Here is a 72,089-nt window from a genome sequence, read left to right on the forward strand (position 1 = left end):
GAATGAATTAGGAAATGAGATTTGGATTGATGAATGATGATGATGTTGAGATATGGCTTGAGAATGTTGAGATATGATCTTTGAATTATTCATTTGGCTTATGAATTTGAAATATCTGAGATACGAGGTTCCTTGGATTAAGTGCCGTGGCTTGCCACCACGTGTACCAGGTTGAAAACTCGATACTCTGTTGACCCTACGACGTAAGTGTGACCGGGCACTATATAAATTTTCGGGAATGTTACCCCCATTGAACAATATTGATTATTTGAGAAAAAGCTATGTATAGACTCTTGGGGATGCACGTCGGGGGACAGTCTAAGGACAATTCAAACTTGTCGGGTTGGCTGGATAACCGACAGATGAGCCTCATCAGCCATAGGACAGGCATGCATCATATGCATTTGTATGCTTTGCTTGGGTTTGAACTTGTTTTGGTTTGTCTAATTGCTAAATTGTCCTTAACTGCTACTTGAACTATTTGCTGTAACTGCTACCTACTTGTGTTTTCCTTGTCTGTCTTGCCTATGTTTGTCCTGGTGTACTACATTTGAGAATGAACTTTGATGCTGAATTAATGATGGTGTTGTTTGATTGCGTGGTTGGTTTCTGATTGAGATTTTTCTTATAAGAAAGGAAAGGTTTCATATTTCTAAAAGATTAAACATTGTTTCTTTGAAAAGGTTTTGAACAATTTCCTATTGGTTTTTAAAAGATTCACAAGGCATTGATAATCACTGAACTTGAAAACAGTTTTTTTATTGAATATCTTCTTATGACAACTTTGAAACTCCATGGTGAGACCGTGTGGTTAGGTTGTCACCCCCCTACAGCTTTACCTTTTCAGGAACCGGATGAAGAAGCATTTAAGAAGAATTATATTGCATTTGGTTTATATGTTGTTCTGTTAATTAGATTATTTTCTTCCCTCGTCTTTTTTTGTATTACAAGTTTGTAAGAGGGATAGGAATTGTATGTTTTATATGTATATTATATTATGAGTTATTATGTAAGGAGTCTTGTATATGAATCTATGCTTATTTGTATTTTTCTTAAGTTAAAGTGTTTATTTCCGGTTTTCAAAGAAATCAGCGATACAGTGTCGAGTCACAGGCTCCTATTTTAGTATTTAGTATGTAAAGTAGTCGTAATACTTCTTGCTATCAGAGTAGCGCAGCCGGAAGCGTGACTTCTGATAGTGAGGGTGTTACATCGAGCTCTATGATAAGCTAATTTCTTTAGCATTATTATCTTAACATAAATTTTATTTTAGAAAAATCAACAAATTATATATATATATATATATATATATATATATATATATATATATATATATATATATATATATATACATAATAATTAGGGTTAAGTATAATTTTAGTCTTTATGATTTAGACAAAAAATTTTATTTATCCTCAATTTTTTTAGCATTTGAATTCGTCTCTATAGTTCAATTTGATTTTAAAATCATCATTTTTACCTAAATATTAAAATTCTAGACCAAATTACTCCTATAAAAAAATATAATTTTTTAAAAAAAAAAAGAAAAAGAACATGAGCCAGCACATTCTGCAAAAAGAGAGAAGCACGGAGAAGAGGAAGGTGGCGACGACGCCGGCGAAGGAGATGTCGCGCGCCGTTGTCGCCGTTTCTGCTCTGCGCTAGCACGTCCATGAGCAGGCAATAAGTTGGAGACGGCGTCGACGCAAGCAGATTGGACGACAGAATCAGTGTTGTGTTGCCATTTCTGTTTTCCAGCGAGCTTTGCCGTGTTGCTCCTTGCTCGCTTGCCGCTGCTCCTCGTTGCTCGCCGCTGCTCGTTGTTATTCCACAGGGTTCCAATCCTTTTTTTAATTTGTTGATTCTTTGGTACTGATTTCTGCTTTCATTTCTTATTTATTAAATTGTTTTTCTTGCTGTCTTGTTATTGTGTCTTGTTGCTGATGTTGGTGTTTCTTGTTTATTTCTTCTGTTTCTGTTTTAAAACTTTCATTGCTGTTGTTGGCATTTCTTGTTGGATGAAGAAGAAAAAGAAAAACTAAGTATTTTTGGTGAAAAAGGTTGTTGGAGAAGAGTTGTTAGAGAATGGTATTTTGGTCCGGATAATAATCTTAAACCAAGTTGAACCTTAAGAACGAATTCGAATGTAAAAAAAGGTTGATGACAAAACTTTTAGCCTAAAATATACGGACCAAAATTATACTTAACTTTAATAATTATAAATAACTTTCTTTTCTAATTTCAAAAATCTTGTATTATTATGATTTCATAATAATATTTTTTATATTTTATTATAATGGTTCATATAAAATGCTTAATAACGATGAAACCTATAGATAAATTTATAAAGTTTAATTAATTAATAGAATAAACAAAACAATTAAGTACACTATATCTATATATATAAAATGCAACATCCTATCCTTCATAGCTTTACATTTAAGTTATAATTCAATGATAGTTTGTGATTACATTTAAGTTTATTCATATATATTTCTTTATAATTATCATACATGATTTTCAAATCAATGGCTAGGAAGTGTGCCCTTCACATTATCTTGGGGGAATCATTCGAAAAGATCTAAGTGTCTGGCTACATCTTGTAATAGAGGTCAACAAAGCATCTTAATCGCATATCATTTGATTTTTAATCACAATTCATCATAATCATCATCGTCCTCAATCATATTTTGACATCTCAAATATTCATAGACAATCATTCCATAACTCATATTCTCTTCAATCATATATACCATTCATATCATCCAAACATAAATACAATTTACAATTTACAACTAATTAATCACAACATCAACCATATTCATTTAATTCTATCATAGAAACAACCAGCCTAGGAGTTCATGTTATATCACATGGTATTTACTCAAAACTTAAACCCATACCTTAACCATGATGAATTCAAATCCCTTTAGATTCTTTCCTCCGTCCGAGTCGAAGCTTCATCCAACGTCAACAAACCTCAACAAATACTTCGCAACCAAACTAATTCAATCCAACAAGTCAAGCTAATTCATATAATCTAATCACAACAATTTGACTCAATAATCGTACTAAGATTTTACTTAAAATTAAGAATAATGAAGGGAGTTAAGCTTCCTTTGTACCACTCAATCTTGGGTCAAAACTTTTTTAGTACTCAAGGTTGAACCTCCCCTAAACATCAAAAGTTGAATTTTTTTCAACACCAAATCCAAAAACGTGAACATGAATGAAACTGAAAACTGGGCAAGGGTTTCAAGGTTTCTTATCACAATGCTTAGATAAAATTGAAGAGAAATTCGAGACGAACGCGTAGCAACAAACGGGTCATCAATCAGAATTTCGAATTGAAAGTGATGTGAATTTGAGTGATTGAGTGAATAGTGTTCTTAGTGCTCTCTTTTTTCTCTTAGGACAATGATAAATGTTTGAGTAAAGTATCGTTTTTATTTCTAACGTTTGGGGTAAGTTCTATTTATATCCCTAACGTTTAAATCGTCCTATTTGTATCCTTAACATTTATAAAAGTGATTCAATGTTATCCTACTATCAATTATACTAACAAATCAGATTATATTTTTCAATTATTCTCACTTGAATGTATTCATTCTCAATTAGGTCTCACTTGGATGTGTTCGATTTTAATATTATATCCACTATTTGTGTTTAGATTCAATTATGTCCCTAGAAAAGTGAATTATGTAAATGTTGTAGGAATTAGTTTCAACATTTGATGAGCTATTTTTCGGAGTAGATAATCGATTCTATCCCAAACATTTGTATTCTAACTTCAAGAAGAGATTTTTAAAACTCAAACTAAAGTGCTCATGATGTGTAATTGATGGCAGGATAACATTGAATCACTTTTACAAACGTTAGTGATACAAATAAGACGATTTAAACATTAGGGACACAAATAGAATTTACTCCAAACGTTGAGAACAAAAACGATACTTTACTCTAAATGTTTTAACGAAGATAGTGAGCGGGCCTTGGGCCCAAGTGTGATCCAAGTCTACTTTTGGTATGTTTGGTTTATCCATGGGCTAAAATTTTACAGATTTAAACTGTTAGTTAAAATACCAATACACATTTTTACACTTTTTCACAAGTAACAACATTTTTTTACTCAAAAAAAAATTTCAAATTCAAATTTTATTGTTAAATTTTTAAATTATAAATTCTAATAGTTTTTATATATCCCAAACATCTCAATTTCAATTAACACAAATTTAATTAATTTAATTTATTAGCTAGTTTTTTTCGGATTTTACATAAAATGCGTCATGTGAATCAAACTTAATTTTTTGCCAATGAAGTACGAACATTTTGCTGAGTTGCCGTATTCACGTGTTGGACACATTTTGGACATGACACTCACTGACAATTGTCCGATACCCGTATCTGTGATGTCCAACCGTATCTTAATAAAAAGTAAAAAATTCTTTTCTAAATACATTTGAACACACCTAGATACTAATCAGCGTGTTCAATCTTACTTTAATATATATTTTTAAAATAAATATAAATATAATATATATTATTATTTATTAAAATAAAAAATATTTTAAATACTTCATATAATTAAAATAAGAGACTAAAAATAATTAAAATGATATCTTATCTAAAATCCGTATAAGTGTTCGTAAATCATAACTTTTTGCAAGCCGCCGTCTCCTTTTCAAAGTTTCCCATTTGATTTGGTCTACAGTGACACATACATACACGCACATACGCATTTTTCATCAATTAATTAAATTAAACTAAATAATTAATTAAATAATACTAAATCGCTAATACAACTGAAAATCTAATCTTATATCTTATATAACAATATATAAGATAGCTCAAAGAATCGCGAAGATTTCGAAAGAGATAAAGATTCTCAACATAAATCTTCTATCTCGTTATATCGAAACCAAATTAGGAGAAACCATACGTAACATAAAATTAGGACTAAGCAGTTTTTCAGTTATTAAGCTCATAATTAAAGAATTGAAGCAAGCCAGTGAACTATTGAACAAGATTAATATTCTATTCAGCAAGAAGATGACAATGGTGGAAGAAGTGGTGGCTATAGAGGAGGAAATCAACGCGGTCGCGGCTCCTCCGCCCAACTTCTCGGTGGTCGAAGACGGCGTTTACCGCTCCAGCTTCCCTAAACCTTCTAATTTTGCTTTTCTTGAAACCCTAAATCTTGAATCCATCATGTAAGTTATTATTGTAACATTATACTTTATTACCAATAATTTCTGTAATTATGCATTCTTTTCTAACTCATTGCATTATTTTTTTTAATCTTTGTTTAAAATTCATGAAGATTACTACTATTAATAATTCAATTGGTGGATATTTTAATATGACTGCAGATGCTTATGCCCTGAACCCTATCCCGAGGAGAATCTTGAGTTTCTTCAATCACATAATATCCGTCTCTTTCATTTTGGTATTGAGGGCAAGACGGTAATTAACCTACCCTGCTTTCTCTTCTTCCATTGTATAATGCTTGCTAGCTGGCTCATAAATTGTTTTTAAATTAGTATATAGCGTTTCAACTTTGAACATCCAAAGTTGGAATATATCGGAAAATAGAAACATAAGAATTTGGATTATCATGTTTGACTATTCTATTTTTTTTCTTTACTATTCAAAAGATAGTATATTCAGTGACATATAAAAATTTAAAACTTTAAGGGGGCCGGCTTTAGGAATTGCATTAAACATGTGTATTTGTTTATTGCTAATAATAATTAGTCTTTTCTTGGGTGCTTATTTGCAGGATCTTTCTCAGTCTATTGTCAAAGATACAATCACAGAGGCTCTCAAAGTTTTAATTGGTACACAACTTTTTACATTATTTACATCATTATAATTTATTAGAAAAGCAAACTCAAATATTTTTCATATTTATCGGTGTTTATTTTGAAGAGTAATATTATTTATTTAAAATTTTTTATAAACTAAATTCAACCAAGTTATAAACAATAAAATTTGAAATAATGCTATTCATAACTAATTTTTATTAATGTTAAACTAACTTAATTAAATTTAGTTAATAAAAAAATTTAAATATGTAATATTATTCTTATTTTAAATGATAAATAAGTTGTTAACATTTTATTTTAAAGATAAAAAAAAATCTATCACCAAATTTAATTACAAATAAATTTTTAACTTTTGTAAATGGGAACATAAATTTTTTCATACTGAATTCAAATTATCGCTCGAGAAATTTATCTGTCTCTTATTTTTGAAGATCAAAGACTTATTTATATTTTAATTTGGAAAAAAAATTTATCTTTGTTGTGATAAAAAATTAAGAACTTATTTTTTTTCTTATAATTAACTCAATTATTTGTATTAATTTTCAGATGTGAAAAATCACCCAGTTTTGATCCATTGCAATAGTGGAAAGGTAAGCGTTGACTTGTCAAATTAATGTCTTAGTCATTGCATTTTTTTTACATGACTTACTTTAAAAAAAAGTATAACAAATTTACTTAACTAATATTGGTAAATTTTTTTAGGATTATAATTTAGAGTCTATATAATTAAAGATTTATAATTTAGAATTTAAATTTAAAATAAACAAAATAATTTCAAAAAAAAAAATTCACTGATGTTAGCTAAAAAAAATTAATTCTCTAACATTACTTAATCCTTAATTACATTCCTTATTATTCTATTATTAATATAATTTTGTCTTCTTTAATTTAATACAGCATAGGACTGGTTGCCTTGTTGGATGCATGAGGAAATTACAGAATTGGTGTTTGGATTCAGTGTTTGAAGAGTACAAAAAATTTGCCGGTGCCAAATCAAGAAATACGGATTTGGAATTCATTGAAAGCTTTGATATCTCAAACATGAGACAATGTCTTTACAGCATCATATACCAATACCAAGGATTTGCTTCAAACAAGCCTCGCTTGTTGTTTAGATCCGGTGACAACAATGTACAGAAGCCACAATTGACTAAAGTTTAATTAATTAGTTAGCAGCATCCACATCTTTGATTTGGTTCATTTTAACTTTTAATATAAACCAATTAAAGTTTATGTGGAGATAAGTTGGTGTTTCGTCATGAACAAAGAATTGAGATACAAGTCAAACCTTAACTTAGTGTGTCTACTCTCTAATTAGATGTTTGTTCTTTGCCTAATTGTATTAATATGCAAACATCTACTCCATTTAGTAAATTTTTGTGGAAAAAAATAACCTACACTTTATATTAGGTCTCCTGATTAATTTTCAGTGGAGCAGTGTAAACTTTTATCTCTCATTTTGAAATCATTTGTACAGCTTATAGTTTTTGTTAATATGAACTGTGTAATTACTATATTAACTATAGCTTTTATTGATATGACCTATGTAAAAGTAAAACTATAGTAACTCTCGCTATCTAGTTTAGGTTTTTGTGCAATGAACGGAAAATTTCTATTCATTGATATTTTTGTTGGAATTTCTAATATTTATTCTTTATTATTTAATTTAGGTTTAATTACTCTACTGATTCCTATAATTTCGCAAAATTTTCAATTAGATCCTTATATTTTTTTTTAATTGAGTTTTTGTACCAAAATTTTTTTTTAATTGGATCCCTACACTTTTTTTTTCTTTTATTTAGATCCATGTATCAATTTTTTTTTTTAGTTGGATCCCTATAAAATTAAGTCAATTACTACTAAGAGGGACTTAATTGAAAAAAAAAATTGATGCAGGGATCCAATTAAAAAAAAAAGGTATAGGGACCTAATTGAAAATTTCACGAAACTACAGGACCAACAGAGTAATTAAACCTTTAATATGTATATATTCTATTAGTCAATATATATTTGTATGATTATTTTTAAAGTAATTATTAAAAGGATATAAATTGATCTTATAATACATATAATTAACAAAAATTAACGTATTACAATACAATAGTATAAATAAAATAAATATCCATATTATTATTCTCTCAATGGATAAATAAGAGAAAGTGTGACTTAAATAAACTAAACAAAAAAATAATAATAAATAAAACAAAAGAACTGTTTAAATAGAGAGACAGTCTCATTTAAGACTACTCTTAAACTCTTTTTAAGGTGAAGGAAGCTCACATGAGAAAGTTGTAACTTTATCGCCATCTTTGCCATAGTGTCTACCACCGTATTTGCATCTCTCATAATCAAATGAAAGTCAACACGCCAATTCAAATGCATGATATCTCTTATTTTGAGCATCAATGAATCAATAAACCCAAAACCATTTTGGTGATTAGTAACAAAATTAAACGCTTCCACACAATCCGTCTCATAAATAACATCTCGTTGACCCACATTCCAGGCTAAGAAATATCCTCTCCAAATAGCAGACAATTCTCCTTGAAGAATACTATTACTCTCAATCATTCCCAAACACTCCCTTTGCCAACTCCCATTACAATCTCTAATAACACAAGTAAAACTAACACTATCACCCGAATCAGGATAACTAGCATCACAATTAATCTTGAAAATACTAATGGATGGGGATTCCAAAAATCATTTAGAGTAGAGGGAAGGGACATACGTTGTAATTCAAAAATATTCCTAAACTCCTTTTCTGAAGTTAATGCCAAACAAATCACTTTTTTCGGAGGCCAAGTTTTATGAGGATTAAATATGTCATTATTCCTTGCTCACCATATCCATCAAAGTCCCGAAAAGAACTTGAACGGATGCTCTCTGCTATGATACAAGAACCAATTCTTTAAATCCAAAGGATGACAAGAAATATCCAACCTATGCCATACAAGCTGAGCTTTTGGACAATCCCGAATACAATGTAAAACCAATTCCTGCCTAGAAAGATATCTTGGGCACCTATCCGATGACGATATCCCTCTTCTGAAGCGAAAACTTGCAGTAGGCCTTAAGACACAGCCAAGCCAAAAACTTGTGCTTTTCTGAAACAAGCTGGTGCCAAAGCCAAAACCAATTCTCCCGCTCCTCCCAACCAAACAGTTGCTTACACAACTACAAGTAACCATTGTGTGGGTCATAAACTTTGGCAGCAGACCCAAACCAATTACAACCCACTTCCAGACCTACTTGCACATCTGGATTGTAAGAGAGAATATTACCTTTTAGATTTTGAGATAAAGGAGAATAAAGAGTATCCAAATGCTACCTACCAATCGACCAAATATCCTGTATCCGGAGATTTGAATAAAAAATGTGAACATAATCCATCTCATTAGATAACCGTCCTTCTCTCCTCTAGCTAGAAAACAAGAAATTCTAGTTCAAATCCCCAATACCCCAAGCAAACCCATCCTTTAATACTTTCCAAGCCTTGCAAAGACTCCTCCAAATGGAGAGTCCTTGTTCATAAGACAACTAAAACAGTCAAATAGAAATAATCGATATTTGACATCCAACAATTGAACGCATAACTTGTTTGGCTGCTGGAAAAAAGTGCAAACTAGTTTCGTAAGAAGAGCAATATTCACACAATAAGGATCTCTAATTTCCAAACCTCCATATTTTTTTGGAGTAACCAGTACCTTCCAACTAACAAGATTCAATCCTCTTCCATCAATTTGTCCTTTCTAAAGAAAATTCTTCATCATAGACTCTAATTTACTAATGATTCCTTTGGGAAAAATAGAGACCTGCATCTGGTACGTGGGAATAGCGGCTGCAACAGAATTAACCAAATAGAATCTACCAACCCGATTGAGTAAAATCCCTTTCCAGATTGCTAGTCTACTCCGAATCTTATCCAGGACACCATTAAAAGTTGAACGGGTCACCCTAGAATGGCTAAGGATAACTCCAAGATACTTGCCCAAGTCTTGGACAAACCTGATAGAGGATACCCTAGTAAAAATCTCTTTCCTTGTTGCAGAGACATTCTTGGAGCAAAACGCTTTAGACTTCTCCACATTAATCTTAATCCCAGATGCTTTGCAAAAAGTCTCTAAAACCAACATCACATTTTGCACTTGTCTCTTTGTAGCTTTACAGAATAGAAGCAAGTCATTCGCAAACATTAAGTGGGATATTCTTGGTCCTTCTCTAGAAACAGCAACCGGCTCCCACAAGTTCAAATCAATCTGATGACTAATAAAACATGTCAATCTCTCCATACACAACACAAAAAGATAGAGTGACATAAGGTCTCTTTGTCTAATACCCCGGTTAGGAGTAAAGCCATTCAAACGATTCCCATTCTAAAGAATAGATAAGGAGGAAGCAGTGACACAATTCATAATCAAATTAATCACCGGTATCTATGAAAGATTTCAAGTTGATTAGTCTCTACAATATAGTTTACAAGATCATCACGAAGGTTTTTGTTAATAGGCTTCATCCTTATCTTGTGGAGATTGTTAGCCCGTTTCAAGGAGAATTTATTCCGGGACGAGAAACTCCTAACAACATCATTATTGCTCAAGAAGTCCTCCACTTTATGAAGAAGACTAAATAAAAAAAAGACACACTAGCCTTTAAGATTGATCTAGAGAAAACTTATGACAAAATTGACTGGAGGTTTTTAGTTCATACCATTAAGAACTTTGGTTTTCCCAGTCCAACTTCATGATTTCAATTCTCATTATATCTTGATTAAATCTCTAATTAATAAAATTTTTAATTAATTATATTTTTATTTTTCAATTATAGATTATAAATAATTTTTCTCTTAAATAGATGTAAATAATAATGAATCAATTCAAGTACTCATATTAAATCATTTTAAGTGAGTAAAGTATTATTTTGTTTCTAATATTTAAAATAAATCTTAAAATGGTACATAACATTTAAATCGTCCTATTTAATTCTAAACATTTCAAAATTGCATCATGTTTATCGTCAAATTCTATAAACAAATCACTAACAAAGTTACACACATGGACGTTAATTTCCTTACCCCAAACGTTAACATTGACACATTTGCCTCTTTGCACCTATTATTTTTTCATTATATGAAAGATACCATTAAGAAGAAAAAAAGAATGTAAGACTTGTTATCCCCAACTCTCTAAACCCTACTATTTTTCTCTTCTTTGAGATAGATCTTATGAAACATTGTAAATTGAAGGTAATTCGTGGATCAATTTCACTTGTAAAGGAGAAGATTGTTGCTTTTTAATTTTTACAGGTGTTGATTTTATGCAGAAGCAAAAGGTATGTACAACCTATTTTTCTTTTTTGTTTTCTAATCAATAATGCATGCAATGAAGGTGGCAACGTATAGGGTTGTTTGCATTGTAATGTTTGGGGGTAGTTGGGGTTCATAGAAAATATTCTTTGTGGTCCTGAATTAATTAGGGCTTTTGTACTTTCTTAATCGCTTACTGATGTTGGGGTTATGAAGTATTTTGGGTTAGTTTTCTTACTCTAAAGTGGTGGGTTTATTTTGGGTTAACCACCAAAAATGCATTCGAATTATTCAAAGACGGACAATAATGACCTCCACTTTTATTATCGACAAAAATAACCTTTAATAATTTAAAAACATGCACAAAATACCTATCTTTCAAAAGAAGCATATTCCATTAACGAAAATATCTGATGTGATAAACGGAGACTCTCTCTCTTACGTCACAGCTACTACACCACTCGACACCACTCCTTCAAATCTCTCAAGCCCACCACACCTGAACCATTACCTGGCCTGCATCCTCACCCTTGCCACCATCACATGGTCGCCATCTTCTCATACTTACCGTAACACCATGAATCTCACCCCAATCTGAAACTCAAACTACAACCTTCACCTATCTTGCCGCCACCATATCCCATCGTCATCCTTCTAAAAATTCATCCCACTCTCACAGTCCGTCACAATAACAACAACAACAACATCAACACCAATAATAACTCACTCTAATTTCAACAACAGATTTAAAATTGAAACAAAATCAGAAGCGAATAGTGAATAGTTAAGTCAATGACAGTGAACGAAATAATGGAGAAGGCAGAGGTTGTTGTTGCGACGAATGATGGAGGAAGGAGAATTCGGAGCCAACTCCCACCCGTGAAGCTCGCCTTCCAGACTCGGCGACGCTTGCCTTCCAGATCCGGCGGTGCTCACCTTTCAATTCTGGTTGTGGCGTTCGCCTTCCAGCTCCGACCGTCAAGCTTCTTCCATTCGGATCGTGCTCGCGTTGTAGTTCTGGGTGTAGTTTTTTATTGTTGTGCTGTAGTTTTTGGTGTTGCGAAGAGAAGTCGACAAAGCTAGAGCTGTGGCTATGGCATCGGGAGGAGAAGAGCTAGAGATTTGGGATTTTAGGGTTGGGGATGGGGGATGGAGATACACGGTGAGAAAGAAGAAGATTTTGGGGATGGGGGATGGGGATACACGGTGAGGAAGAAGAAGAGATAAGAGAGAGAGAGAGAGAGAGAGAGAGAGAGAGAGAGAGAGAGAGAGAGAGAGAGAGAGAGAGAGACTAAATTTGGGGTTTTAGGGTTATTCATTTTGGGGATGGGGGATGGAGATACTCAGTGAGGAAGAAGAAGAAATAAGAGAGAGAGAGAGCGCCACGTATGTTTTTCGTTAACGGAATATGCCTCTCTTGACGGATGGGTATTTTGTGCACGTTTTTAAATTATTAAAGGTTATTTTTGTCGATAATAAAAGTGAAGGTTATTATTGTCAGTGTTTGAATAATTTGGAGGCGTTTTTGGTGGTTAACCCGTTTATTTTTGTTTATTTTTCTAATGATGATTGATATATGTAACAGGGTTTGAAGGCATAACCTGAGTTATTTTAGTATGAAAGTTTAGCACCAGGATATGTTTAATTTGGACTTGAAGGAGGGTCTCTGCAATATTTGGGTGGGGAGCTTACTATCATAGACTATTGCAATGAAGATGAGTGGAGCTTGATTGAGACATACAATATAATTCGTAAACAAGGCTATTTGAAGAAAGACATAGCAGCCATATGGTATAAGTCAGTAAAAGATGGCATAGAGGAAGGCTTAAAGATGCTATAAAATGATAAAGATGTAATGAAGATGGCAAGTATTGGGGTGAAGGAGGATATGGTTGAGTTGTATGCTATTCACAAAACTAGTGATGTCCAAGAAGATGTAGAGGATGTCCAAGTGTGTGTCAATCCTACAACAACAACAATAGTGGATGAAGATGGGTCTAACCGAATTGTTTTATATAACCCCATGATACTGGACAAGGGCAGAGCAATGTTGGATCAATCCCAAAGGAAGAAGTTGGGTCTAAGAGTGAAGGATTGGATAAGGAAGAAAAAGGCAGTGAGGCATCTAAGAATGATGACTATGAACCCATGGATGATGAGTCAGGGAGTGAATATTCTTGGAGTGATGATTCAAGAAAGGGTTATGCATCAGACCATAGTACTACTGAAGTTGATTTGGTGATAGTAATGATGACAAGGAAGGGGTTGTTCGGATTAATTGATGTTCACATTAGCAAAGAGGATCAATTCAAGTCTGCTCCTACTTAGACCTAAATTCATATTGCAAACAAGTTAGAAAATACAAGGAAAAGGAGAAGATTGTTGGGGGATTTTGTAATGAGGATGAAGGGTATAATAGTGAAGATTTTCTAGATGTACCATTTAGTGATAATGAGGATGATCTTGTTGGGAAGAAGTATTGACTGCACAAAACATGAGTGAGTACATTGAAACTTTCTATGTGTCAAGAGAGGAGTTTAAGGATTATACAAGTGCCTTTCCGTGGGGCGAGGTAACTATCATACTTCAGGATGTGACATATCATCCTGGTTTGCGCACGGATGGTGATTTGATTGACGGTTGCACTAGAGATTTTCAGCAGATCCATGGACACCCTACATGGTAGTGGGTTGAAGACTTGTTCCGTAATAGGCATCTACCATAGCCAGAGGACAGAAAGCATGTTTTTGTGCTCAAGATGACAAGGCTCAGGAACAAGGTGGCCCACATTCCGCCGGGGCAGATATAGCTACTCTTCATTAGTATGCTAGGTGTTACTTATTTATATTGATTGGGGAATATTTGTTTACGAACAAATCGGCCAACCTTGTCCCTCTCAAATGGTTGCCGTCCTGAAGGACTTCAATGCTTGCATACGATTGTCTTGGAGCTCTGCATTATTGTTGCACACCTACCATTCATTGTGCAGCACTACCTGACATGATACGACGGACATTGCCGAGTACATACCATTAGTGATATCATAGATTTACCATAGGTCACTACCTGACGTGATACGACAGACATTGCCCAGTGCATACCGTTAGTGATATCGTAGATTTACCATAGGTTTCTGTCTTTCTATTCCGTTGATTATGATGTTGTTAAATTTTGTTTGTGTTGTATTTGTTACTATGTGCAATATTAAGAACCGAATATAATTCTTCAATTATTCGGTTGGTGGTACTTGGACAATAGATGAGAAAATACTATCATGACAAAGGTCTACGATTGTCGCACATGCTTGATACTCTCAGGTTTGACGAGATACCATATTTAGAATCTTTCTATGATATACATAAATTACTTTTTAATGCTAAACAGAGTATTGTGCGTGTTTCCATTTTCGGCGGACACTGTACGACGATCTTCAGCCACATTAGATGGCTCTTGACTGAATTGGGAGCGATAGAGCGATTCGTACTTGGAGAGTCATGGAGTCGTTAGTATGCTTTCACTTTATAGAATTCCATCATGTGGTTAGGGTCAAGAGATAGCTCGGTGGATAGCAGCATCAGCCAGATGTTCGGGCAATGTGGATGAGTTTTTTGTTCAGGACAACCTGTGGTGACGATGTGTGGTGGCCTGATCGACACCGTGATTGGTATGATATGTGGAGGAAGCATGGCCAGCAACATAGGATGCTCACCATTGAGGGTGTTATCCCAGATCCTCCACCCATACAGGACTACTTGATTTGGTGGCAGGGAGCATGTAATGTCCGTTTTCTCTCTGGGGATGATGTATCGGCTAATCTGAAGGTTGCGGCCCTAACTGCAAATATTTTTCGATGGTCCTAGGTCAGAGGGATGTGTTAGACCTTCCACAATATGCTCCAGATCGCAGGCAACGTGCACGAAGACATGTCATAGATGATATTCGAAGGCTAGTTCAGAAGGTTCGGGAGTGGGAAGTGAGGCATGCACCAACGGATGTTCATTTGTCAGATGAGGAGGTAGAGTATGCACGCTAGAAGGAGGTCTAGGAGGATGTCCATCACCCACTTTCTTTGTTGGGCATGAGGCGGATATTGCGAGGGACTTCATATCAGGTTCCTTCTTCAGGGCACAAACAGCATGATCCATCGTCTTCAGTAGCACAGTATGATCCACAAGCTGGAGTATTCGGCACATAGTCTCCAGAGGACTCACTTTCATTGGAAGATCCAGTTTCAGCAACATAATTCGAATCAGACTCACTCAACTCTACATCAATACTATCTCGAGGATCAGCAAAGTGAAGCGACCTCGCCGCTACTAAGACTACATGAGGTATTAAAGAAGACAACCCAAAACCACCACCTACGTCACGAGTATCAACATACCACTCCATAACATGTTGCGGCATTAGCCTAGCATGTATATCGAACATTATACTAATGTGCTTATCAACTTCAACCCAAAACGTCCTGTTAATAAAACCTCTACTAGGTAGCATGATAGGAATCTATATGCTACTATACCAACTTCTTTCGAACCAGTTGCCCTCATGTTGCCCAAGATGGCATTTTTAAGCGCTAGAGAATCAACACGGCAAGTGCACAACATCATAGGTGAATTACACTCAAATATTACTCCCTAGTCATCGTTTCTAATGATCCTATTGGGATAAACTACCACAAAAAAAAAAAAACTGATTATTAGTCATTTGTATGAGTAACAAGGAGAGGAGGAATAGATAGAATTGAGATGGATATAGTGTGATAAATAGTTGAGTCAAGAAGCTACTTATATAAGAGTTTTTTTTTTTTTTTAAGTACTTATCTAGGATGTAGAAATTCCTATATATTTATGCACGTATCCCGGATATAGTGCCTTAAAACTTTTTACGAGTATATTCCTAATACTATGCACCCGGTTTATGCCTAACTGCGCGTAGTTGTATCATATATCCCATGTACATCCAGTTTCTTTTTTTTTTTTTTTGTGTATTCTGCGTTTAGAATATCCAATTTGTAATATTATTGACTTTATTTCTCTGTACCCAAAATATGTAATGCGTGTGTAAATTTGTAATTTTTTCATCTATTACACATTTTCATAAATATTATATTTATTTAATTTAAAAAAGTATTAGTTCTGTCACTGATTGATGATTCGTGTCATTATCAAATTTATATTTGTATACAAGATTTAGAGAAAATTACTTCAAAAATCCATTAGAGAGATTTAACTACTAAAAATAATTTAGTACAAAAAATAATTAAGAAGAATTAATTTTTATAATATTTAAGAAAAAAAGATTAAATCTTTTTTATAAAAAAATAAATATATTCATAGGTTATTTTTTTATTTTTTATTTTAATTATCTATCATACTCATACTCTTATTAATGCACTTTTTATCTATAATATAAATTTATTGTTGCAAACCAACAATTTACTATTAATAAGTCATTTTTAACTTTTAATATAATTCTTTTATTATTATTGTGATAAAATATATGACCTCCAAATTTAAAATTTGTTTACTATTAAAATTTTTTCTTTTTTATTTCCTTTTTTTTTTCTTCTTCTAACATTGTTTTTTTTTTGGTGTCAAATTAATTTCTAAGTCTTACTTTGATTTTTATTTTAAATTTATATCTTAAATAACCTCATTATTTCATTTTTTTTGGTGACCTCACTGTTTCATTTAACACCCCATAACGGAGCACAATAACAAGGCTGCGTTTGTTTCTGAGAAGACGACAAAGACAAGAAACTGAGAACAAGACACAAAGGACAAGGACACAAAATTTTGTGTTATTGTATTCTTTTTGGTGATAAACTAGAACAAATTATGAAAATCTAATTTATTCTAATTTTTTCCATTTAAAAAATTTGAGAAAAAAATATAATAATAAAAAATATAATTATAAAAAATTAATAAGAATAATAAAAGAAAAAATAAAAAATAAATTGTATCATTTATTAGTGTCTATATGTCTTTTCTGTTAGGATGAACATAAAATATACTAATTCAGTATTTCTGGACACAATATCTCTGTCCACTCATCTGTCAAATACGATTGTCTCAGTGTCCTATCCTTGAAAACAAACCCAACCTAACAAAATAATAAGAATTAAAAGAGAACTAATATTAATTAAATATAAGAGAAAAAAATAACAACTCCGGTCGCTAATAGTTGCATGAAATACTAATATGTTTATCTCTTCTTTAAAAAAACTTTAGTCCTTCGTTTGAAATATTATATAAATTAATTTTTTAATAATTTTTTATACTAATTTTTTTTTAATAATTAAATTTTTTTAATAGTCTTTTAAAAAAAATTTTTAGGATTTAATTTTTTTTACTAAACTGCAGAAAAAAAAAACTAAAATTTAAAAAGATATATATCATTTAATTAATAATTTTTATATTGTCAAAAATGAGGATTATATTGAATAATTTTGAAAATATTTAAAATACAAATAAGACAGAAAATATTAGAAATTATTTTAATATTTATTCCAAATATTTAAAACATAAATAATACTTTATTCGTTTTTTATTAAGTATCAAAACAAAAATTGTTTAATATATATTCTCTCTCTCCCTCATATTTTTCCTTCTCATCCCCAGCATCAGCTAACACAGTCGTAGAATCCCAGAGCCGACCCACCCACTTATTCATTCGTTGGTTCGTTCATTCTTCATCGTCTTGGTTTATGAGGTAACCTACCAACCCCCTTATCCCTCAATACGTTGTCGTTTTTGTTCTCCTTCACCTCTTTTCCACTTTTCCAATTTCCCCCTTCTCCTCTCCGATTTCATTATTTATTTAATTTCGTTTAATTTTCCCCCTCTTCTTATTGCAGCTCCAAGGAGAAACCCACTCTCGGGTAAGTTATTTCTTTAATCCCTAATTTCACATTCTTCTATATATTTATCTATTTTTTATACATCTAGGTTTTAACTTAGAATTATATATTTTAGTAATAGTAATAGCTAGGTTTGTATTCAGCGGAACTGCAATTATTTATTTTTTATTATTCAAAAAAATTGCACTTGGCAGTGATGGAACTTATGTTCTATTGTATTGAAGGCTTCTTATTGGGTAGAGACTCATATTCAGTTGTCTTCATGTGAAGATGATAGTTGAGAACGGTTAGATGATACTCAATTATTATTCAATTATTAACTTTACATGAAGACAAAACAAACATGAATCAATTATTATTCAATTATTAACTTCACATCAAGACAACACAAACATGAAGATAATTGCTTGTGAATGTCTACCTTTTTATTGCTATGAATTGGTAATACTGAACATATCTTATGATTTCTGATTTTTATTGTGTATATACTGAGCAATATTTTTTGAGAGTTTTGCCAAAATGCCTATTGAATTTCTTCTTCTCTAACTTCAGTGGCACGCGGATTAAGACCCGCAAGCGGAATATTGCGGCGCCTTTGGACCCTGAAGCATTCTCGGATGCAGTGGTCCAGATTTATTTGGATAATGCTGGTGATCTGGTAATATAACATCCTACATTGTATTTTCAGTTCAATTATTGATATTTTAATGATACATACTGATTTAGGTAGTTTATGTGTATAGGAACTTGTTGCTAAGAGCATTGAGTCTTCAGAACTTGACTTCTCAAGATACGGTGACACCTTTTTCGAGGCAAGCTTTCTGAACCAGTCGAGATAATTTTATTTGTTTTTGTTAGTTAATTCATGTTATGCGGATTGATTGTGCATATTTCATGATATCATGACTTTTACATCTAAAACTGTTAGGATGTGCAGTAAACTTGGGTGGTGTCTGATTTATGCAGAGCATTCCTCTGTGTATCTTTAGATTGAATAAATAACATTTATTTTGTTTTAGTAATGGTTACGTCACCAGTTATTTTATCAGAGTTTTTAGAACTAGTGATAGCTGTAGATGCCAGATTCGATGGTCAAGATTTCCTTCTCCATGCACACCCACCCACCCACCCACCTACACCTCTATTAGTCTACCCTTCTTTTAGTCTGAGATGCAACTCCCCTTGACACTGACATCTCTATTTGTATTATGATGCTGTTCATGTAAGTAGTGCAAATAGAAGAGTATGCAAATTTGCATAACTGTCAAATAAACCACTAATTTATATGCGTCATTTGTATAGATTGAATTGATGTTGAGTAGCAATATATTTCAATTGTTTCTTCCATTTATTTGGGTCAATCAGGTCATTCAAGTTGACATTGTCTATCAGTCTTTTGCTATAGTTAGATATGTCAGGACTTGTCAATCAGTGGGAAGTCCTTGATTCTTCCATGTAGTTTATTCTTCTTTGAATGTTTATCTGATATATGCTTTTTACATTACTGTAGGTTGTTTTCATTGGTTGTCGTACACAACCTGGAACAACCAAGCCTGATGAAGGGGATCGCCATCCTTACTCTATAATAGAGTGTGAGCCAAAGCGTGAAGTCATTTTGCCATCGGTGATCTACACACAAAAGATTTTGCGAAGGAAGCCATTCCTCATAAAGAATCTTGAAAATGTCATGCGAAGATTCCTACAATCCTTGGAGTTTTTTGAAGAAAATGAAAGGAAAAAGTTGGCAATCTTCACGGCACTTGCATTCTCTCAGAAGCTATCCGGTCTTCCTCCAGAGACTGTCTTCCAACCACTTCTTAAAGATAATCTTGTGGGCAAAGGGCTAGTTCTGTCCTTCGTAACTGAGTTCTTTAAGGAGTATCTGGTTGACAACAGCCTTGATGATCTTATTTCAATTCTGAAACGGGGAAAAGTGGAGGATAATCTTTTGGACTTTTTCCCCCCTTCAAAAAGATCAAATGAGTCTTTTGCTGAGCATTTCAAGTAAGACTTAGTTGTTATAGTCACGTCCTTATATATGCAGTTCTAATTCCTTTGGTGACCTTATTCTGGAATGCTCTTGGTTTGTTATATGCTAAGGACCTGAGATTTATGATTGTGATATTTGGTAACATACTTAGAGTGCAAGATGACGTGGCACCTATCTTAACAAAGATAGTAGAATCTTGCCTAAGATGATTTGTTCATGTGTGAAGACTCCTGTATAAGCCCTGCTAGGAAGAGTAGATTTGATTAAGAGCAGTACAATAGGTAAAAGTAAGAGTCCAAGAAAAACTATTGTTCAAACCAGTAAAAAATATTTAAATTTCTACCTGTTGACTGTAGATATGGTTTGCAATAGGAGACTATGTTGTCAACTTATCTATATAGCTGACTCTGCCTAGTTTAATGAGGCTTAGTCATTATTGTTATATATATGACAGGTGTTCTGTACTTCTGTTTAGTATTGCGTTGCAGACTTCACTGACGAGAATTTGGTTTAGTTTGATCAATTTAAAATTTGGAATTTGGACTAAGGAATCTTGCCTTTATTTCCATAAATAATTGAATTTATTTATGTAGTTCACTGAGGTGGATCGTTTAGTAGACTGTATTTTTGTTGTTTTTATCATTCCTAATGTTTTGCTTGCTAAGTTGTAACTTAAAGATATTAATCATGATAACATTTTAGGAAGGAAGGACTGATAACCTTGGTGGAGTATAATGAGAAGAAAATATTTGAAGTTAAACTTAAGGAAATGAAGTCTACTTTGACGACACTGATAACGGAGGAAGCTGATATATCTGAAGTCATAGAAACAGTGAAGCTGCAAGTTAAAGATGCTAAATTGCCAGATATTGAGGTTGTGCGGGTGTTGTGGGATGTTTTAATGGACGCTGTTCAGTGGTCGGGAAAAAATCAGCAACAGAATTCAAATTCAGCCCTGCGCCAGGTACCTTTAAATTATTTTCCATCTATGGCTATTTCACTATTTGTATTTGATTGGAAACTTATCAGCTCTGTAGTCTTAAACTAGTGTTCTTGGGAATCGGAATAATTATTAATAATGTTGGCAGTATTTTTAAAATTTGTTATGCAATTTGAGTCTAGTTAGCCTGCCCATGGCTGGAAGTGGTCCAGTGGTTTTTGCATTTTGGAATGGCATTAGTGTTTTACTCTCTTTATCTACTCTGTATTTGAATGTTCAATTTCTATTGTTGAATCTGAGTCTATAAATAAGAAGTATTTAGTTTATGAATATTATGTATTCATAGGCTTGCTGAGTAGTGCATAACTTCTGAGAGCCTAATCATGGATTAGGTGTTCTTATATGGTGTTAAAACATGTTTGTGTTTGCTTGTTTTGATGGTTGCTTTTACATGCATATAGGGACACATAATTTCTCATAAAGAAAGTCATAATTTTCTATTTTTCTTATAATGCATGTTCTATATTGCAAGTATTGACGACATCACTCTGTTCTTGATAAAGGTAAAAACTTGGGCACCATTGTTGAATACGTTCTGCACCAGTGGGAAGCTTGAGCTTGAACTGATGTACAAAGTACAGATGCAATGCTACGAGGATGCGAAACTCATGAAGCTGTTCCCTGAGATTATAAGGTCCCTTTATGAGCAGGATGTGCTGGCTGAAGACACGATTCTTCACTGGTTCCGCAGAGGAACGAACACCAAGGGCAGGTATATAATAATTATGGGCATTCACCAACTCATAAAAGTGGTTTTTTAAGTTTCCCATTTTTCTTGTGCCATTTATTTCCTAAGGTTGTAGCTGTTACTTAAAGTTTATTATTTGGAAATACTTCAGGCAAAGCTTTGTGAAGGCACTTGAACCCTTCGTCAATTGGCTTGAGGAGGCGGAAGAGGAAGAATGAGAGTGGCAGAGGGTCAGGGCTGAGATATTGCATTCTCTCTTTAGCATGCCCCATCACCTATCTACTTTGTGAGATTGGCTCATAATTTCCTAAGTTATAATTACTTTTTGTCTTCTTTATTTGACTTTGCATATGACTCTCTTATCTGCATCATGTCCGTTTCCTGCATGCCAGCGCCAGTGATTATGTTGTATTATGCATTTCTGTGCTTTGAGATTTAACTTAAATAATCTATTTTCTTTTAACAAAAACCATTGTGCATTGAATTTATTGATTTCAACTGCTTTGCTAGGTTTATGGATTGGTTCTAGATTTTTGAACGGGTCAAAGTTTATAATATGTGGGTTCAAAAGATATTTTGAATATTTTAAAGTCTTCCATTTCTCCTTAACGAGGTTTCTGAAAGAAAAGAGAAAAAAAGTAAGAAATGTTAGAAACAACACTTTTTATCAATATTAGCCAATATTTTGGACTAACACTTTATTTTTATACTATTAGGATTTAGGATTTAGAGTTTAATATTTAGGGTTTAAAAGTTTAGGGTTTAGGGTTTAGCCAACACCTTATTCTTTGGATATTGCGTTTAAAAATACGTTTGTTGGCTAAGTATTGACCCAAAATGATAAATTTTGTTGGTCTCGTAACATTGCTAAAAGACAAATTATCCTATTTATTTTGACATGTGTAACTTATGAGGACCTTGTATTGTCCTTAAAATGATACTATACTTAGTCACGAAGCCTTCTATTTGGTTTTGAACAACTGACGAGAAATCTGCCAATTTTACATTGGCAGTAAATGTGTAATGGCTACACTATATAGTTTGCTTATTATACATAACCGAATAATAACAAATTAGTACTCGGACATAGTTGAGGTGGCCTATGATTTATATGGATTTCCCTTCCAACCATCTGCTGTAAAAATCCAGTGCCTCGCGTGGCTTGTATTCAGGGACTGTGTGTCCAGCTCCCTGTTCCATGTCAGTTAGGACCGATCCCAAATTAGTCACAATGATAACTATGGTGACTTGAAATACGAGTAAATGTCCTTTCTAGTTCTAGGCTATTTGTCCTAGGACAAATCGATCCTTTACAATTCGAAAATTCCTAATTGGTTTCCGACCATCCAAGTAATTGGTCTAAGCGGTCTTCGACATATCAATATGTCACTATTTACAAGGGTTGTTTAGACTAGGTATTTACATGGTCGGCGATCAATTTGAGATTTTCGAATTGCAGAGAGTTGCTTTGTCTTTGGACAAATGGTGAGGCGCCAAAAGAGCTTTTACTACTTAAGATATGATATTTAAGTTGAAAATTAATGTTAGTGTGGTGTATTTTATGAGGTACCTTGACAGTGAGGAAGATGAGGTGGTTATTGTATGCCTGCAAGTATCTGCAACAAATGAAGTGATCTTAATTGTATATTTGTGTAAATTTTGATATATAAGTTTGAGCGGGAACGTGATTAGAAAATTGATCAAGTAGCTAGCTATAAAGAAAGGTACCCAGCAACTTGGTCATTAGAGGTCCATGGTCTCCATTCATCTATGATCTTATATCCAAGAGATCGTGTCCATGCCTCAGTTCCAGTAAATGGCACACACATATCATGGTCACCACTGTCATCAATATCATCATTCAATAAGGGATACTAATTAAGAGATTCATATATTGGTTTAACAAAAATATTCGGGATACCTGAAAATTAGTGCTCGATAGCCCATGATGGTTAGTTTCTTGTGGTATGGAATCATGCTTCCAGCATCGTGATTGTAATATATCCTTCTAGTGCATAATTCCCACGGACCCGCAACACTTTTCTGTGATTAATTAATCAATTAAACAATTCATCATTGTTTTAACTTGTCAGTCAGTCTTAAACATAACAAGAATAAGAACAAATTTTATTCAAAGGTTTCCAAGAGTTTGGATAGATCAAAGAGAAGATATGTAAATGTTCAACATATTGTGTCTCCATTTTTGCAAACAACAAAATTTTGGTTCTTCACATCTTCCCAACGATAATGATTTGGATTTGATATTAATGTAATGTAAATGTAAAGATGTTTTATCTGAATATTCAACCCTGTATTTTTTTTTATACTATGTTTAAACTTGAATCGAAGACTTTTTTTAATTAGAGTGTAAGGTATTTGAACTATTTCTATTATTATTATTTAATAAATAAAAAGGTATCCTAAATTAATATTCATAAAAGTAATTACTTTTTATATTCACTGTTTGAATGGTGATCATAAAATAAATAAACTTGTTACTTACCGGTTTAGCATGGATGGCCTGTCTGACTTCTTGGTTATTCAGCCATGAAGTTGCTACCTCATCACTCTGCTCTTTGCCAAATCAAACATACGTGATCAAATGCTAATTATTACTTTCCAAGTTTGCTCATCATGCCATTACTATGTCATGCTCATGCATTCAAATAAGACCGACACAAATTATTAGGCACACCACGTAAATATAGGATTTTTTTTAAATAAATAAATAAAATTTATTATTCAGTGATATATATTTAAAATTATTTATATTTTTGTGTATCGTTATTTATCTGAAATACATGTTTAAATATAATTTTCTCATATATCTATTTTACAATATAAAAGAGATTATAGCATAATTTATATTTTTTTTTTACAATTTGGACTATATTGCTTTGATTTTTATTTTTTAATCTAATTCAATTTAACTCAAAAGATTACGAGATAAATGATTGTGATCCAATTTGATTCAATTTAACTCAATTTAACTAACAATCATTTAACTCAATTTAACTCAAAAGATTACTGAAAATGAGATAGGTAAATATTAAATAATAAATGTATTATCTCGTATATACTACTATTGTAAATAAAATATACGTATATCTATTGTATTTACAATGATAATGAGATAAGTAATAAAATTCAAAAATATAAATATTTTTAAAAAAAGTACATATATAAATAAATAATAAATTCTATTTATTCATTTATTAAAAAAATCTGTAAATATAAACATATGCAATGAACAGGATTGAATTGATTAATATTATTTTATTTTTCGGTGAACGAATTGATTAATATTATTATTGGAAGTGAGTACTTACGACACAAGGAATGTGGCCATCTTCAGCCAACTGGGGCCACAATGTAACTGGGCCTTCTTTGACTGTGCCTTTAAGGGGCCATGCCCTACCAAACATCCTCTTCCTCACAGGGTGTGGGTGTGGCTTCTCACTTTTCCCTAATTCCTTGAAACTTGTTGGCAAACTCACATTCCCTGTTGAACCTGTATTTGAGTTATGATAGCATGGCTCTAGTATGTTGTACACATTAAGATCTTCAATGGCCTGGGACATATATATTCATATTCATAGCACACAAATTAGTCATTCTCCAATGATTATTCCTAATTAATGATATATTAACACATGAATTTATTTTGAATAAATTCTTGTATATTAGAAATATTACTTGCATACAAAAAATCAGTTATTAAATTAGCTATCATATATTTGTATATAATACACGTATTGTCAATTTATTTTTAATATTGCGTGAGAATAGTCATTTAAGAGAATGATTGTGATTATAAGGGTATATTAGTCAATTACTTCTCGTTAGTAAATATCTCTATAAGTTTGTTTGTAACTAATAATTTAGTACTTTTCTTGGTTATCTTGGAGTGCTGTGCCTAGTATATGTACCTCTCCTTTCTTCTCTGTAATACATATTCCGAATATATAAAAGTTACTTTACTCTTTCTCTATTCTCACAATTACTCTTCTTCATAAACCGTATATGGTATCAAGAGCCATGTTTCTATGGTGGATGAAATTGTAGATGATTTCCCTTCTGAAAATTCAGCTTACCACCACCTCACCAACCAAACCATTTGTTGTTCCCTTTTCTAAAAAACTCTCCAAAGCTAATTTCTTCACATGGTGGCACTTAGCAACATTGACGATCTGTGGACAACAGTTTTAGGATCATTTGGAAAAAGAGAAGGTTCCTCCAAGATTTGCATCTTCAGCAGATGAAACAACAAACATAGAAATGAACACGTTTACGTAGGTAATGTTACAGGTATGGATATTAAACATATTGGGTATTCTAGTTTGAATCATATTCCTACTTATAAAAAATATAAACTCTATGACTTATTACATGTGCCTTCAATTGCTAACAACCTCATAAGTGTTTTTAGGTTTGCCAAAGATAATAATGTATATTTTTCTTTTTAGCTTGATTTTGTATTGGTTAAATCGCAGGTTACTAAGGAGGTTCTTCTTCGAAGGAGTGTTAAAAATGGCATATACTGCTTTGAAAAAGTTGACAATCCAAAACTCACTCCTTTTGTTCTTTCTGCTTCCGTTTTGCCATTAAAGAGTGTCTCTTTAGATGTGTACCATAAGCGATTTGGTCACCCTACTATGTCAATTGTACACAATATTGTAAGTAGATGTTCACTTCTTTGTGTCAATCTTATTGTATGGCAAAATCTCACAAATTACCATATGCTTCTCCACAAACTGTTTATAATGCACCTTTAGAATTGATTGTTTCTGATGTATGGGGACCAGCCCCAATTGTGTCCTCAAAAGGATTTTGATACTATGTGACTTTCATTGATATTTATTCTAGACATACTAGTTTATACTTGTTGCATAATAAATCTCAGGTGCTGTCAGTCTTTAAACAATATAAACTAAGCATGGAAAAATAATTAGGACATTCAATTAAAGCACTACAAATGGATAATGGTGGTGAATGCCTTTCGAATTCGTTTAAACAATTTTTGGTCAATGAAGGCATTGGACACCGACTTACATGCCTACATAGTACATACCCCTCAGCAAAATGGTTTTGCTGAAAGAAAACATAGACACATTGTTAAAACTGGTTTGAGTCTTTTAGCTACTGCTCATCTTCCTCTACACTTTTGGGATAAATCTTTTTCTACTTCTATTTATTTGATTAACCGAATGCCTACATCAATTCTTAATAATTTATCTCCTCTGAAAAATGTGTATAAATGTCTTATTAAAGAAGATAGAATTATAATATCAAGAGATGTAATTTTTGATGAATCATAATTTTTTGCACCAACATTTTATACATCACACAATAATTCTGGTATATAATCTATATCAAATAATGAAATGTCACCCAGAATTTTTACCATTCTCCCCTCTTCCCTTAAGCCTACACAATCTATTTCACTTCCCTTGGAGGCTGCTTCTGTGTTTATTGAAGCAGGTACAATAGTTGCTAGACTACAACCTTAACCTCAGATCAGAACACTACACACCATCATAGCACAGCTAGTATCATTCCTCCCCTAGGTATCCAAATTGAACTTCAGGGTGATTCTACTTCCTCTCTACCCACATCACACAAAGGTAATTCTCATCATATGGTTACTAGATCAAAAACAGGTAAGCTCACACCTAAAATTTATCAGGTTAGTTACTTATCACCTAAGCTATCTCAATCTGATGTTGTTCTTAAAAATGCAAAGACTGCACTACAATCTTTAGTTTGGAGTGAAGCTGTGTTAACTGAATATAAGGCTTGGTTACATCATAATACATGCATACTAGTTGAATTACCAAAGAATGAAAAACTTATGACATGTAGAAGGGTGTTTGCTGTTAAGAAAAACTCAAAAGGGGAAGTAATTAGGCATAAAGCTAGGTTAGTAGTTAAAGGATATATTCAAACAGCAGGAATAGATTTTGATCAAGTCTTCTCTCCTATCATTAAGACAGTAACCATTAGGATAATAATTACCACTGCATTATCAAAGGGATGGAGAATTAAGCAATATGATTTTCATAATGCTTTTCTCAATGGACACTCCAACCACAAGGTTTGAACACTCCAATCTTGATGACACGTCATCTTAAGCAGTTTTTAGGGTTTTTTTAAAAATAATTTTAATCAAATTTCTTATATTTTCTAGTAGAATTTCATAACTAATCAAATATTTGAAGTTGTATTAGTATTATTATGTTTTCAGGTATTTTTGTCTCAAAATAATCAAGAAATAAGGTCTTTTTAGCAAGAAAATACAAAACCAATTCAAGGACGGTCCAACCATACAAAAGGAAGAAAACCCGATGCCCAAGCCTTCAAGCAAGGACGCCCGGCGGCTGCTCCACAAGCCCGGCGTCCTCCCATCCCCTTACACACTTCCGGCAGAAGACTCCACAAGCCCGTCGTCCCTCCTTGCCTCCAAGCCCAAGCCTGGCGTGCAATTGTCCCTAGAGGTGCAATTGGGCTTACACCCAAAGTTGAAGACCTTAAGCCCAGCGTGCAACATTCCTCAACTCCGAGGATGCAACAATTAAGCCCCAAGTCCAATTATACAAATCATAAGAAACCTTAATCTCATCCGAAGATTCAAGATTCAAGAAATTAGTTATCATTAATTCTTTCTAGAAATATAAAGATTTGGTTGTTAGAATTTGTTTCTAGATTAGATTTAAATTACTATTTTGATTTGAATTTGAAGTAGGAAGTTAGCTATTTTATCTTTCCAAAAGATAAAGATTAGGGTTAGTTTTAAATTTGAATTTTAGATAGAATTTAGGATATATATAAGTGAACCTTGATCACAGAGATCAATCATCCACCGGAGGATCACTTTCTCATAATTAGGATTAGTTTCTTTTCTATCATGAGTTACTAAACCTCTCCGTTGAAAGTTAGGAGCTCTGTTTGGTTTTAGGATTGATAATGTAAGTATTTTCTTTATTTTAATTCATGTTTTTTTTTTTTTTTTTTTTTTTTTTTTTTTTTTTTTTACTTTTTCAAGATTGAGTTTTGTTCTTCATTAATATGGGTTAGAATTATTGGAAAATATTCTATATCAGTCTTGGATTATGGTTTTATATTTGAAAAAATTAATTTCAGAATTAGTTTAAAACTCATTTCATAATCTTCACGTATCTAGATCTAATTCAAATACGTGACATATATAATTTGGCTAGTGATAGTTCTTGAAGATTGTGTGGCTTAAGAATCGAAACCGTTTTTCACCTCTTCTCTCGATTAGTTGACCAAGGGATTGGTGATTAATTGGGTTTAGAGAAATTAAATCATCAAGGGATTGTGGTTTAGTTATAAATGATTTGTTGTGAAAAGATTTTTGCTTGAATTAAATAAGAAAGCAAAAGCATCATTCTTCCAAGAATCAAACATCTCTGAAGCTTTCAACGCTCTCATTTATTGATTTTTTTTCTCAAATTCAATCATTATCCCAATTCTCTTCTTTTGTTTCTTTTATTCTTCAGGATCCACAATCCGATTTCTAAGGTTTGATCGATCTAATTATATATTTAATTAGACGTTGCTTGCCTTAATTCGCTAATCCTCGTGAGAACGATATCTTCTCACCGTTGTATTACCTGAACGATTTGGTGCACTTGTTGGCATCCATGAACTTTAATTTTCGCTCATTAAGTTTTTGACACTGTTGTCAGAAATTAATTAATCGAGATTGACAACATACGTCCGGTTAAATCGCCAACTTATATCTTGTTTTATTTAATTTAATTTTCTTTATTTTGTTTAAATTCTTCTTTCCTTCTTTTTTTTCTCTTCTTTATTCTTCTTTATTCTATAAGGTGCATTTGATTTTTCTTTGTTTGTGTATCCAAGGAACAATGGAGTCGAATGCTTCGGAAGAATGTGAGGCAATTAATATAAGGGGTGCATATCTCAGTACATCGGAAGAAACCATAAAGAGTGATTTGGCTAATCCATTAAGCCAACAAGTCCGTAATAAAAAGTTTTTAACTAATTCCCAACCTCCAACCTAAAAGACTCAACATCAAGCTAATAACGTTAAAGAAGTGTTTATTTAAAGGCAACCCAACCGTGGTTAGTTTTTCTTTTCTTTTCTTTGTTTTCATTTACATTCGTCTTCTTTCTTTCTTCTGCATGCATCACGTTATAAAAAAAATGGGTCTTTTTCTTTTCTTTTTCATTTAAACATCAGATAGTTGCATTTCTCTTTTTTTGTTTTTTTGTATTTTTTCTATTCTCCTTTTTTTGGTTTATGTTGTTTTTCAAAAATTATATATATAGATTTTGCTCTCTACTCATAATTTTTTTTTATTGATTTTAATTTTTAAAATTAGTTTTCAAAAGATTTTGCTTTATGACTACCATCATTGTTTATCTTCTAAAAGACCACTCTACATACATGCATATCACCCTTCTCAATATCACTCTTTGTTATCATACTTCACATACAAACACACATCCAAACACTACGCACATTCCACATTCACTTCATATTCACGTTCATCTTTTCTTTTTCTCTACCCACCTTTCACACTTGTACGTCCAAACTTAGAGACTTGGCCAAACTCTAAGTTTGGTATTGAAAATGGTTAGAACAACTTATTTTGTATCTGTTGAAGTATTGTTTTCAAGAACTAATAGGCCTCTATTCAAGAAGAGGACAAGTAAAAATGTGGTAAATTTGAATTATATTTCTCTAATAGTTAGTTAGATATTTCTGTTCTTTCTTTTATGCATTTCAAATTAATTTTCAAAAAAAAAACATCCAGGGATGTTTTAATTGAAAAATTAGTTTTTAAAATTTTAGCATGCATTATTCATCTTTCCCTTTTTCCTTTCTTTTTGCATCATGTTCTTTTTAAGATTTCTATCCCTGTTTTTCTTTTCTTTTCTTTACTGTTGCATCATAATTTTTTTTTTTGCTTGTTTCTCTAGCGATCAGTTTGTAAGAAGGATATCTTAATGAAAAAATTGAATGATAAATTCAAAACAAAAGTGGTGGTGCACAAAATATGTGGTTATATTTGAGAAATTTAATAAGATAATTGAATCTTGAGGAAATGGAAGGACAAGCTTCAAAAATAGAAATTCAAAGAAGTATTATGAGAATTCAACCATCAATTCCTTGAAGCAGTGAAAACAGAAAAACAGTCAAAAGCCTCAAAGATCTTCTCCCAAAATTAAAAGTGAAGTAACTGCCTTCAAGTCATATAAGACCAAAGAAATTCTCATAATATAATTCGGATCTAAGTTTTTGGAAATTCTCAAATCTTAAGTATGCAAGATTCATCAAAGATAAGAGAAGCCGAATGAAACTACAAGGATTATCATAAATCTCACTTTTGTTTTTAAAATTAATTTTGCAAACTCTTCAAATCTTTTCACTTAAGATAAACTCTGTTTACTTTTTCTTTTGCTTGAGGACAAGCAAAGTTTTAAGTTTGGTGTTGTGATGACATGACATCTTAAGCAGTTTTTAGGGTTCTTTTTAAATTGTTTTCTTAGGTTCTCTTAGAATTTTAATCAATTTTTTTATATTTTCTAGTGAAATTTCATAGCTAATCAAATATTTGTAGTTATGTTAGTATTATTGTGTTTTCAGGTGCTTTTGTCTCAAAATAATAAAAAATTAAGGCCTTTTTAGCAATAAAATAAAAAACTAATTCAAGAACGGTCCAACCAGGTCTAAAAGGAAGAGAATCGGACACCCAAGCCTTCAAACAAGGACGCCCGACAGCTGCTCCACAAGCCCCGCATCCTCCCATCCTTGCACACATGCTCGGCGGAAGACTCCACAAGCTCGGCGTCCCTCCTTGCCTCCAAGCCCAAGCATGAAATGCAATTGTCCCTGGAGGTGCAATTGGGATTACGCCCAAAGTAGAAGACCTCAAGTCCGGCGTACAAAACTCCACAACTCGCAGGATGCAACAATTAAGGCCCAAGTTCAATTACACAAATCATAAGACAACTTAATCTCATCCGAAGATTAAAGATTCAAGAGATTAGTTATCATTAATTTCTTCTAGAAATATAAAGATTTTGTTGTTAGGATTTGTTTCTAGATTAGATTTGAATTACTGTTTTGAGTTGAATTTGAAGTAAAAAGTTAGCTATCTTATCTTTTCGAAGGATAAAGATTAGGGTTAGTTTTGAATTTGAATTTTAGATAGACCTTAGGATATAAATAAGTGAACCTTGTTCACAGAGATTAATCATCAACTAGAGGATCACTCTCTCATAATTAGGATTAGTTTCTTTTCTATAGTGAGTCCCTAAACCTCCCCGTTGAAGGTTAGAGACTCTGTTTGGGTTTAAGATTGATAATGTAAGTGTTTTCTTTATTTTAATTCATACTTCTTTACTTTTTCAAAATTGAGTTTTGTTCTTTATCAATAAGGGTTAGAACTATTGGAAAATATTCTATATATGTCTTAGATTCTGATATTATATTTGAGAAAATTAATTTCGAAATTAACTTAAAACTCATCTCATAATCTTCACTTATCTAGATTATCTAGTTCGAATACGTGACATATAATTTGCCTAGTGATAGTTCTTGAAGATTGTGTGGCCAAATAATCGAAACCGTTCTTTACCTCTTTTCTCGATTAGTTGACCAAGGGATTGGCGATTAATTGGGTTTAGAGAAATTAAATCACCAAGGGATTGAGGTTTAGTTATAAATGATTTGATATGAAAAGATTTTTCCATGAATTAAATAAGAAAGCACAAGTATTATTCTTCCAAGAATCAAACATCTCCGAAGTTTTCAATGCTCTCATCTATTAATTTTCTCTCAAATTCAAGCATTCTCTCAATTCTCTTATTCTATTTCTTATTTTCTTCAAGATTCACAATCAAATTTCTAAGGTTTGATCGATCTAATTAGATATTTAATTAGAGTTGCTTTCCTTAATCCGTTAATCCTTGTGGAAATGATATCAACTCACTGTGGTATTACTTGAACGATCTGATGCACTTGCTGACATCCGTGAGCTTTAATTTTCACTCATCAAATCCTCATTTAGTTTGAAAATTAAATAAGGCTATTGATGGATTAAAACAAGCTCTCCGAGCTTGGTACTTAACTACCACTGCAGCTTTAAAAACCATAGGTTTCAATAACACTACATCTTATCCATCTCTATTCACTAGACATATTTCTCATTCTGTTATGTATATTTTAATCTATGTTGATGATATGCTGCTTACTGATAGTGATGAGAACGAAATGCATTCTATTCTTACAAAACTACATTCTAGTTTTTTACTTAAAGACCTTGGTGACTTCAATTACTTCTTAGGTATTGAAGCTGTTAAACATTCAGATAATCTTATTATGTTAAATTAGACTAAACATACATCTGAATTATTATTGAGAGCTGGTATGCAAGACTCTAGACCTATGAATACTCCAATGATATCTTCTTCTTGATTAACAGCTCAATCGGGTGCTCCCTTTGAGGATCCAACCCTGTTTAGAAGCATTCTTGGAGGTCTCCAATATGCTACTATAACCAGACCTGACATTATTTTTTCAATCAATAAAGTAAGCCAATTTATGGCCAAACCTTGTCAAGATCACTGGTGTGCATTAGGAGTGGCAATACTACCCGAACCCATGGGTACCCACCCCCACCTTACCCGTTCGAGGCAGGTAATTACCCCCTCCCGAATGGGGACGGATTCTTGGGCGGGGCAGGACGAAGTCGGGTTTAGGTTAGACCGGCCCCTACCCGCTCCGGTATATATAATATATAAAAATATATATACTTTTAATATATAATATATGTAATATATATAAAATAATTAGTAAAATAATTAATAATATTATATCATACTTAAATTTTTACTTTAATTTATGTTGTGTATATAATGAAGGTTATATAAATTTTAAAATTTAATTTAATTTATTGGATTTTAATAATTATAGGGGCAGATAAGGGTGGGGCGGGTTAGGTTTAACTTTTACTACCTGCGGGTAGAAGTAAAACAAGTTCGATAGGGTTATTATAGGGCAAGGCAGGGTCAGGTAGGGCAAAAATCCATCCCTACCCGCCCCATTTCCACCTCTATATGCAGTCAAGAAAATTTTAAGATATCTTATTGGCACTAGTGATCTAGCTTTGCATTTTTATAAGTCAATTGATTTGAGAATTACTACTTTTTCAAATTCTGATAGGGCTTCGGTCCTTGATGATACGGGGTCTACAACAGGTTATTGCATCTACTATGATCTTAATCTAGTTTCATGAAAATGTACTAAGCAAGATTAAGTGAATAGAAGTTCTACAGAAATTGAGTTTAGAGAACTAGCAACAACTTTTGCAGAATTAACATGGGTTCAAAATTTACTCCTTGAAATGCAGCAGTCCTGTCTTACCTCACCAAGTGTTTTCTGTGACAATATGTCATCAGTATTGCTTGCATACAATCCTATTCTATATTAGCAAATAAAGTACTTTGAGATGGACTTATATTTTGTTAGAGAACGTGTAATGAATGGTCTAGTTTCAGTCACTCATATACCCTCCAATGAACAAGTAGCTGACATCTTTACTAAACCGTTATCCACTATGTTGTTTGACAAATTCAAGAGCAAACTCAGATTACACAATAAATCACCATGAATTTGTGGTGGATATAAAGGGTATATTAGTCAATTATTTCTAGTTAGTAAATATCTCTAAATAAGTTTCTGTAAGTAACTAATAGTTTAGTACTTTTTTGGTTATCTTGGAGTGCTATGTTTAGTATAAATAGTGATAGTATAGCTAACAATAGTGTGGCTGGCATAGTATGTGAGAAGATCCCAGAAGATTATCAGAAGAATCCAGAAGACCATCAAGTTCTAGAAGAGCCGAGCTGAGTCAGCAGAGAAGTTAGTTGCAAGTGGGTTAGCACACTTCTGTTAATGATTCTATTAGAGAGTGTGATATGGCATGTTAGTAAGGTCTATAAATAGCATAAGGGAAGCTCATGTAGTGTGTGATTTTGACAGTGATGAATACAATGCCTTCAAATCTCTCTTTCTACTCTCGTTCATTCTTCATTCTCTTTTTCTCCTAGTTTCTTTCTTTTTCTTTAATTTGAACCCGGATCTGATACCTTTCATGGTATCAAAGCTTTGGTTCAATCACAGCAATGACAAATCCATGTTCTGCAGCTCAAATGCAATCAAGCTTCATGTCTACTCCAATCTCAATGAAACTTGACGATGAGAATTATCTACAATGGAAGGATCAAGCTGAATGAACCGTTGAAGGCAATGATATGCTGAATCATCTTACCGGTGAAGAAATTTCGAAAAAATAACTTACAATAGCAGATGCAGCTACAAGATCAATAAATCTTGAGTACAAGGCGTGAAAAAAGTAAGATGCATTGTTGAAATCATGGCTCTTTGCATCTATGTCAAAACCATTCACCACAAGGATGGTTGGATATGTGTTTACCCATGAAGTATGGCAGAGACTCGAGAATCATTTCACGTCACAGATAAAGGCTAAGGTGATGCAATTGAGAAATAGATTGAGCAGTATTCAAATTGGATCCTCCGTAAGTGACTGTGTACTTGCAATCAAGAGTATGATAGATGTGCTAGCATCAGTGGGAGAACTTGTTCGTGAAAGCGATCATGTAAACACTATTCTTCATGAATTAACTGAATAATATGCTTCTCTGATTACGTCTCTGATGACACGACCTCAGAGTATCAGTGTTGGTGAGCTAGAAGCAGTTTTAATGGCACATGAAAGTATGTTAGAAAGATTTAGAAAATTGGATCAGTTTATTCAAGCAAATATAGCACAGCATACACAAGGAAATTTCAGAGGAGGTTATCAGAATAGAGGAGGAAGAATAGGACATGCTAGAAGAACTCAGTCAAGCTATGACAGATCTGCAATGTTTGACAACAGATCTAGTATTGAAGGCACTAATAGAGGAATTTTTGGTGAAGGTTCTGGTAGAGGAGGCTTCAATGCAGGAAGAGGCAACTTCAGTGCAAGTAGAGGCAACTTTCATGAGGATAATAACTTCAGTGGAGGCAGAGATGTTGTTGACTCTCGATTTCAATTTAGAGGAAGAGGAAATGGCTCATGTGAGAGGATTCAGTGTCAGGTCTGTGGAAAATATGGCCACAGTGCTCTAAACTGCTGGCATAGATTTGATGACAATTCTAGAGGTGCTGAGAGCAATAGTTACAATAGTTACCACAACAGTAGCAATAATCGTAGAGCTGTGCCACAAGTAAGTGCGAATCTGAATAATATGATTACTACATTAGCAACACTTGATGATCCTAGCTGGTATCCAGATAGTGGTGCAACACATCACATGACATCAAACTCTTAGAATCTCTTGGAACAGCAAAAGTATGGAGGCTCAGAGAAAGTCATAGTCGGTGATGGTTCAGGTTTGCATATTCATCATGTAGGAAAATCTATTTTAAAATATAATTTGAGTGCTCAAACTTTCTTGGTAAGCAAACTGTTACATGTTCCTAATATCACTAAGAATCTCTTAAGTGTGTATCAATTCTGTTGTGATAATGGAGTTTATTTCGAATTTCATGCTGATAGATGCTGTGTGAAATCACAGGAAACCAATGATCTACTCAACCAAGGAAAATTGGAAAATGGCCTTTATAAGTTTCTCAATGTGTCAACTACTCACAACAATCCTCAATCATTAATTTCAGTAGTTAATGCAGATAAGTTCTTGTTGTGGCATGCAAGACTAGGACATGCCAATAATCATGTAATAGCTATTGTTCTTAGGAGTTGTAATGTTCCTTTTGTTGTAAATAAGACAGTGTGTGATGCTTGCTGTATTGGCAAATCACATCAACTACCATTTGCTAGTTCTAAGTCAGTATATAAAGAACCTTTAGAGCTTCTTTATTCAGATATATGGGGGCCAGCTCCTGTCCCTGATAGTTGTGGAAATAGGTACTTTGTTAATTTCATTGATGCTTGTACCAGGTATACATGGTTGTACTTAATTCGAGCCTGAAGTCAACTCAAATCAGTTTTTAATCACTTTCTTGCTATTGTTGAATTGCAATTCAATAAAAAGCTGAAAGGTTTCCAAAGCGATAATGCTACTGAATATTTGTCTTTATCTAGAGATCTACAGGCTAAGGGTATTATTCACAGGTTTTCGTGTCCTCATGTGCATCAGCAGAATGGGAATGCTGAGCGGAAGCATAGGCAAGTTGTTGAAATGGGCCTAACTTTGTTAGCTGCAACAGGTATGCCCATCCGATTTTAGGGAGAGGCATTCGCTTCAGCTACAAGAATCATTAACTATCTTCCAACGCCAACTTTACAACATTGTTCTCCTCATCATAAGGCTTTTGGCACAAAGCCTCAGTATGATAGTTTGCATGTGTTTGGGTGTTTATGTTTTCCACACCTGAGGGCTTATAACAGACACAAGTTGGATTTTTGCTCAGCTACTTGTTTGTTTCTTGGCTACAACTCTCAACATAAAGGCTACAAGTATCTTACCACTGCTGGCAAGGTTGTTATCACTAGACATATGGTGTTTTCAAAAACTATTTTTTCCTTCAAAGATAGTGATTCTCCTTTTGCCAAGTTCTAGGTTCCTAATCCTGCTTCAGAGGCTGCACCTACAATGCCAACAATTCCACATGTTCCAAAGAGTCCCAATTCATCATGCTCACACCTCTGCACCACCTTCTTCTATTCTAATGGATCCTCCTAGCTCCTCACCTTCTTCTCATTCCTCTCATCTTTCTCCTTTACACTCAGTGTCTTCCACTTCTGTCCCTATTCCTATGTCCGACTTTGAAATTATCCTACTAGCTATTGATACTCAGTGTGCTCAATCCCATAACTCTCACCCAATGGTGACTCGTGCCAAAGCTGGCATCCACAAACCTCTAGCTCTTCATGCCAAACTTGAACCTCAAACTGTTAGATAGGCCCTCAGCAATCCTTAGTGGAAGGCAGCTATGGATGCTGAGTACAATGCGCTTATGCTGAATAATACCTAGAAACTAGTGACCATACCAGAGGGCAGGGAGGCTATTGATAGCAAGTGGGTCTTTTGTACCAAGTTCAATTCAAATGGCTCCTTGCAAAAGTATAAAGCAAGGCTTGTTGCTCAGGGTTTTGCTCAGCGGCCTGGATTTGACTTTACTAAAACCTTCTGTCCGGTGGTTAAGCCAACTTCCATTCGGGTTGTTTTAACTTTAGCACTTGCCAATGCCTGGCCCATATGGCAACTTGATGTGAACAATGCGTTTCTACACGGTGATCTCGGAGAAGATCTCTATATGCAACAACCTACGTGGTATACTCAGGGTGATAAAACTCTGCTTTGTAAGCTAACCAAGGCCCTTTATGGCCTCAAACAAGCTCCTTGAGCTTGGTACCGTAAGCTGGTAGGTGGTCTCAGGAAGCTCGGTTTTGTAGCCACCAAATCCAATGTCTTTGTGTTCACCAATTTCTCAAATGGGGTCGAACATTTATTCTTGTCTATGTTGATGATATTATTGTAACCGGTGAAAGTGCTAGTGTCATTACAGATGTGATTCAAAAATTAAACATGTGATTTTTTTTCTTAAGGATCTTGGTGAGTTACAGTACTTTTTTGGGCTATAGGTCACAAGAACAGGAATGAGTGGCTTGCTGTTGTCTCAACAAAAGTACATTGGAGATGTGTTGAAAAAGGCTGGTATAGAGGGATGCAAACCATGCCAAACTCCCTTTGCCTTCCACCATGAAGCTTACGGGGATTAGTGGTGCTTTATTTGTGGATCCCAGGCTCTATCACTCTGTTGTGGGGAGTCTGCAATATATTACTATGACTAGACCCGAATTGGCATACAGTATCAGCAAGGTCTCCCAGTATATGAAAAATCTGTTAGAAACTCACTAGCTGGTTGTAAAACGTATTTTGAGGTACCTGGATGGTACTCTTACTTCTGGTTATTATTGGACAAGGACCCATCTCTAGAGATTGTTGCTTACCGTGATTCGGACTGGGGAGGTGATCCCGACGATCAAAAGTCTCAGGGGGAATATTGTGTTTTTCTTGGGAAGAATCTCGTCTCCTAGTTGTCCAAAAAGCAATCTGCCGTCACTCGCTCCAGTACCAAGGCAGAGTATCGGAGAATGGCTGACCTTGTTGCAGAGCTCATTTTGGTCAAGAATCTGATTGGTGAGCTCAGGTTTTCTCTTGCTACTCCTTCTCGGATCTATTGCGACAATTTAAATGCTGTGCTGCTTGTTGCCAATCCGATTCTGCACTCCAAATCGAAACATTTTGAGATGGACACGCACTTTGTCCATGATTTGGTCACAGCTGGGTTTGTTCGGGTTAGTCATATTCCAGGAAAGGTGCAAGCTATCGATGTTCTTACTAAGCCTCTTCTTTTTTATTCTTTCTTGTACTTTAGGGACAACCTGCAAAGTGCAAACTCTTTCTACCTTGAGTTTAAGGGAGAATGATAGTGTAGCTAGTAACAGTGTAGCTGGCATAGTATGTGAGAAGAGTCCAAAAAATTATCAGAAGAATCCAAAAGACCATCAAATTCTAGAAGAACTGAGCTGAGTCAGCAGATGAGTTAGTTGCGTTAGCACACTTCTATTAGTGATTCTGTTAGAGAGTGTGATATGGCATGTTAGTAAGGTCTATAAATAGCATAAGGAAAGCTCAGAATTATTCTTTTTTATAAATCTTATAGTGATTACACAATAATATAAAATATTTTTTACTATAAGTGTCTCAAAATTAAACTCATATATATATATATATATATATATATCCGTGATTGGAAGTCCTTCATCGTAAGTGTTATTTCTGTTCTGATTAAACTCATCATTAATATATACATCTTTTGTTTATTTATTTTTAGTATAGTTTTTATGCATTGACTCATCATTGTCATATGATAAAGTATTATTAGTGTTGCATAAGCAAAGGCAATTAAATTTTATATCTGATATCTAAAGGAAAAAAATATATATATATCATTTTTATTTATGTGGCAACATATAATTAGAAATTTGTGTAAATTTTTTGGTACTAACACTGCATAACAAAAAATTTATTTACTTTCATCTTACCCTGTCAACTTTTAGGTAACTCTTTGAGCACATATCACTTTCGTCATCATTTCCTTTGCAATAAGCTTTTACTTCCTGCAATCAAGTAATAAAATACGCAAATTATTATGAACTTAAATTGCACTTAGGAAAAAAAAAATAAAAAACTAAAGTATGACTTTTTTATTTAATTTTTGTAATTTTTTTCAAAATATTTTTACTATTTTTTATTCAATTTTATTCGTAGTGTCTTTTATTTATGTCAAAATTATTCTTGAACATTATTATTCTATCTAAAATATTAGAAAAATAATTAAAAACATCTAAAAATAATTTTGACAAAAATTAAAATATTAGAGATAAAAAATATAGCTTATCCAAAAAAATTAAAAAGAAAATCCGAAATTGTCTAATATTACAATTTACAACCTCGTAGATACTGTCGGATATGAGGCCCATCCCATGCACAAATGGGATAAAAGCGTTGCCATCGAAGGTGTTGTCCGTGACACCATTTCCAATCATATAACCCTAAACACACCAAAGAACAAAGTGTTAGGTTTAAATTTCTATCATTAGTTAACAATATTTTGCCAATTAATTTAATTTTAATATATTGATATTATAAAACGTTTTATATAATTGTCTAATAACATCTCTTTCTTTGCTAATGCAGTGAAATATAATTGGATACACAGTGCATTGAAATTGAACTAATAATTTAATTTAATTTAATCAAATCAAATTTCATAGCTTCTTTACGTACCTTGAAATTGATCACGGGCTTAATACCACCCTTGATTCCTGGAATAATAGCAGGACATGTAAATAATTTGTTATAATTTCATCTAAGGAAATATTTTCTATCTTATATGAAGAAACAATCTTGAATTGTCTGAATAAATTATAGTGCAAGTTGGAAAAAAGAAATCAAAATTCTACACACGTGTGTGTATGTGATACCTTTGACCACTTCATAAGCCAACGTGGGAACATATATTCCAGCATAAGACTCCCCGGAAATATAAAATGGATTTTCAAGAAATTCAGGGAATTCCTCAAACCACTGCCAAGAAATCATGATACATATAAATAATAGGAACTCATGGATTAATTGGATCTTATTATTGTTAGAATTTTAACTTGGTAGCTGTCATCAATAAAATATTTATTTAGTGTATTGTGAACGGAATTTATTATTGTTCCTATTAATCATATTAAGCGGGATTACCTTTAGGAGAAAAGCATGAGTATCAGATGCAGTTTGTAAGTCCCCAGTGTTGTATTTGCTGGAATTCTTGGAGTAAGAGAGACCCACCCCAGCAGGTGAATCCAAATAAATAATACTGGAAACCTGAACTAAGGTTTTATTAATTATTTTAATTCAAGAGCAATCTTATTCATTTTAAATTTCATGCAAATTAAACTTCATCAAAAATTAAAATTTTCTTCATTTTTATTCCATATACCCTACTTTAATAAGGAAAAGGTAGGTTATTAATTAAAGAGTATAATTGAGAGAATGTCTAACACATACAATGTTTTCTATAAATTAAATATTCCCCGTCATTGTGCTAATCACAGATGATATATAGATATAGTATTAGTATACAAATCTAAACAATTCTTTTTCTTTTTTGTTCGGTGTAATATATAGAACAATTCTATATATATACAAAAGAAGACAAAACAGTGATGAGCTCCACTTGTCAGTAAAGTCCAATTGCATATTGGAGTACTGGACCCACCATTTTCATATAAGGGAGCTACTCAAATGAAGATGCAAAAAACATCTTTTTATGAAGATGTTTTGTATAAAAGTATGATTTATTGATTTGGCCACACTTCAAATAAAAACAACACTTTTATAACATATCAAAATCTAACCCTACAATCTATCATCTAAGGGTCAAAAAGAAAAATCATCACATGAAGACAATTATAACATCTTCATGGGAGTACCCACCTTCATATAAATCCTCTAAATCTTCCAAAATATGACAATCCTATAACATGCAGCTCTTTTCATTATTTGTACACAATGACATAATCATCAAATCACATGGAATTCAATACCTAAAAACACATAAAATTCAGACAGATCTTGATGTAATCTAAAAAACAACAAAATTAAAACATACAAAAATGATAATAAAATTCAACTCCTAACCTTAGACCAGCTGTATGGATTGATATGCAAGGTGGGAAGATTCCCTTCCGTTCTTGAAGCCTCAAAGTTGAATGGCCCTGCATGCATGATTTCATATATCACATATATATCACCACAAAGTTTTATGGAAAAGTCTAGGGGCAACAATTTTATTGAATTTTGGCTAGTATGTAATCAGCAGAGAAAGGTGAGTCATTAGATGAAATTTCACACCAATCTCACACCATTAAATCATCATTGATGGCTATTTGATGATTACCAATCACAAAAGTTGCTGGTCCCCTAGCATTGCTCAAATTTTATTATATATTATGAAGTATAGACATTCGCTAAGTTGTCGTGTCTACGTGTCAATCATATTTCGAACACGATATTTATTAAAAATTATTTGATATACGTGTCTTTCTTGTTCAACCGTGCGTGTCTTAATAAAAAATAAAAAATTTTCTCTAAACACACTTAGACACACTTAAATATCATCACGTATTAGCGTATCTAGTGTTATTTTTAACTTATATTCTTGAAATGAATTAGAAATAATATATATTATTATTCATTAAAACAAAAAAATAAATATTTTATGTAATTAGAAATACAACAAAAATAGTTAAAAAAATAATTTATATTTTAATATCAATCAAATATCAAAATATTATTATAATTTATCTAAAAAATACTTGATATATATATATATATATATATATATATATATATATATATATATATATATATATATATGTCTTTTAAAAATTCAAAACTCATGTATCTATGTGTCCCGTACGCGTATCGTGTCGTATTCCAGTTCGTGTCAGTGTCTTTGCATCATATATATAATTTAATAGTATGATATCAAATACTATTTCAAAAATTTTATATACACATCAAAAATCAGTAATTAGTAAATAAATTATTATATATATATATATATATATATATATATATATATATATATTATTTAATTTATTTTTAATGTGTTTTATATTTGATAACTAATTTTTAGTATACATATATAAACTCATGTTTTATTTATCATAAGATAAAATATAAATGTACATATATAGTAGATAACATATATTGATGCGAGTATGCGACATAACATCTAGACATACATGACATTTTTTTGTAACCTTATCAATAATAATGGTATGTTTTCATTGTTCATAATAAGTTGATATAGATAGCACCTCTCATGAAAACGAATAAGAATATGAGACTATAACACATGGATAAGGAAATATAACCAACAATAAGAAATGTGTGGTTAGACTTGGATTGGCTATAATAATATACCCATGCCCACCATTTCTGAAACTTATTTTAAATGAGTGCGAGTGTGAGACATTTATTAAACACTAGGAATGGTACGTATATATTATTATACAGCATAATATTTAGCAGCTTAATTAATTATTAAGTAGTTAGTTAATAATTATAATTACCATGCTCATAAACGAAGCCATCGAAGCTAGAACAACCTGGTCCACCATTCAACCATAGAACAACTGGATCCTTTGCTGGATTTCTTTCGGAACTTACAAAGTAGTAGAACAGGTTCTTCCCACTCTCAACATTTCCATCAACAGTTATATATCTAAACCCAATTTAATAATAATAATAATAATAATAATAATAATAATAATAATAATAATATTCAAAGTAGTTAATAATTGTGGAATCAAAATCATATATAATAGCTTATAAATTCATTGGTGAATTAACACGCACGCACGCGTGCGCGCACACACACATATGGTGAATTCTACCGTACCCTCTTTAAAATAAAGGATAAATTATCCCTTGTGATATATACAGTGATTATTGATAATTATCTTTCTATCAGAGTTTCAAGATCCACGTTATCTTCTCTTTCCTTTTTAATTGACGCTGTGTTTCTCTTGATACTTGATAACAAAGTCATTTTCATCATTCCACCAAATACACTTCTTCTTCTCCAATTTTAAAATTCTAATTCCTTTTAAATCGAATAACCATTTCCAATCAATTAAGTTAGGATTTTGAACTTGTTCTTACGTTTTTAATCTCCAATTTCAACGAGCACAACTATCAATTTTTTTCAGCTCTCTTCTTTTTAAGATTTTTTTTCGTATTAGAAGATATTACGTTCGGAGAAAAACAAGAGGGTATGGGTTTGTACGACAGATATGAATTTGCACCATAAATAAAATTCTTGTAGGTAATTAATGACATGAATAATAAAATAATTAATTAATATTTGAGGCGAATGTGAATATTAAAATACTTATTCTATTTTGTCTTATTGATATCTGAATAATAATTTAATATTTTTTATGACAATATAATAGTTTAATATGCTCCCACCAATGCATTAGTTTTTTTTTTTTTTTTAAATTAGGGAAGAGATGTATTTGGTGGAGATAATGAAAATGACACTGTTATTAAATTTTAAGAGAAACATAAAGAAAAGAGAAGATAACATGAATCTTAGAATTCTAATGAAAGGATAATTTATCAATAATTACTGTATATATCACAATGGATAATTTACCCTTTATTTTAGTGAGAGTATGATAGAGTTCACCTATATATATATATATATATATATATATATATATATATATATATATATATATATATATATATATATATATATATGTCTTACAAAAAATATAGATATTAATGATAGTGGATGGAATATGTCTAAATAAAAGGTGCAACATTACAGGCTGACAATTAGGATAAATTTCATCATAATCATGAAAAATAAATAAATAATAATGTGTGTATTATTGCACATATACCCGGAATAATGCTTGGATGGGAAAGAAGTTTTGAAGCCAGGGAGTTGTGTGATAAGAGAGGATGGAGGGGCAGCTTCAATAGAGATCCAAGGAGCAAAAGCAATGCAAAGTGACGATAAAGCTACGCAAAGTACCAAGTTGTGTTGGTCTATCATCCTCATCATCATTCTCTCCTCTTAATTATACTTTTAATTTTGGCTCCTTTTTGGGTGAGACGATAAAATATAAACTATAGTTGATCGAGGATGGAGCAATGAAATGGGTTGATGAAGCTAGTTTTTAAGATGTGGAAGAACCTAATAAGATTTCATAGTTATTAAATAGTTGTAGTAGTCAAGCATCTGTTTATATATATATATAGCAGTCACTAGTCAAGCATTTAATTGATTAATACTAGTTGAAAAAGAGATCGATGAATAGAGGATTGAATATAATCAATAAGGACAAATTGCAAGATAAATTTTAAATTAGTTTTTCAAGTTTTAATCTGTCTCTTAAAATTTTAATTTATTCAAGTTATTCTTTGAACTTAACATCTGTTATTCACATTAATTTCTAACTCTATTTCTACCGCAAACACTACAAGAAAAATATACATTCAAGTACACTTGAGAAGTGTAGCTTAAAAAAAAAATGCCTTAGGCAAGGCTATGCTTTTCGGACCGCGGAGACGCTTTTAGTAGGGGATGCCTATTCCATCGTTGCCTATTCCATCGTTGTCTATTTTCAAAGGCTACGCTTTTAGCTTTGGGAATAGGGTGTACTTTTCAAGTGATGCTGTTCAAGATCAAAGGCTACACTTTTCAGCTTTCTATTTTTACCAGAATAGGCTACGCTTTTCAGTGCTGCTGCATCACCTGTAAAGCGTAGTCACATTGTATACCATGACTACCGTTTATAAGTGTAGCCTTAGGTTCCTCATTTTCTTTGTATACCATAGCTACTGTATATAAGTATAGCCTTAGGTCCCTCATTGTTTTTTTTCTTATATATATATATATATATATATATATATATATATATATATATATATATTAATAATTTTTTTAAATCTAATATTTAATAATATAATTATATATAATCCTATATTTTTAATTAAATTATTAAAATATTATAAAATAAAAATAAATACATAATAATACTATGCAATATTCTTTAAATAATAAAAATTATCTTTAAACAAAATTTAGGCTGCCATAATAAATTAGCAGGCATAAGATCTTCTATTTGAGAATAATACAAATTATTTCTCTAAAAATAAATTACTTTAAACATAAGATTTTCTATTTGGAAATAATACAAATTAGCAGCCATCATTATTTTCTAGCTAGTAAGCAAACATCCTTTGTCACTTCAGGAGTCACTTTCTGATTACCTGAATCATCATATAAAACATGAATTATATGCTGACCCTTCCATTTTAATGTATATTGAGAGAATATTTCTTGCAACAATTAAGATCATACCATCCCGATCACCACACATCCAAGATGAGAATTGAATAAGAGGAGCATTGTAAGGTACACGCTCATTTATCCCTATGTTCTTCAAAGCTGTATTGAGCCGACGTAGAAATTTTGGCATTCCCATCCAAATTGTTTTGTGAAAGTAGCTCATTCCTGCTCTCATCTCATCTTGTGGTGTTGGAGGAGTTCTCCTGATTTCGTCCGTTTGAAATGCAGCTTGAATCTACACAAACAAAAGTTACATAAGAAGCTTATTGGAGATATAATTCTCTGCAGCACAACTTCAAACACAGATGATTAATAAAAATGCTTCACCATGTAAGAAAATGAATCTTGGAATTACTTTAGTTGTCTTTGTTTCTTTTTTTAATTGTTCAATTGTAATAAGTTCCACTATAAGTGTTGAGCTCTTTCTTTCTTTCAAAAAGAAAAAATCTTGGAATTATAAAGAATGAAGCACTTGATACCATTGTCTATATTCTTGATTGAATAAATATATTTAGAGTATATTTTTAGTATTTTAAGTACACAAATTAAGAAAGAAAAAGAAATCACCAAATTTACTTTCTAGTTTGCATTGCTGAAATGTACTTGTCCTGTTTTGGTGGAAAAGATCAGATAGCATATGAATTATCAATTTACATTAAGTGAAAAAATTGTAATTTCACATCTAAAGGTGCAATTGATTATAGGTAGTTTAGAACTCCAACATTCTATCTAACAAGAACCGAAATAAGAGAAAGATTCGAATGATTTCATCACTTACCTTCGGCTGCAAAGCCTCATCAAGCTCCTGCTTATCATCAAGAGTGATGTCTTTGGCGTACAATTGAGATAAACAATTCCGGATCCTGAAGAAAGCATTAAAAGTGGTTACATTGGTTTAAAGGAGAACTTGGCTATGGCTTCAGAACAACAAGCACCACAAAGATCTGAAACTATTTGTGCTGCCCGAACTTAAAATTTTAGGAACATGAAGCTCAAATTAAAACACATGGAATTAGTTAACAGATAGAGTGAAGAGGAGGTACCTGTCACAGATTTGAACCTGTTCCATCATGGACACCGTTCTTTGCTGATCAGCTTCTGGAAGTGATTCCAAACCAGCTAACATGCTCTTATCCATGATTCAACCAGGGATTTTGGAGAAGAAACTCAAACCCCAGAAACAAAATTGAAACTAGTTAACTAATAATAAAAGAGAATGAAACTAAAGACCAAAAAAAAAAAAATAGAAGGCAAACAAAACTTAACCAAAGATGAAGCAGAAATTTGTTCAGAAGATGAAGCTAAAGACCTTGTAGTTCTTTTGGAAATTTGTGCAGCTTCCTCTGAATTCATGTTTCCTCTGATAAAATCAACAATGAAATCATCAATTTGGAATCAAAATTTTGAAAAAACAAATTGTAATGGATTCCATGTACTATTAGGAGTGATAATCAATAAACAACAATCCATTGTACTGGACTTCACATAACACAACCTGAAAGAACTTACCACTAACTCTAATGGATATATTAATCAGATTTATGAAAGCTTCGTCATCATCATACGGTGAAATTAAACTTGAGTGATATCAAAGCCTCAGTTCAATAAATGGTTTTCAAAATTCACAAACTACAATGCAAAATTTATTAATTTTCGTTGGTTTGAAAGAAAAAATATGTCATAAATCAAAGAATCAAAGTGCATAAGAAGTTCAATGACCGAGCAACATGTCCTAATCACACCAAGAGCCAAATGAATCATAACAAATAGTACAATAATTTACCGGAAAAGAATCAAGGATTGACATGAATGCCGAATTTTTTCTAACCGAACGTTCAATTCGACCATCACTTTCAGCAGCTTGCTTCAAGTTACCTACATATTTGTTCAGCCTATCCTGCAAGTTCTTTGTCAAAGTACTTGATTATAGATATGTTGATGGTTTGCAAAGCAAGAGTTAATAATCGGTTTTCTTTGTTCACCAAAATTAAGAACACTGACTAGACAAGAAAATGTTGTTATCAAAATTGGGCACTTTTTGGGTGCTCAAAATATTATTATCTCTGTGCTACCATAAGCTATCCACATTAAATCTACATTCTAAGGGTACCAGGCGTTGATAAATCAAGCAAGTTGTCATAAAAAGCAGTTACAAAGAAAGTATTTCTCAACTAGAACAAGAATTCTTTCATCACTTCCAGAGAAAAGACTTAAGCAAACTCTAATATTGTACAGTGGCTACACTATGTAATCAGATTTCTGATTAGTGGGTTGACTATCTATTTACAATAGCAAAGAAATAAATTTTTTAAGATTAAAAAGCAATTAATCTAGACCACTCGCAAGTTAAACGAATCACCATAACATGTTCATGCTAGGTATTAGATATGCGAGCTGACATAAAATCAAGCTACATCATCTTCCTACACTTCAGTTATTATCATGTTCATAATAATTATATTTATCCACACACCAAGTAACCCTTACTTGGAAAAATGGCTATAGAAGAGTGGACAAAACAAAAGAAATGTGGTGATCAAATGAACAAGTGGAAAAATGATGATTTGTTTGTCTACGAGTTCAGCAATCTTCTCAAGTAAATCTTCTTTGTTTGTTTAGTAAAGAATCTAACTCCATCATAATTTTCTAATAAGCTTTTGCATAAAATAAATCAAGAATTTTTATCAGTTATCTCAAAGTTAGACTGTCAAATGGCTAAAGTTTGTGAGATTGCACATGTAGGGATTAAACATACATAAGTACCATATAAGTAACATATAACTAATATATATAATAAACAAAATAGAAGAAACAATTTTTGTTATTATTTTTAGACCTTTGTTAAATAAAATGAAAATAGAAAAATTAGTTGCAATGTTGCAGAGTAGTCACAGTTAGCCTACATTGGTACAAGCTGATAATATTCTCGTCTCCATTAGAATCAGTTTCGAAATGCCCTTAGCTTTATAATCTTACAACAACGCATATTAACAAAAATGTAATCAAAACAGGTTGCAATTTGGCTTAGGTGCAGGAATTACATTTAAAGCACGGAGGCACACAGAGCAACATTCATTTTTTCTTTTTGGTTCAGTCACTATGCATTCAGTAATAGGAATGAAAAAGATGAAGATGAATGAACGAATGGATGCATTTAGCAGAAGCTACACTTACTAATAGTTTCTCCTCTTTTCCGATTAAATGACACCGAGAGAAAATGAAAGCCTATTGCTCGTTGTTGATCCTGCAGGAAAATGCGATTCAGGTGGAACGTTCTGAAGCTAAAATTCCCAATTCTTAGTGGCATATCCAGTAACTAAAACCCCCCAAATAAAAAACCTAAATCAGAATTCCAAACCTCTCAAATTCCACAGAACCAACTAAAAATCGATACATACCACTGTTCTAAAGCTAAAACCCCCTAATTCTTAGTGGCATATCCAGTAGCTAAAAACCCCAAATAAAAACCCCTAAATTGAAACCCTAAACTTCTAAAATTTCACAGAACCAACTGAAATACATACCACTAACCATTGTTGTTCATCATCATCAGCACAGCCACACACACTTTCTTCTACACTAAAAAGAGAGCGAGTGAGAGAATGACGGTGAAGAGAGGATAGAGAGCGAGTAAGGAACATACTACATACTGCGTAAAAGTAAAACACTTTCCCATATTGATAATTAAACATTAGCTAGCAACCTTACAAAATAATAAGGAATTAAGCAAACTTACAGAATCCAGAAAATAAACATTACAAACTTAACTACAATAACATCAACAAATAATGAACAATAATGTCTTGAGAGTTATAAAACAATGAAGAAGTTTACCAATGTGATGCTCAATAGAACTGGAAAATCACCGGAAGCAAAATTATACCCAGAATATGCTCCTCCATTTATGGCAACTTGACTTAGAAAATGAGCAGCAGTTACTCCTTTTACAGCAACACTGGTGCAACAACACATGCATTTTCACAAACACTGAGAGCAACAATAAAACTATGAAGAAGTACCATTCTAATTTCCAAATCCCTAGTATTCAGCTTCGACAATTAATAAAAAAAAACACATACAACAACAACTACCACCACCATAAAATTCTAATTTCACTAAGAAACCCTAAGATACATCAAAATTGACATAAAGAACAGGGCCGAAGGAAACTCACCTAGGACCGATGGTGAAGAAAGCTGACTGATGAGCGGATAATTTATACCCTTTTTGGCATTATTTTTACATAGTTTTTAGTATGTTTTAATTACTTTTTATTATATTTTTATTAGTTTTTATTCAAAAATCACATTTCTAGACTTTAATATGAGTTTGTGTATTTTTCTGTAATTTCAGGTATTTTCTGGCTGAAATTGAGGGACCTGAGCAAAAATCTGATTCAGAGGCTGAAAAAGGACTGCAAATGCTGTTGGATTCTGACCTCCCTACATTCGAAGTGGATTTTCTGGAGATATAGAAGCCCAATTGACGCGCTCTCAATTGCGTTGGAAAGTAGACATCCTAGGCTTTCCAGCAATATGTAATAGTCCATACTTTGCCCGAGATTTTATGGCCCAAACTGGCGTTCAAAGTCAGCCTAAAACATCTTGGCGTAAAACGCCCAAACTGGCACCAGAATTGGAGTTAAACGCCCAAACTGGCACCAAAGCTAGCGTTTAACTCCAGGAACAGCCTATGAACGAAAAAGCTTTAATGCTCAGTCCAAGCACACACCAAGTGGACCCCGAAAGTGGATCTCTGTATTTAGTTACTCATTTTCTGTAACCCTAGGCTACTAGTTTTAGTATAAAAACTACTTTTAGAGATTTACTTTTTGTCTTTTGTTAAGATTAGACCGTTGTACATGTATGGAGGCTGGCCTCACGTCCATGCCTAGACCTTTCACTTATATATTTTCTACAGTGGAGTTTCTACACCCCATAGATTAAGGTGTGGAGCTCTGCTGTTCTTCATGAATTAATGCAATTACTACTGTTTTCTATTCAATTCACACCTACTTCTTCTCCAAGATATACTCTCGTACTTAATTCAGTAAAGTCAGAATGAAGGGGTGACCCGTGACAATCACCCAATCTTCGTTACTCGCTTAGCCAGGGTCACGTGCCTGACAACCACAAAGCAATCTACATGATGTTCAACGTAGTCATTGGACGACAGCTGGAGTATATTCTCTTGGGTTTCTAATATAAGAGTAGAACCTTCGTGGTATAGGCTAGAATTATTGGCAGCCATTCCTGGGATCCGGAAAGTCTAAACCTTGTCTGTGGTATTCCGAGTAGGATCCAGTATCCGAAAAGTCTAAACCTTGTCTGTGGTATTCCGAGTAGGATCTGGGAAGGAATGACTGTGACGAGCTTCAAATCTGCGAATGTGGGGGCACAAGTGACAGTGTGCAAAAGGACAATGGTCCTATTCCGACGCTAGCGGAAATCGATAGATGATTAGCCCTGCGGTGACAGCACAGATGGATTTGTTTTCATCCGAGAGGATCATACAGCTTGCCATGGAAGGAGGTAACGCATGGTTGGAAGAAGGCAATAGGAAAGCAGAGGTTCAGAAGCAACAAAGCATCTCCAAACGCTTAACTGAAATTCCCACCAATGAATTATATAAGTATTTCTATCTTATTTTATATTTTATTTATATTTTAATTATCAAAACCTCATAACCATTTGAATCCGCCTGACTAAGATTTACAAGGATGACCATAGCTTGCTTCAAGCAGACAATCTCCGTGGGATCGACCCTTACTCACGTAAGGTTTATTACTTGGACGACCCAGTGCACTTGCTGGTTAGTTGTGCGAAGTTGTGAAAAAGAGTTAAGATTACAGTTGTTCGTACCAAGTTGTTGGTGCCATTGAGATCACAATTTCGTGCACCATGTTTTTGGCGCCGTTGCCGGGGATTGTTCGAGTTTGGACAGCTGACGGTTCATCTTGTTGCTCAGATAAGGTAATTTTATTTTATTTTTAAGCTTTTTATTTTAGAAAAATTCAAAAAAAAAATAATAAATAAAATAAATAAATTATTCTATGACTTCAGAATTTTTAAGAATGAATTCTAGAGTTTCAGATGATGCTTTTATCATCACAGGAGCTAGTTGATTCCCATCAATTTGGCTGTTGTATGTAATGTCCTGCTGAAGCTTGGATAGCCATGTCTAATCTTTTTAGACTGAAACTTTTGACTAACATTGCATGATTCCTGGAATTCCTATTAAAAATTTTGAATTTATTTATTTTCTCTTTTTCCAATTAATTTTTGAAAAATTACAAAAAAAAATTTATAAAATCATAAAAACCAAAAATATTTTATGTTTTTTGTTTGAGTCTAGTGTCAAATTTTAAATTTGGTGTCAATTGCATTTTTCTTATTTTCGAAAATTCATGCATGGTGTTCTTCATTGATCTTCAAGTTATTCTTGTTTGATCTTTAAATTTTCTTGTTTTGTGTCTTTTCTTGTTTTTCATATGCATTCTTGAATTATTAGTGTCTAAAGAATAAAAAGTTTTAACTTTGGTGTCTTGCATATTTTTCTTTTCTTAAAATTTTTTCAAAAATATGTTCTTGATGTTCATCATGATCTTCAAAGTGTTCTTGGTGTTCATCTTGACATTCAAAGTGTTCTTGCATGCATTATTAGTTTTGATCTTAATTTCTTGTGTTTTGTGTCATTTTTATGTTTTTCTCTTTTCTCATTAAAAATTCAAAAATAAAAAATATATCTTTCCCTTATTCTTCTCATAAATTTCGAAAATTTGAATTGATCTAGTCATAAAGTTTTAAAATTTAATTGTTTCTTATTAGTCAAGTCAAAATTTTCAATTTAAAAATCCTATCTTTTCAAAACTTTTTCAAAAATAAAATCTTTTTCAATTTCCTTCTTAATATTTTCGAAAAATTTTAAAATTTGATTTTCAAAATCTTTTTCTTATTTTTATTTCATATTTTCGAAATTATTACTAACATTTAATATTTTAATTCAAAAATTTTCAAGTTGTTACTTGCTTATTAAGAAAGGATCAATCTTTAAATTCTAAAATCGTATCTTTTAGTTTCTTGTTAGTCAAGTAATCAACTTTAATTTTAAAAATCAAATCTTTTTAATTTCCTTTTCAAATCTTTTTCAAAATAAATTTCAATAATATATTTTTCAAAATCAATTTCAAAATCTTTTCTAACTTGTTATCTTTTCAAAATTGATTTTCAAATCTTTTTCAATTAACTACTTGACTTTTTGTTTGATTTTAAAAGTTTTCTATTTCAATCATATCTTTTTCAAAACCACCTAACTACTTTTCTCTCTCCAATTTTCGAAAATCACCAACCACTTTTTCAAAAATCTTTTTAATTAATTAATTTATTTAGTTTTCAAAGTTTATTTTATTTCTTCTCTTAATTTTCGAATACTAACCAATAATTAAAATAAAAAATATTTTCTTTTTATTTTAATTTAAAATTCGAATTCTCTCTCTCATCTCTTTCTATTTATTTATTTATTTACTAACATTTCTCTTCTTCTTATAATTCGAACCCTCTCTCCCTCTATGTGTTCGAATTCTTCATCTTCTCTCTTCTTCATTCTACTCTTCTATTCTTCTACTCACACAAAGGAATCTCTATACTGTGACATAGAGGATTCCTATTCTTTTCTGTTCTATTCTTTTTCATATGAGCAGGAGCAAGGATAAGAATATTCTTGTTGAAGCTGATCCGGAACCTGAAAGGACTCTAAAGAGGAAGCTAAGAGAAGCTAAGGCATAACACTCTGGAGAGGACCTGACAAAATTTTTCGAAAAAAAAGAAGAGATGGCCGATCCTAACAACAATGGTGGAGATGCAAGGAAGATGCTTGGTGACTTTATTGCACCCTCTTCTGACTTCTGTGGAAGGAGCATCTCAATTCCTGCAATTGGAGCAAACAACTTTGAGCTTAAGCCTCAATTAGTTTCTCTGATGCAGCAGAATTGCAAGTTTCATGGACTTCCATTGGAAGATCCTCATCAGTTTTTAGCTGAATTCTTGCAACTCTGTGACACTATTAAGACCAATGGGGTTAATCCTGAGGTCTACAGACTTATGCTTTTTCCTTTTGCTGTAAGAGACAGAGCTATGACATGGTTGGACTCACAACCTAAAGATAGCCTGAACTCTTGGGAAAAGTTAGTCAATACTTTCTTGGCCAAATTCTTTCCACCTCAAAAATTGAGCAAGCTTAGAGTGAAAGTCTAAACCTTCAGACAGAAGGAAGGTGAATCCTCTATGAAGCTTGGAAAAGATACAAGCAATTGATCAGAAGGTGTCCTTCTGACATGTTTTCAGAATGGAGCATCATATGTATATTCTATGATGGTCTGTCTGAATTGTCCAAGATGTCATTGGACCACTTTGCTGGAGGATCTCTTCATCTGAAGAAGACGCCTGCAGAAGCCCAGGAACTCATTGAAATGGTTGCAAATAACCAGTTCATGTACACTTCTGAAAGGAATCCTGTGAATAATAGGATAACTCAGAAGAAAGGAGTTCTTGAGATTGACACTCTGAATGCCATATTGGCTCAGAACAAAATATTGACTCAGCAAGTCAATATGATTTCTCAGAGTCTGTCTGGAATGCAAGCTGCATCAGGCAGTACTAAGGAAGCTTCCTCTGAAGAAGAAGCCTATGACCTTGAGAATCCTGCAATGGAAGAGGTGAATTATATGGGAAAATCCTATGAAAACACCTATAATCCTTCATGAAGAAATCATCCTAATCTCTCATGGTAGGATCAACAGAAGCCTAATCAAGGCTTCAATAATAATAATAATGGTGGAAGAAACAGGTTTGGCAATAGCAAATCTTTTCCATCATCTTCTCAGCAACAGACAGAGAATTCTAAGCAGAGCCACTTTGACTTAGCAACTGTAGTCTCTGATCTATCTAAGACCACTCTCAGCTTCATAACTGAAGCAAGGTCCTCCATTAGAAATTTGGAGGCACAAGTGGGTCAGCTGAGTAAAAGAGTTACTGAACTCCCTCTTAGTATTCTCCCAAGCAGTATAGAAGAGAATCCAAAAAGAGAGTGCAAGGCCATAAATATAACCAACATGGCCGAACCCAATGAGGAAGAAAAGGCAGTGATTTCCAGTGAGGAAGACCTCAATGGACATCTACTGGACTCTAAAGAGTTCCCTATTGAGGAACCAAAGGAATCTGAGGCTCATACAGAGACCATAGAGATTCTACTGAACTTACTGTTGCCATTCATGAGCTCTGATGACTATTCTTCCTCTGAAGAGGATGAAGATATTATTGAAGAACAAGTTGCTCAATATCTAGGAGCAATCATGAAGCTGAATGCTAAGTTATTTGGTAATGAGACTTGGGAGGATGAACCTCCATTGCTCATCAAAGAACTAAATGATCTGGTTCAATTGAAATTATCTCAGAAGAAACAGGATCCTGAAAAGTTCTTAATACCTTGTACCATAGGCACCATGACCTTTAAGAAGGCTCTGTGTGACCTTGGGTCAAGTATAAACCTCATGCCTCTGTCTGTAATGGAAAAACTAGGGATCTTTGAGGTGCAAGCTGCAAGAATCTCACTAGAGATGGCAGACAATTCAAGGAAACAAGCTTATGGACTTGTAGAGGATGTCTTAGTGAAGGTTGAAGGCTATTACATCCCTGCTGACTTCATAATCCTAGACACTGGGAAGGATGAAGATGAATCCATCATCCTTGGAAGACCTTTCCTAGCCACAGCAAGAGCTGTGATTGATGTGGACAGAGGAGAGTTAGTCTTTTAAGTGAATGAAGACTACCTTGTGTTTAAGGCTCAAGGATCTTCTTCTGTAACAATGGAGAGGAAGCATGAAAAGCTTCTCTCAATACAGAGTCAAACAGAGCCCCCACACTCAACTTCTACGTTTGGTGTTGGGAGGCCAACATCAAGCTCTGAGTCTCTGTGAAGCTCTCTAAGAGCTCACTGTCAAGCTATTGACATTAAAGAAGCGCTTGTTGGGAGGCAACCCAATGATATTTAATTATATTTATTTATTTTCCATTGTTATTTTATGTTTCTTTAGGTTGATGATCATGTGAAGTCACAAAAACAACTGAAAAATCAAAAACAGAATGAAAAACAGCACACCCTGGAGGACAGGCTTACTGGCGTTTAAACGCCAGTAAGGATAGCAGAATGGGCGTTTAACGCCCAGCCTGGCAGCATTCTGGGTGTTAAACGCCAGAATGGGCAGCACTCTGGGCGTTTAATGCCAGAAAGGGCTGTCTGGCACAGGCTGGCGTTAAACACCAGAAATGGGCATCTGGTTGGCATTTAACGCCAGAAATGGGCAGCAGAGTGGCGTTTAAGGCCAGGAAAGGTAGCAGAGCTGGCGTTTAACACCTGATTTGGCACAGAATGGGCGTTTGAATGCCATATTAGTGCAGGGACTCAAATTCCTTGACACCTCAGGATCTGTGGACCCCACAGGATCTCCATCTACCCTACTTCATCTTCTCTCTCCTTCACACCTTTCCATAACACTCTTCCCCATATACCCTTGACCAATCACCTCAATACCTCTTCCCCAAACACTATTCACCTATCAAATCTTACCCTCTTCTCCATACTCTCTTCACCACTCACATCCATCCATCATAAAACCCCACCTACCTCACCATTTAAATTCAAACCATTTCCCTCATAAACCCTCCCCTTCATGACCGAAAACCCCCTCTCTTACCCTATAAATACCCCTCCTTACCACCTTCAATTTTACACAACATACACACTACAACCCACCTTGGCCGAACCTACACCAACCCTCCATCTCCTTCATTTCTTCTTCTTCTACTCTTTTCTTTCTTCTTTTGCTCGAGGATGAGCAAACCTTCTAAGTTTGGTATAGGAAAAGCTAAGCTTTTTGTTTTTCCATAACCATTAATGGCACCTAAGGCTGGAGAAACCTCTAGAAAGAGGAAAGGGAAGACAATTGCTTCCACCTCCGAGTCATGAGAGATGGAGAGATTCATATCAAAGGTCCATCAAGACCACTTCTATGAAATTGTGGCCAAGAAAAAGGTGATCTCTGAGGTCCCCTTTAAGCTCAAAAAGAGTGAATATCCGAAGATCCGAAGAAGAGGTTGGGAAATCCTCACCAACCTCATTCAACAAGTCGAGATCTTAATGGTTCAAGAGTCCTATGCCAATGAATGAATCACTAAGAACCATGACCAAAGTGTGAACCCGAACCCAAAGAATTAGCTCACAATGGTTCGGGGAAAATACTTGGATTTTAGTCCGGAAAATGTGAGGTTGGCATTTAACTTGCCAATGATGCAAGGAGATCCTCACCCTTTCACTAGAAGGGTCAACTTTGATCAAAGGTTCGACCAAGTCCTTAGAGACATTTGTGTGGAAGGCGCTCAATGGAAGAGAGATTCAAGAGGCAAGCCAGTTCAACTAAGAATGCTTGACCTCAAATCTGTGGCTAGGGGATGGTTGGAGTTCATCCAACGCTCTATTATTCCTACTAGCAACCGGTCTAAAGTTACAATAGACCGGGCTATCATGATCCATAGTATCATGAATAGAGAGGAAGTAGAAGTTCATGAGATCATTTCCCTAGAACTCTACAAGGTGGCGGGCAAGCCTTCCACTTTGGCAAGGTTATCCTTCCCTCATCTCATTTGTCACCTATGTAATGCAGCTGGAGTTGTCATAGAGGAAGACACCCTCATTGAAGAGGATAAGCCCATCACTAAGAAAAGGATAGAGCAAACAAGAGAGCCCACTCATGGACCTCAACAAGAGCATGAGGAAATTTCTCATCATAAAATCTCTGAGATGCCTCAAGGGATGCACTTTCCTCCACAAAACTATTGGGAGAAAATCAACACCTCCCTAGGAGAATTAAGTTCCAAAATGGGACAACTAAGGGTGGAACACCAATAGCATTCCATCCTCCTCCATGAAATTAGAAAAGACCAAAGAGCCATGAGGGAGGAGCAACAAAGGCAAGGAAGAGACATTGAGGAGCTAAAGCACTCCATAAGATCTTCAAGAGGAAGAAATAGTCGCCATCACTAAGGTGGACCCGTTCTTTAATTTCCTTGTTCTTTATTTTCTGTTTTTTGTTCCTTATGCTTTATGTTTTATATATGTTTGTGTCTTTATTACATGATCATTAGTATCTAGTGTCTATGCCTTAAAGCTATGAATGTCCTATGAATCCATCACCTTTCTTAAATGAAAAATGTTTTTAATTGCAAAAGAACAAGAAGTACATGATTTCGAATTATATCTTGAAATTAGTTTAATTATTTTGATGTGGTGGCATGATGAGCGGATATTTTATACGCTTTTTGGAGTTAATTTCATATAGTTTTTAGTATGTTTTAGTTAGTTTTTAGTTTATTTTCATTAGTTTTTAGGAAAAATTCATATTTCTAGACTTTACTATGAGTTGTGTGTTTTTCTGTAATTTCAGGTATTTTTCTGGCTGAAATTGAAGGAGCTGAGCAAAAATCTGATTCAGGCTGAAAAAGGACTGCTGATGCTGTTGGATTCTGACCTCCCTGCACTCAAAGTGGATTTTCTGGAGCTACAGAACTCGAAATGGCGTGCTTCCAATTGCGTTGGAAAGTAGACATCCAGGGCTTTCCAGCAATATATAATAGTCCATACTTTGCTTAAGGATAGACGACATAAACTGGCGTTCAACGCCAGTTCTCTGCCCAATTCTGGCGTCCAGCGCCAGAAAAGGATTAAAAGTTGGAGTTCAACGCCAGAAATGGATCCAAACCTGGCGTTGAACGCCCAAAATGGCCTTATGCACGTGAATTACTTAAATCTCAGCCCCAGCACACACCAAGTGGGCCCCAGAAGTGGATCTCTATACCATCTGCTATAGTTTACTCATTTTCTGTAAACCTAGGCTACTAGTTTAGTATTTAAACAACTTTTAGAGACTTATTTTGTATCTCATGACATTTTAGATCTAAACTTTGTACTCTTTGACGGCATGAGTCTCTAAACTCCATTGTTGGGGGTGAGGAGCTCTGCTGTGTCTCGATGAATTAATGCAAGTATTTCTGTTTTCCATTCAAACACGCTTGTTCCTATCTAAGATGTTCATTCGCGCTTAACTGTGATGGAGGTGATGATTTGTGACACTCATCACCTTTCTCAAACCATGAACGTGTGCCTGACAACCACCTCCGTTCTATATACAATTGAATGAGTATCTCTTAGATTCCTTAATCAGAATCTCCGTGGTATAAGCTAGAATTGATGGCAGCATTCATGAGAATCCGGAATGTCTAAACCTTGTCTGTGGTATTCCGAGTAGGATTCAATGATCGAATGACTGTGACGAGCTTCAAACTCGCAAGTGCTGGGCGTTAGTGACAGACGCAAAAGGACGAAGAATCCTATTCCAGTATGATCGAGAACCGACAGATGATTAGCCGTGCTGTGACAGAGCATGTGAGCATATTCTTCACTGAGAGGATGGGATGTAGCCATTGACGACGGTGAACCCCTACATACAGCTTGCCATAGGAGGACGTGCGTGCGTGAACAAGAAGACAGAGAAAAGCAGAGATTCAGAAGACAAAGCATCTCCAAAACTCCAACATATTCTCCATTACTGCATAACAAGTAACCTTTAATCCATGCTCTCTTGTTTATTTGCAATTCAACTGATAAACATAATTGACTTCCTGACTAAGATTTACAAGATTACCATAGATTGCTTCAAACCAACAATCTCCGTGGGATTCGACCCTTACTCACGTGAGGTATTACTTGGACGACCCAGTGCACTTGCTGGTCAGTGGTACGAATTGTGAAAAGTGTGATTCACAATTTGTGCACCATGGCAATACTTTTTATTTTCTGAATGAATGCTTGAACAGTGCATATTTTTGAATTTGTTGTTTATGAATGTTAAAATTGTTGGCTCTTGAAAGAATAATGAAAAAGGAGAAATGTTATTGATAATCTGAAAAATCATAAAATTGATTCTTGAAGCAAGAAAAAGCAGTGAATAGAAAAAGCTTGTGAAAAAAAAAGAAAAAGCAAGCAGAAAAAGCCAAGAGCCCTTTAAACCAAAAGGCAAGGGTAAAATAAAAAGGATCTAAGGCTTTGAGCATTAATGAATAGGAGGGCCCAAAGGAATAAAATCCTGGCCTAAACGGCTAAACCAAGCTGTCCCTAACCATGTGCTTGTGGCGTGAAGGTGTCAAGTGAAAAGCTTGAGACTGAGCGGTTAAAGTCGTGGTCCAAAGCAAAAAAAGAGTATGCTTAAGGGCTTCGGACACCTCTAACTGGGGACTCTAGCAAAGCTGAGTCACAATCTGAAAAGGTTCACCCAGTTATGTTTTTGTGGTATTTATGTATCCGGTGGTAATACTGGAAAACAAAATGCTTAGGGTCACGGTGAAGACTCATAAAGTAGCTGTGTTCAAGAATCAACATACTGAACTAGGAGACTCAATAACACTATCTGAATTCTGAGTTCCTATAGATGCCAATCATTCTAAACTTCAAAGGATAAAGTGAGATGCCAAAACTGTTCAGAAGCAAAAAGGCTACAAGTCCCGCTCATCTAATTGAAGCTAATATTCATTGATAAGTTTGGAATTCATTGTATATTCTCTTCTTTTTAACCTATTTTGTTTTCAGTTGCTTGGGGACAAGCAACAATTTAAGTTTGGTGTTGTGATGAGCGGATAATTTATACCCTTTTTGGCATTGTTTTTACATAGTTTTTAGTATGTTTTAATTACTTTTTATTATAGTTTTATTAGTTTTTATTCAAAAATCACATTTCTGGACTTTACTTTGAGTTTATGTGTTTTTCTGTAATTTCAGGTATTTTCTGGCTGAAATTGAGGGACCTGAGCAAAAATCTGATTCAGAGGCTGAAAAAGGACTGCAGATGCTGTTGGATTCTGACCTCCCTGCATTCGAAGTGGATTTTCTGGAGCTACAGAAACCCAATTGGTGCGCTCTCAATTGCGTTGGAAAGTAGACATCCTGAGCTTTCTAGAAATATATAATAGTCCATACTTTGTCCGAGATTTGATGGCCCAAACTGGCGTTCAAAGTCAGCCTAAAACATCTTGGCGTAAAACGCCCAAACTGGCACCAGAATTGGAGTTAAACGCCCAAATTGGCACCAAAGCTGGCGTTTAACTCCAGGAACAGCCTATGCACGAAAAAGCTTTAATGCTCAGCCCAAGCACACACCAAGTGGACCCCGAAAGTGGATCTCTGTATTTAGTTACTCATTTTCTGTAACCCTAGGCTACTAGTTTTAGTATAAAAACTACTTTTAGAGATTTACTTTTTGTCTTTTGTTAAGCTTAGACCGTTGTACACGTATGGAGGCTGGCCTCACGGCCATGCCTAGACCTTTCACTTATGTATTTTCTACGGTGGAGTTTCTACACCCCATAGATTAAGGTGTGGAGCTCTGCTGTTCTTCATGAATTAATGTAATTACTACTGTTTTCTATTCAATTCACGCCTACTTCTTCTCCAAGATATACTCTCGTACTTAATTCAGTTAAGTCAGAATGAAGGGGTGACCCGTGACAATCACCCAATCTTCGTTACTCGTTTAGCCAAGGTCGCGTGCCTGACAACCACAAAGTGATCTACATGATGTTCAACGTAGTCATTGGACGACAGCTGGAGTATATTCTCTTGGGTTTCTAATCTAAGAGTAGAACCTTCGTGGTATAGCCTAGAATTATTGGCAGCCATTCCTGAAATCCAGAAAGTCTAAACCTTGTCTGTGGTATTCCGAGTAGGATCCAGGATCCGAAAAGTCTAAACCTTGTCTGTGGTATTTTGAGTAGGATCTGGGAAGGAATGACTGTGACGAACTTCAATCCTGCGAATGTGGGGGCACAAGTGACAGTGTGCAAAAGGACAATGGTCCTATTCCGATGCTAGCGGGAACCGACAGATGATTAGCCATGCGGTGACAGCGCAGATGGATTTGTTTTCATCTGAGAGGATCATACAGCTTGCCCTGGAAGGAGGTAATGCATGGTTGGAAGAAGGCAATAGGAAAGCAGAGGTTCAGAAGCAACAAAGCATCTCCAGACGCTTATCTGAGATTCCCACCAATGAATTACATAAGTATTTCTTTGTTATTTTATATTTTATTTATATTTTAATTATCAAAACCTCATAACCATTTGAATCCTCCTGACTGAGATTTACAAGGATGACCATAGCTTGCTTCAAGCCGACAATCTCCATGGGATCGACCCTTACTCACGTAAGGTTTATTACTTGGACGACCCAGTGCACTTTCTGTTTAGTTGTGCAAAGTTCTGGAAAAGAGTTGAGATTACAATTGTGCGTACTAAGTTGTTGGCGCCATTGAGATCACAATTTTGTGCACCACTGACCAACTAAACTACTGGCCGAAACAAGAAGACGAAGACCACCACCCGAGGTGAGTGCAGTGAGCGCAGTGAAGGCTGCGACTGAGTGCGAGATGGTGACGACACAAACCTCAATGATGAGCTTGAGTCTGAGATAGTGAGTGCGAGATCGAGAGAGAAGTGAGCTAGAGACCGGAGACGAGACGTGAGAGCGACGAGGCGAGGTGAGAGAGTGACGAGAGAACAGAAAAGAGAGTGACGAGAGAGAACAGAGAAGAGAGACAAAGGGGGTTCTTTAGATTAGGGATTGGGGGATACGACGTCGTTTCAGATTTGGTGAAAAGGTGAAAAAATTTTCAATAAGTGTTTGTATTTAGCCCTAGATACATTAGGAGAGGTTTTTGAAGCGCATCCAAAATATAATAAATAGGTTACTCTTTAATAGCGCACCCTTTGGTGAGAAAAGTGTACCCATAGATATCCAGATACGGGTACGCTTTATAAGTGATATTTAAAATATTTAAGGAGACACTTTTGAAGTGATGCCTCAATAGTGTTTCTTATTCTCTTATAAAAGGGCACCATGCAAAAAAACGTATGAATAGACTACGCTTTTTAAATGTAGTTTAAAAAAAGTGTGGTTAAATAGATGTTTTCCTTATAGTGAAAGACATTAAAGACATACTAAAATAGGTTGACAATAAATGCCACGTTGAATTCCATATGACCACTAAGATTTGTCTTGTTCTTGGCAGTTGTCCTCATAGCTATTTTGATTCTTACCTAATCTTTTCCATCCTATTGCACTCTTTTAGGATAAAATTTTAATGATGTGGTCACTAAGGTTCATCTTGTTCTTCACAATTATCCTTATAACATATATTCTAACTTTCTCCGAGCTAAGAAGATGAAATCCTAAATTCTAAGCTCCCAAAAACGTTACGAGAATAATTATAAAAAATAAAATGAAATTTAATGGTCACATTAAATTTAGCGTAACAGTCATCCGTTTAAATCAGTATATCGTTAATGTTATTCTGTAGTAAAAATAGAGTTAGAGACAAAGGAGGTGCTTGGTGACGGCGAGGGCTTCTTGGACGATGGCGTTCTCTGCGACGGAGAAGAGCGCCGTGGTAGGGACTCGTGACTTGGCGACGAGGAACGTGCCACCGCCACGGATTGCGTGAGAAGGATGGCGGGGCAAGAGAAGGGTGCCGCGGATGGAGGAGGGGGTAGGGACACGCTACGGTCTACGACTCTATGGATGGAGGGGGTGCTATCGAGGAGGATGGAGATTTCAGAACATGGGTTAAGGACTGAGGGAGGCGCTGCGCGAGTGAGTCTCACTTAGGGTTAGGGGTTTGTTATTAGGAACATTAGGGAGTAGGAATTAGGGATGTGATAAAAGATTAAAAGAATGAAAACTTTTTTGTTCATATATGAAGGAAAGCTTTTTTTCTTTTGAACCTTTTGGCCACACTTTTGAAGCGTACCAAAAGATTTACAAGAAACGGCCACGCTTTTAAAACACTCCTGTAACACAACCCTATTGCCACGCTTTGAAAGCGTGCCTGTTTCTTTCTATGGCTACGCTTTTCAAGCATGACCAAAAAAACGTGGCCAAATCTCGAATATGTTGCCACCCTCATAAAAGCGTGGCCGTTGACCCCTTTTGTCACGCTTTTAAAGTGTAGCAAGAAAAAATGTGGCCAAATCTCTATTTAATCGCCACCCTCATAAAAGCGTAGTCATTGATTACTTTTGACCACACTTTTGAAGCGTGGTAAGAAAAAAGCGTGACCATAGATCTTTTTTCTTGTAGTATACAGACATCAAATTTAATAATCAAATTGAAAAAATTGAATTTTATAGACCAGATTGAACCAGGAGTACAACTTCAAAAATCAATAAAGTTTAACTCTTAAATTAGATTTAACACGCACACTACACACAAAGATATTAAAATTACGACATCGACTACTTTTTAAATGTTTTACACAAACCTCTATGATGTAGAAAATGTGTCTAAAATGAGCTCAAACTAATTTGGTAGATATTAAATGCGTTATTTTTATAAACTATTAGATTTTATTAGATAAAACTTAAATAATGTAATAGAAGACAAATATTGATAAACTTTAATAAATATAAAACATATATTAGCTTTGTATAAAATTAAATAAATAAATATAAAATATATTAATAAAAAATTATAAATATTTTAAAATAAATTCAAGTTAAAATGGTTTTCTAATTATAACATATAAACTATCAAATAATTAACGTTTATTTGTATTACTTGATAGATAATTAGATTATTTTATATTAAAACTAAAAATATCTTAAATAATTATTTTTGTTAAAATATTATTACGTAGTATATAAATTTATGCAAATTTTATTGAAAACTATATTTTAATTTATAATATTACATATATAATTACATAGAAAAGTTATTTTAAAATAATAAAAATGAACAATTTTTTTTTAATTTTTTGGTTAGAAACAAAAAATAAATAATATTATTGGTTCTTTAATAAGATTGGATGGGCCGGGTACCTGAGGGGTTTTAGCTATGTCATGCTGTCAGTTCTAATTTTTACTTTTAGAAAAAGTAAAATTTTAATTGTTTATTTTTGTGATTAGTATTTTATTTTATATTTAAAGAAAAGAAATTGATAGCAGTTTGAAACATAATTAGATTTATGCATGGGTACCTGTTCTTCGTCTCAACTTGATTATCGCAGGTTAATATAACATAAGATTAGAAATGATATAAATCATCTCAATTATGTTCTTAAGTCATCATGTTTTGGGTTAGTACCAGTTGGGTCTCAATAGTTTAGATCATCAAGTCATTTTTAATTTTTACTTTTTTTAGAAAAAGTATTTATCTATATTTAGAAAAAGTAAAAAAAGAATAATGTTATTGTTTGTTTCTTATTTCTATTTTTTCAAATTATAATAATATCATCCAAAAAGTTTCCTTTAAAAGGAAGTGAAAAAAACTAACGGAAAAACAACTCAACCTTTTATATTATATATATATACTAAGAAAATTTATTTGTGAAGTTGATAGTTAAATTATTAAATAATTTGATATATTTGACTAAATTGTCATCTAATAACTTTTAACTTTTAACTTTATATAAAGACATGCTACATGTGAGTTTTTATTTTTATATATATACACACACATATTTGGATAACATATTTATTTTATATAATAATATGTTTAATAATTAAAAGTAGTCACTTAATATATTTTTATTTTATAATAAAAAAATAATTATTTTTCAATTAATATAAAACAAAATTTAATTGTTCTATATTTTATAGGTTGTAATTAAAAACGAAATTTTAATATGATCAATTTTTTAATATTATTAAAATTTTACTACATAATAATTTATTTTAATGAATAAAACATATTTATGTTTTTATGTATTTATAGTTTTTTTATTTATTTAAAGAAAAATTATATTTGTCATTTTAAAAATTATATTTAAAAAGATATTTATTTATTTATTTATATGTTCTATATTTATTAAAATTCATTCACATTATTCTTTAATTTTTATTTCACAAAAATTAATGAATCATAAAAATAACACATTTAATGAATACAAAGTTGTTGAAGCTTACTTTAAACACACTCCGCTCACCTACATGGATCAAGATAACATGGATAAACAAAGTTGAATGATGATTAATTTTTCGGAATATAATAAATTAAAAAGTAATGTAATCTGCCTTTAAATTAATAAACCACTTACATGTAAAAATCTAGGCTAGTCTCATTCAAGTGTCCTGGGTTCAAAACTCTCAACGTACCAAAAAGTATAAACCATTTTGCAAAATCTTTACGCTAACCATGCATAGTATAAAATTCAATGAATATAGTACTCTAACATTTTCAATAATAAGTATTCATATTCAAATTAATTATTTCTTACTTTTAAATAACATGATTAGTAATAATATTAATTTTTTTGTTATAAACTTTAGTGATATTTTAAAAAATTTAGTTTTTTTTTTTTAATAATGTTTTGGTGCCAAAGTTTGGAAAACAAAATAGCCATAACTTTTTTTCCCTTTTGTTTGTTTATACAGTGTCCTAAATAGCAATTACCAAAGTCAAAAGAGTGAACTCAATGCATTTAATGGGTTACACTCAGTGTCATCAGCCAAAGTTTGAAAAAGAGCGCCCAAGATACGTAGGTCGATCTATCAGGCCAACCAAGAGCTTAGGTACTAAGACCCGAGTTCGACTCGACTTGAGAAGCAAGTAACAGCTCTCCTCTTTTAATATTTCAATTATCATCTTCAGAGGAATAACTAATTTAGTGTATGCATAGAGATGACATTTTTTTTGGTGAGGCGAGTATCCGCAAAAATTTATCTGCGAGGGAGCAAATATGAAGGCTTTTTTTCCCAGCAAGTGGCGGGTAATAAATGGGGCGGAAACAGGAAAAGAAGTATCCGCCCTGTGGGTACACGTATAATACCCGTGAATATAAAATTACATATAGACCCTAATCTTTTATCCTAGATCTCAACCTCACTTCCTCACTTAGTAGGTTCACTCTTTCCTTCACCCAGCTGCCTCACCTAGTCACCTCCTTCTTCCTCTACTTCCAACTGTTGCTTCTTGCCTCCAACAACAGCGTCGCTGTCATTTTCCTCCTGCTTCACCACCTCGCCAACCACTCTAAGATTCTCTGCATTTTCGCCGCTCACAAGCCTCATCGTTTGTCACCGCCACCCTCACTCATTCACACCGCAAACGACCGCCCTCTCACTCACTATCCCTGCTTCATCGTCGTCGTATCCCACATCGCGCTCGTTCAACAGCATCGCTGCCTCCTGCTCCATGCTGGTTCATCATCGTCGCAGCCTCCTAATCGGTCTTCCTCGCCATTGTCGCCTCCAGCAGAATCATCACCGCCACCAGTAGCGTCATCGTCGCCTCCAACAACCTCTTTTCTTGTCATCATCGCTGCCACCTGTAGCCTCATCGTCGTTGCCACATCAATAAGTAGCTTCTTTGATTAGTATATTTTGAGTTTTTTTTCAATATTTGGGGTTTAGAGTTTGTTCAATGTTTGAAATTGTTTAAAATTGTTAATCTCCTGAGTTTGTATTTTTATTTGTGCAATTGTTATTGAATTTTTATTTGAAAAATTAGGATTTGTTCAATTGTTAATTTTCTGTGTTTGAAATTATTAATTTTCTGAATTTGGATATTTGTTTGTACAATTTGTAAAATATGTGAATACCCGTGGATATCTAGGTCTCCGGTGGATATGGGATTCCCGTTACCTGTGGCGAAAATGGGGTAGGGACGAAGGGGATTATGGTGACGGGGGTGGGGGTGGGGGTGGGGGTGGGGGGCATGTCCCTACCCCTATGGGACCCATTGCCACCCTTATGTGGGCAAACTTTCAATACAGTAAGGGAAAAAAATCACCCACTAGCTTCAGATAAGACCTCCATAGTTGATGGCTTACCTCACTTGACCATTCTGGAGCCAATGTGAAGACATCTCTATCACCTTCATCACCGTCTCTGACCTCCTTTTCAAAGTCCATCACTCATTATTTTGGGTATACCAAAGAACATTGAGGTCGTTACCGATACCCAAGGATCAACCATTGAAATGGCAGGTAGCATCTACGAGGACGATGAAACCACATCAGACTCTAGCTCACATATCAGAAGTTGTGGTTGAAGACGCCATTCTCACTCCATACCCCCATTACCTCCACCTCAAAATCATCCATAATCTTCACCCCAAGCATAACAACCATAACGAGTGCACTCCACCATCTACATGCCACCTTATGAAGGAGATGGACGTACAATTATAAAAATCTTAAGGTTGGTATATAACCACCTTGGCCAGCTTGAGCACTTAAAGTTCAAGTTGGCGCAGCAGAGGGAGGATGGGCAGCAACTTAGCAGAGAAATGTAGTGGCGAAGAAAAGTAAATGAGAAAATAAAAAAATTGGAGGAAGAACTCTGCAATAAAGAAGCTCAGAAAAACCAAGATAACTAAGACTTCCACTATGATAGTGAGGACCCATTTAATTTTAAGAGGTCATCATGTAGGCTAAGATTTTTGAGAACTTCAAGAACTTGGAGATGGCTCACTATAATGGTACAACCAATCCTACCACTCACATGAGCAACTTCAAAATTTGGATGTACCTAGCTGGCACATCAAATGCAACCCGCTACAAGGCCTTCCTAACCAACTTGACAAAGGCAACTCAAAGATGGTTCGACAAAGGTAACTCCCTAAGTTATTGACTTGTTTCAATGAGTTAGCCAAGAATTTTTTAACTCACTTCTCCATTCAGAATGACAAGGACAAGCATGTCTTGAGCTTGCTTGGTCTAAAACAGGAAGTTGGAGAATCACTCCAATCTTATATAGAGAGGTTTAACAACATGTGTCTATAGATCCAAAACTTACGAATTGAGGTAACTCTCATGGGGTTAATCAATTGACTACAAGATAGGCCTTGTTTGCAGTCCGTTTTCAAGCACCACCCGACATCCATGGTCGATGTACACGAACAGGCCAAGAAATATATCAAGGAAGAGAGAAATAAGCTTATGAGACCCTAACAAGGACGGGTGAACACCTACCAACCCAACGAGAAACAGAGAGATCAAAAGAAGAAGGAAAGTGAGACTTCTGACTGACCTAGAAGGTATCACACTTTTACTCCACTTAAAGCTTCTTTTGTGAAAGTGTATAGGAAACTCTTCCACACAGAAAAGATACCAACACATCGTCCCATTAAAATCAAGGCGGGAGAAAATCAGACAGGGTATAGTGAATACTATTGCATTTATAGCCACTCAACCGATGATTGCTACAACTTGAAAAATGTGATTGAGAAGCTAGCAAGAGATGGTCATTTGGACAAATATCTCACTAGCAAGAAGTGAACAATAAGAGGAAAAGAAAATCCAAGGAGAAATAAAGGTTTTTGGGACCATAAAAGACCCCAGAGAGACACTTTTATGTCATAGCTGGGGGTCTTGTTGGGGATGGCACCACCAAGTCATCTTAGAAGAGACATATGAAAAATATCTACCAAGTCAAAAAAAAAAGAAGTACGGAGCCTGACTTGCCGACAATCAGCTTTTTCCAAAGGAAGATGCTAAGCGTGTAGTCCATGGTCACAACGATCCTGTGGTATTTATTGAAGCTTAATCTAGGAGGCCTTGTCAGCACCTTCAGTATCAATGGAATCAAATAACTTGAAAGTACTACCGTTCTATAGAATGGATCTCATATGGATGACTCCTTACGTCATATACCTCAAATTTTTATATCCTTTCCCAGGATGAGAAGGAAGCAAAAAGATTAACCAGGGAGACCCAACACTACACTCTTGTTCGAGGAGTTCTCTACAAGAGAGGATCTCCACCCCATCCTCAAGTGCATCTCGACCTCGAATATGGAAGAGGTATTAGATTAAATCCCCAATGGCATCTTTGGAAATCGTCTGGGGCAAGGTCACTCGCAAAGAAGGCCTTCTGAGATGGTTTCAACTGGTGCACACTACAAAAAGACGTTACCAACTTTGTCAAGAGGTACATACCAGTTGCATGTAAATTTTCATGTAGCCCCACTAGAAGAGCTCATAAGCATCACCTCGCCATGGCCTTTTGCTAAATAAGAACTGACCTACTCAGACCATTCCCATAATCATCTAGTCAGGTGAAATACTTGATTGTGAGAGTTGACTACTTCTCCAAGTGGATTGAAGCAGAACCACTTTCATAGACGACAACCCAAAAAGGTTAGAAGTTCCTTTGGAAAAACTTAATCACTAGGTTCAGAGTTTCTTTCTCTATTACTATTAACAACGGGACCTAGCTTATTGACTCGTCTTTCAAGAAGTTAGTAGATAAGTGAAGATATGGTGTCAGTTCATATTGGTAGATCATCCATAAGCCAATGGACAAGCAAAAGGTGTGAACAAAGTTATTCTAACCGAGTTGAAGACAAGACTAGATGAAGCTAAGGGCACTTGGGAGAATACTTTTTCCCATAAGATGACCCGTGATGAGCGGATAATTTATACGCTTTTTGGCATTGTTTTTAGTATGTTTTTAGTAGGATCTAGTTACTTTTAGGGATGTTTTCATTTGTTTTTATGTTAAATTCATATTTCTAGACTTTACTATGAGTTTGTGTATTTTTCTGTGATTTCAGGTATTTTCTGGCTGAAATTGAGGGACTTGAGCAGAAATCAGATTCAGAGGTTGAAGAAGGACTGCTGATGCTGTTGGATTCTGACCTCCCTGCACTCAAAATGGATTTTCTGGAGCTACAGAACACAAAATGGCGCGCTTCCAATTGCGTTGGAAAGTAGACATCCAGGGCTTTGCAGCAATATATAATATTCCATACTTTGGCCAAGTTTAGATGACGCAAACTGGCGTTCAACACCAGCTCTCTGCCCAAATCTGGCGTCCAGCGCCAGAAAAGGATCCAAAACCAGAGTTGAACGCCCAAACTGGCACAAAAGCTGGCGTTCAACTCCAAGAAGGACCTCTACACGTGCAACACTCAAAGCTCAGCCCAAGCACACACCAAGTGGGCCCCGGAAGTGGATTTATGCATCAATTACTTACTTCTGTAAACCCTAGTAGCTAGTTTATTATAAATAGGACCTATTACTATTGTATTAGGTATCTTTGATCAGTTGTATGCTATCTTAGATCACGTTTGAGGGCTGGCCTCTCGGCCATGCCTGGACTTTCACTTATGTATTTTTAACGGTAGAGTTTCTACACTCCATAGATTAAGGTGTGGAGCTCTGCTGTTCCTCAAAGATTAATGCAAAGTACTACCGTTTTCTATTCAATTCATCTTATTTCGCTTCTAAGATATTCATTCGCTCTTCAACCTGAATGTGATGAACGTGACAATCATCATCATTCCCTATGAACGCGTGCCTGACAACCACTTCCGTTCTACCTTCGACTGAATGAGTATCTCTTAGATCTCTTAATCGGAATCTTCGTGGTGTAAGCTAGAATGATGGCGGTATTCAAGAGAATCCAGAAGGTCTAAACCTTGTCTGTGGTATTCCGAGTAGGATTCAATGATTGAATGACTGTGACGAGCTTCAAACTCGCGATTGCCGGGCGTAGTGACAGACGCAAAAGGATAGTAAATCCTATTCCAGCATGATCGAGAACCGACAGATGAATAGCCGTGCCGTGACAGGGTGCGTTGACCATTTTCACTGAGAGGATAGGATGAAACCATTGACAAGGGTGATGCCTCCAGACGATTAGCCATGCCGTGACAGGGCATTTGGATCATTTTTCCGAGAGAAGACCGAAAGTAGCCATTGACAGTGGTGATGTATCACATAAAGCCAGCCATGGAAAGGAGTAAGACTGATTGGATGAAGATAGCAGGAAAGCAGAGGTTCAGAGGAACGAAAGCATCTCTATTC

General features: G+C 34.1%; 4 protein-coding genes and 1 long non-coding RNA gene across 6 annotated transcripts; 3 read left to right on the forward strand and 2 right to left on the reverse strand.

Annotated features, from left to right (window-relative positions):
* Nucleotides 1-4,669: 4,669 nt before the first annotated feature.
* On the forward strand, nucleotides 4,670-7,345 carry LOC112779820 (inositol diphosphatase DSP3). Its single transcript, XM_025824171.3, has 5 exons — nucleotides 4,670-5,210; nucleotides 5,370-5,463; nucleotides 5,780-5,837; nucleotides 6,372-6,415; nucleotides 6,723-7,345. Exons 1-5 carry the CDS (start codon nucleotides 5,050-5,052, stop codon nucleotides 6,984-6,986), a joined length of 621 nt encoding a protein of 206 aa, XP_025679956.1. The 5' UTR covers nucleotides 4,670-5,049; the 3' UTR covers nucleotides 6,987-7,345.
* A 10,353-nt stretch (nucleotides 7,346-17,698) lies between these two features.
* On the forward strand, nucleotides 17,699-22,139 carry LOC112777036 (uncharacterized). The gene is made up of 8 exons (XM_025821318.3): nucleotides 17,699-17,844; nucleotides 17,990-18,013; nucleotides 18,545-18,650; nucleotides 18,736-18,804; nucleotides 19,503-19,996; nucleotides 20,685-20,946; nucleotides 21,486-21,694; nucleotides 21,822-22,139. The coding sequence occupies exons 1-8, from the start codon at nucleotides 17,840-17,842 to the stop codon at nucleotides 21,886-21,888; spliced, it is 1,236 nt and encodes a 411-aa protein (XP_025677103.1). The 5' UTR covers nucleotides 17,699-17,839; the 3' UTR covers nucleotides 21,889-22,139.
* A 395-nt stretch (nucleotides 22,140-22,534) lies between these two features.
* Nucleotides 22,535-45,385, reverse strand: LOC112777035 (serine carboxypeptidase-like 20). The gene is made up of 14 exons (XM_025821317.2): nucleotides 44,734-45,385; nucleotides 43,393-43,544; nucleotides 41,954-42,030; nucleotides 41,015-41,137; nucleotides 40,747-40,849; nucleotides 40,550-40,587; nucleotides 40,213-40,314; nucleotides 39,805-39,879; nucleotides 25,000-25,242; nucleotides 24,174-24,239; nucleotides 23,592-23,713; nucleotides 23,399-23,512; nucleotides 23,241-23,286; nucleotides 22,535-22,861 (listed from the first exon to the last, which is right to left on the reverse strand). The coding sequence occupies exons 1-14, from the start codon at nucleotides 44,898-44,900 to the stop codon at nucleotides 22,778-22,780; spliced, it is 1,512 nt and encodes a 503-aa protein (XP_025677102.1). The 5' UTR covers nucleotides 44,901-45,385; the 3' UTR covers nucleotides 22,535-22,777.
* Nucleotides 25,560-28,657, forward strand: LOC140181973 (uncharacterized). 2 transcript variants are annotated; one of them, XR_011877688.1, is made up of 3 exons: nucleotides 25,560-25,978; nucleotides 26,164-26,346; nucleotides 27,915-28,657. It is a non-coding gene; the product is annotated as an uncharacterized lncRNA (long non-coding RNA). The 2 variants fall into 2 exon arrangements; XR_011877687.1 differs by lacking the exon at nucleotides 27,915-28,657 and having other exon boundaries at nucleotides 25,623-25,978; nucleotides 26,164-26,567.
* A 664-nt stretch (nucleotides 45,386-46,049) lies between the features above and the next one.
* On the reverse strand, nucleotides 46,050-47,325 carry LOC112778537 (phosphoenolpyruvate carboxylase 2-like). The gene is made up of 4 exons (XM_025822845.1): nucleotides 47,231-47,325; nucleotides 46,966-47,050; nucleotides 46,200-46,422; nucleotides 46,050-46,108 (listed from the first exon to the last, which is right to left on the reverse strand). The coding sequence occupies exons 1-4, from the start codon at nucleotides 47,323-47,325 to the stop codon at nucleotides 46,050-46,052; spliced, it is 462 nt and encodes a 153-aa protein (XP_025678630.1).
* Between the last annotated feature and the right edge of the window lie 24,764 nt (nucleotides 47,326-72,089).

The sequence above is a fragment of the Arachis hypogaea genome, chromosome 19 (genome assembly GCF_003086295.3).
Source record: "Arachis hypogaea cultivar Tifrunner chromosome 19, arahy.Tifrunner.gnm2.J5K5, whole genome shotgun sequence".
NCBI classification, from domain to species: Eukaryota; Viridiplantae; Streptophyta; class Magnoliopsida; order Fabales; family Fabaceae; genus Arachis; species Arachis hypogaea.

Bases quoted from the DNA above. Each gene is read 5' to 3' on its own strand.
- LOC112779820 (XM_025824171.3), top strand. From the start codon at position 5,050: ATGACAATGGTGGAAGAAGTGGTGGCTATAGAGGAGGAAATCAACGCG. The intron at 5,464-5,779 runs GTAATTAACCTA...GCTTATTTGCAG, and splicing joins TTGGTATTGAGGGCAAGACG to GATCTTTCTCAGTCTATTGT. The intron at 6,416-6,722 runs GTAAGCGTTGAC...AATTTAATACAG, and splicing joins TCCATTGCAATAGTGGAAAG to CATAGGACTGGTTGCCTTGT.
- LOC112777036 (XM_025821318.3), top strand. The intron at 18,014-18,544 runs GTAAGTTATTTC...CTCTAACTTCAG, and splicing joins AAGGAGAAACCCACTCTCGG to TGGCACGCGGATTAAGACCC. The intron at 18,805-19,502 runs GCAAGCTTTCTG...ACATTACTGTAG, and splicing joins ACGGTGACACCTTTTTCGAG to GTTGTTTTCATTGGTTGTCG.
- LOC112777035 (XM_025821317.2), bottom strand. From the start codon at position 44,900: ATGATGATGAGGATGATAGACCAACACAACTTGGTACTTTGCGTAGCT. The intron at 43,545-44,733 runs GTATATGTGCAA...AATTGGGTTTAG, and splicing joins CCATCCAAGCATTATTCCGG to ATATATAACTGTTGATGGAA. The intron at 23,714-24,173 runs GTAAGTAACAAG...AATTAATCACAG, and splicing joins AGGCCATCCATGCTAAACCG to AAAAGTGTTGCGGGTCCGTG.
- LOC112778537 (XM_025822845.1), bottom strand. From the start codon at position 47,325: ATGGATAAGAGCATGTTAGCTGGTTTGGAATCACTTCCAGAAGCTGAT. The intron at 47,051-47,230 runs GTACCTCCTCTT...TGCTTTCTTCAG, and splicing joins CAGGTTCAAATCTGTGACAG to GATCCGGAATTGTTTATCTC. The intron at 46,109-46,199 runs GTATGATCTTAA...ATGATGATTCAG, and splicing joins GATGTGTGGTGATCGGGATG to GTAATCAGAAAGTGACTCCT.